The 72089-nt window shown below is 42.6% G+C and overlaps 1 protein-coding gene and 1 long non-coding RNA gene across 2 annotated transcripts; one reads left to right on the top strand and one right to left on the bottom strand.

Moving 5' to 3' along the window:
• Positions 1–16138: 16138 nt before the first annotated feature.
• MINDY4B (MINDY family member 4B) lies at positions 16139–58678 on the top strand. Its single transcript, XM_086317243.1, has 12 exons — positions 16139–16285; positions 16813–16840; positions 18503–18670; positions 29552–29671; positions 30471–30562; positions 33011–33176; positions 34232–34297; positions 41017–41087; positions 42872–42944; positions 43532–43693; positions 55340–55520; positions 57810–58678. The coding sequence occupies exons 1-12, from the start codon at positions 16179–16181 to the stop codon at positions 57950–57952; spliced, it is 1377 nt and encodes a 458-aa protein (XP_086173369.1). The 5' UTR covers positions 16139–16178; the 3' UTR covers positions 57953–58678.
• On the bottom strand, positions 25734–31128 carry LOC147379314 (uncharacterized). The gene is made up of 3 exons (XR_015132835.1): positions 30702–31128; positions 28464–28557; positions 25734–27205 (listed from the first exon to the last, which is right to left on the bottom strand). It is a non-coding gene; the product is annotated as an uncharacterized LOC147379314 (long non-coding RNA).
• Positions 58679–72089: the final 13411 nt, after the last annotated feature.

The following is a 72089-nucleotide window of genomic DNA, read 5'->3' as shown; positions in this document are numbered from 1 at the left end:
TATGGAAAATTTCAAATATACACATGATTAAAAAAAGTAATATAATGAAGCCCTGTTTACCTATTACATGTCTTCAACTGCTAACTCTGGACCAACTTTCTTTCATCTATATGGACTCATTCACTTCAGATCCTCCTCAAGTGGGTTATTTTGAGGCATATCCCAGACATCACATCGTTTCACCCATAAATATTGTAGTATATATCTACTCCTTGGAAGGAAAGTTATGACCAACCTAGATAGCATATTCAAAAGCAGAGACATTACTTTGCCAACAAAGCTTCGTCTAGTCAAGGCTATGGTTTTTCCTGTGGTCATATATGGATGTGAGAGTTGGACTGTGAAGAAGGCTGAGCGCTGAAGAATTGATGCTTTCGAACTGTGGTGTTGGAGAAGACTCTTGAGAGTCCCTTGGACTGCAAGGAGATCCAACCAGTCCATTCTGAAGGAGATCAGCCCTGGGATTTCTTTGGAGGGAATGATGCTGAAGCTGAAACTCCAGTACTTTGGCCACCTCATGCGAAGAGTTGACTCATTGGAAAAGACTCTGATGCTGGGGGGGATTGGGGGCAGGAGGAGAAGGGGACGACAGAGGATTGGATGGCTGGATGGTATCACTGACTCGATGGACGTGAGTCTGAGTGAACTCCGGGAGTTTGTGATGGACAAGGAGGCCTGGCGTGCTGCGATTCATGGGGTCGCAAAGGGTCAGACACAACTGAGCAACTGAACTGAACTGAAGGACTCTTCTTAAAAAACATGATCATATAATTCTATGTTATTATGATCATACAGTATTTATTCACTTTTTAAAACATATAGTATTTAGTTTCCTCCATAAAATTTTTTGTAGGATCCAAATAAATTCCTTATATTGCAATAAGTTGATATATCTCTTTTAGAATATAGGTTACCTGGAGTTTACCAACGATCTTTTGGCTTGTATAAGCCACACACTTGGAGTCTCTCTATCAAGGCAAGGACATCCTAACACCTTCATCTCTCCTCTAGACCTCCGGGGGCTTTAGCCCAGCATCACTGCAGGTCATGGCTCCTAGAGCAGGCGTGTGGCTCATTACCCTGGTCCCCAGGCCTGGGCCAACCCAGACAAGGGCAGGACCAGAGTCCAGCAGCCAATCCTGTCTTGGGTTGAGATATTTCTAGTCCTTATCAGGCCATTCATCAGCCAGGGCAGTAATTAGGTCTTGTTGGAAGCACTAGACAATCCAGGTCTGTTTCACCTAAAGCCTGAAATTCTTTCCCAGGTTAAGAAGGTTCTATGCTGAGACGTAGTCAATTTGTATGGTGACTAAGACACAGCAGTCCCCAACCTTTTTGGCACCAGGGACCAGTTTTGTGGAAGACAATTTTTCCATAGCCAGGGGGATGGTGGTGGGGAAGGTTTCAGGATGATTCAAGAGCATTACATCTATTGTGCACTTAATTTCTGTTATTATTACATAGACTCAGATCATTAGGCATTAGATCCCAGAGGTTCGGAACCCCTGGTAAAAGACCATCTAGGTCAGGGGTCAGTGAACTTTTTCTGTAAAGGGCCAAATAGTAATTATCTTAGGCTTGGAAGGCCGTACAATCTTTGTCACAACTATTCAACTCTGCTGTTGAGTCTGAAAGCAGCCATAGACAGCAAATAAATAAATAAGTGTGGCCATGTTCCAATTAAACTTTATTTCTAGAGAGAAACTGGGATTTCATATAATTTTCATAAATATGATTGTGTATATTACATATTATAATTATGTACTATTAAATTACACTATTAAATAGTAAAGTATTTTCTGTCATGAAATATTATTCTTTTAATTCATTTTCAACCATTTTAAAATGTAAAAACCATTCTTAGTTTGCTGGCCACACATAAACATATGGCAAACCAGATTTGTTGGTTCATGGGCTGTCATTTGTGAAGCCCTGATCTAGCCGAACCTTCTCATCTCTTTTAACTGAGAATTAAACTGAGGACCAGAGATGTGAATTAATTCACCCAAAGTCACACAGCAATTTTGATGACAGAGGTCAAATTAGAACCCCCAAGGTACCAAAGAGTAGAATAATATGCAAGAAGAGTGCCCTCAAGAACCATTTGAAAGACCAAGGACAGAGAACCAGAGCTTATACTCAATGCCATATGGATACATAATGACAATAGACAGCCTGACTACAGTGCCCGTTTCCTAGTAACCACAGCCTCTCTGATGAAAAATTGCTCCCACTTGTTATTTATAACTTATTTCCCAATAGGGAGGGTGAGTGATTTGTTTATATTTAGTTACAAGAGCCGGGGAAACCCTGATCTACCATCTCAGGATAGACACAAACCTTATAGCCACAGCTGCCAGGAGATGGGAGAAAGCAAAGAAAGCTGCAATGTACAGCGTAGCCTCTGTTACCAACAACAAGGGTCACACAGAGCAATTACCAACTGCCTGACACAAATAACAGATGGTGTGAGGGGAGACGGGAGGGAACGGATGCATTCCCATTTATGCTCTACGGAGGCAGTCATTACGAGAAACCTTTCTACACCTTGTTCATTACTGGGAGCATCTGTTAATTTTGCCTGCCTTTTGACTTTGTTAGCTTTACTTTGCTTCTGGCTCCTAGAATTATGCTCCTGAGAATGAATCCTTCTGTCTTTGAAGGGGTTTTCTTGATTCCATAGACAATTGGATGACCTGAAGTCCAAGAAGAGAGCACCAAGCATTACAGAACCGTGAACAGCCTATTAAATAGAAGAGAGTTATAGGCCTGAGTCAAGAGTTTCCAGGTGGAGTTGGGCAGAATTGACAAATGAAGCCAAAATCAGAGAAGGTACGCACTGAAGGGGTTATCTGGTCCTAGTGTCGTCCAACATCTTATTTTACTTCTGCAGGCTCAGAGAGGGTAGGTGACTTTTGTAAAATCACACAGCAATTTGAGTGTGCTCATATCTCATTACTTGCTGCCCCATGACCTTTCTGCTGCCTGAACAGACTCTAAAACAAGGCAGAAAGTATTTCAAAGCAGGCAAAGGTGGAGTGTCAACATGATGAATAGGTGCAGAGCCTTCACTTCTTTTCATCTACAGATGTAAACAGACAATTGTGTCACTGCACAATCATAGGAAAGTAGTCAAAAAGCAACTTTTTTTTTACAAGACTGAGAAAGACAAGCCCTAAAACAACAACCCACCACTATTTGTGGTGCTTTTCAGTTAACAGAGATCCACATTCCCCTGAGTTTTGTAAAAACTCTAATGTTGGGGGCCAGAGTGAGGTAATCCGCCCGTGACAAAGGTCATGAGGAAGGAGGCTCGACATATGCAAAGGCGGGATCGAGCCTCAGGAGTCCCCCTGGAACTCCTCGAGCATCTACCCCCATAACCAGAGCCTGCCTACTTTACTACTTTGTGCTCACCTACACCTCTGACTTTACAGGGGGCTGTCCCCCACCACCTCTTTCGGAGAAGGAGTTAACCTAGAGCTCCAGTCAATAAAAACTCTTGGGTGTGACAAGAGTGTTTTAACCTACAAACTCCTCTGAAGGTTCTCTAGCCTGCCTGACAGGCTCGTCCGGCCACATGTGATTGCTCACAGCCTCCCAACCGTGAGAGGCACGAGATGCTTTAAACCTTCTAAAAACAGGTTCCTTAGAAAAGTTAGAAAACTATTAGTATAAGTATAATGGGCTGATTAGAAATTGTGTTGGTGAAGGGTTTTTCATTTGTTGAGCCAATGTTTGTTGCTAAGTCTCCACATCCCCTGCCCTTACACACATTAATGAATATATAGAAGAAATAAGTATTAACCTTTGATATTAATCACGTTAGACCTTAGGCTAAGTAAATTCTTTCCTTAACTAAAACCCACTACACCCTCACCCTGTAGGAATGTAACTTTATTTGGGTGGCGTCTGTTTTGAGAATAATCAGCCCTGGAGAAATAAGTGTCCTGATTGACTGACCGATGTCACAAGGAGAGGGTCGTAAATTGTCAGCAGGCCCCCCTGGCCAGAAGATGATGTAACACCCCTAAGACCTCTGTATACATTTGTGTGAAGCACCTGACTTTAATAAAAGTCAGGACTGCTGTCCCCACGTGACTTTTGTATAACATCTTAGTGTATAAAAACAGACTCTGGAAAATAAAGAATTGGGATCAGTTTCTCAAAATACTGGTCTCCCCATGTCTCTCTCTCCCTCTGGCTGAGTCTCCATCTGGAGCGCGGAACCCACCAAGCTTACTAATTTTGCCTGGGCTTCTAAGATCCGACCGGGGAGGCCTCAGTGTCTCCTCTCCTTCGGGAGAACGGAAGGACGCCTTCGGCCTACGTAAGTGGTGCAAGCTTCTTGTCTTGAAGTTTTATTGGTCTCCCGCGTAAACCAAGCTACTCAGCCTCTTTTCTCCACTGAATTTTCCTACTGAGCTATCCTTATTCTATTACTCTTTATATCTCTAATTAATATCTAATTGAAACTATCGTATCCTGACCCTCGCCGACGCCGTCTCTCCTTCGAGTACCCTGGATCAGCCGGGGCTGGTCCCCGGCACTCTAAGAGGTCAACAGAGCAGGAATTGTCCTTGTTTTGAAGAGAATCCACTAAAAGTCATAGACATCTGCTACGTCCCAATGTTCTAAATGCTTCTTAGGTGTGAATAAATCCTCATAGTGATCCACTAATGCATTTAAAATTATTATCCCCATTTTTCAAGGTTAGAAAGTAAGGCAGAGAGGTGAAATGATTGGTCCAAGATCACTGCCAGTATCTAGATATGGTGGACACACCCTAAGGTGACCTCCCCACCCCAACAATCACAATTCTGTATGATACCCTTCCTTTGAGTGTCAGCGGGACTTGTGACTTGCTTCTTATCAACAGAATATGGGATATAGAGGGATATTACATAATGATAAAATGGTTAATTCTCCAAGAACACATAATAATTCTTAATATGTATGTGCCTAACAACAGACCATGAAACTTCAAGAGGCAAAAACTGATAGAGCTGCAAGGAGAAATAGATGAATCCACCATCATAGCTGGAGACTTCAATACCCTCTCCCAGAAATGGACAGATCCAATAGGTGGAAAATCAGCTAGGACACAGTTTAATCCAACAATGCCATCAATCAACTGGATATAATTGACATATAAAATACTGCATCCAACCAGAAGAAGAATATATGTTCTTCTCGAGCTCACATGGAATGTTCACCAAGATAGACCACATTTTGGGCTATAAAACACACCTAATATACTATAAGTGGAGAAGGCAATGGCAGCCCACTCCAGTACTCTTGCCTGGAAAATCCCATGGACGGAGGAGCCTGGTGGGCTGCAGTCCATGGGGTCGCGGAGAGTCAGACACAACTGAGTGACTTCACTTTCACTTTTCACTTTCATGCATTGGAGAAGGCAATGGCAACCCACTCCAGCACTCTTGCCTGGAAAATCCCATGGACGGAGGAGCCTAGTGGGCTGTAGTCCTTGGGGTCGAGAAGAGTCGGACACAACTGAGCGACTTCACTTTCACTTTTCACTTTCATGCATTGGAGAAGGAAATGGCAACCCACTCCAGTGTTCTTGCCTCGAGAATGCCAGGGACAGGGGAGCCTGGTGGGCTGCCGTCTATGGGGTCGCACAGAGTCGGACACGACTAAAGCGACTTAGCAGCAGCAGCAACATACTCTAAGATATTAGGTTGGTGCCAACATTCTATTAGGTATTAGATAGGCCATGAGATACATTTACCTGGTCCACCAGTTGAACTCTTACAGTTGTTACAAAAGCTAACAAATTTAAAAGAATAAAAAATATACAGTGTCTACTCAGACTACAATGGAATAAGATGAGAAATCTATAAAAGATAACTGGGAAATCCCCAAATATGTGGAGATTATTTTTTTTTCCTATATTTAATATCTCATAATAAACTATAATGGAAAAAAGAATATTTTCAGAGTGCTGTGTCACATGTCTTAATTTTATTTTATTTTATTTTTTTTTGTGTGTGTATGCTGATTTTTTTTTTTTTGTCTCTGCTGTGGTTTCTTTCTTTTTTTTTTTTTTTGCACATTTTTAATTTTTAATGTCAAGCTTAAAGAAAAGTTCCAAAAATAATACAAATAATATCCATATAACCTCTGCCCAGATTTTTCACTTGTTCTTATCATTTCACCCCATTTCTTTATTATTTGTCTGCTCCCCACCCAAAAAGTTTTTTTCTAAACTCTTGGAAGGCCTGCTGCAGATATCATGGTTTTTATTCCCATGAAGTATCCCACATACTTCAGTACATATTTCTGAATTTCCTAAGAATAGGGATATTCGGTTAATAACTGTAATAGTACAGTTGTCAACTTCAGTAATTTAACATGGATAAAATACTTTTATTAAATCTACTGTCTGTATTCTAATACTGTTAACTGACCCTCAGTGTCCTTTTTAGCACTTTTTCCTTCTAGTACAAGATCTAGTCCAGGATCAGATATTGCATTTCATTGTCATGTTGATAAAGTCTCTTTTAATCTGGAACACTTTTACAGCCTTTCTTTGTTTTTTATGATATTGTCATTGTTAAAGAATACTACCCCTACTTTGTTTTTTTTTTTTTTTTTGACAGCTTTAATTTTTCAGCACTTTATTTTTTTTTTATTTGATAAATTTAACGCCTTTTATTGCCATACCTCATTTTACTATGCTTTGCTTTAGTGAGCTTTATAGATACATGTTTTTTTGTTTTTTTTTTTTCCCTTGTTAATTTTCTGTTTAGTTGATCTATCCATAAGTGTGAGTGGGGTATTAAAGTCTCCCACTATTATTGTGTTATTGTTAATTTCTCCTTTCATACTTGTTAGGATTTGTCTTACATACTGCGGTGCTCCCATGTTGGGTGGATATATATTTATAATTGTTATATCTTCTTCTTGGATTGATCCTTTGATCATTATGTAGTGACCTTCTTTGTCTCTTTTCACAGCCTTTGTTTTAAAGTCTAATTTATCTGATACGAGTATTGTGACTCCTGCTTTCTTTTGGTCCCAATTTGCATGGAAAATCTTTTTCCAGCCCTTCACTTTCAGTCTGTATGTGTCCCCTGTTTTGAGGTGGGTCTCTTGTAGACAACATATGTAGGGGTCTTGTTTTTGTATCCATTCAGCCAGTCTTTGTCTTTTGGTTGGGGCATTCAACCCATTTACGTTTAAGGTAATTACTAATAAGTATGATCCCGTTGCCATTTACTTTATTGTTTTGGGTTCGAGTTTATACACCATTTTTGTGTTTCCTGTCTAGAGAATATCCTTTAGTATTTGTTGGAGAGCTGGTTTGGTGGTGCAGAATTCTCTCAGCTTTTGCTTGTCTGAAAAGCTTTTGATTTCTCCTTCATACTTGAATGAGATCCTTGCTGGGTACAATAATCTGGGCTGTAGGTTATTTTCTTTCATCATTTTAAGTATGTCTTGCCATTCCCTCCTGGCTTGAAGAGTTTCTATTGAAAGATCAGCTGTTATCCTTATGGGAATTCTCTTGTGTGTTATTTGTTGTTTTTCCCTTGCTGCTTTTAATATTTGTTCTTTGTGTTTGATCTTTGTTAATTTGATTAATATGTGTCTTGGGGTGTTTCTCCTTGGGTTTATCCTGTTTGGGACTCTCTGGGTTTCTTGGACTTGGGTGATTATTTCCTTCCCCATTTTAGGGAAGTTTTCAACTATTATCTCCTCAAGTATTTTCTCATGGTCTTTCTTTTTGTCTTCTTCTTCTGGAACCCCTATGATTCGAATGTTGTAGCGTTTAATATTGTCCTGGAGGTCTCTGAGATTGTCCTCATTTCTTTTAATTCGTTTTTCTTTTATCCTCTCTGATTCATTTATTTCTACCATTCTATCTTCTAATTCACTAATCCTATCTTCTGCCTCTGTTATTCTACTATTTGTTGCCTCCAGAGTGTTTTTAATTTCATTTATTGCATTATTCATTATATATTGACTCTTTTTTATTTCTTCTAGGTCCTTGTTAAACCTTTCTTGCATCTTCTCAATCCTTGTCTCCAGGCTATTTATCTGTGATTCCATTTTAATTTCAAGATTTTGGATCAATTTCACTATCATTATTTGGAATTCTTTATCAGGTAGATTCCCTATCTCTTCCTCTTTTGTTTGGTTTGGTGGGCATTTATCCTGTTCCTTTATCTGCTGGGTATTCCTCTGTCTCTTCATCTTGTTTAAATTGCTGAGTTTGGGAGTCCTTTCTGTATTCTGGCAGTTTGTGGAGTTCTCTTATATTGTGGCGTTTCCTCGCTGTGTGTGGGTATGTAGAGGTGGCTTGTCAAGGTTTCCTGGTTAGGGAAGCTTGTGTCGGTGTTCTGGTGGGTGGAGCTGTATTTCTTCTCTTTGTTCAGTCACGCTATGGGGAGGGAGGGAGGGATGCTGCAAACAAATGACACTGGCGTGCGCTCGCAGTGCTTCAGCCACACTGGGTCTGCCCCCGCTCACGGCGCGTGTAGCCTCCCTGCCCACACTGCTCGGGCTCTAGGTTGTTCCGCCGGGAACAATCCGAGGCTGGCCCTGGGTTGCATGCACCTCCCAGGTCCAAGCCGCTCAGGTTCAGGCACTCAGGTAGTCCTCAGAGGCGCAGACTCAGTTGGGCCTGCGTTTTGTGCTCTTCCCAGGTCCGAGCAGCTCAGGTGATGAGGTGTTTGGCGAGCGCCAATGGTGCGACTTATCGCCTCCCCGCCACTCGGTTATCTGGGTGTAAAACCGGCGCACCTTCTCAGGCAGATGTTGACCGTCCAGACCCCCAATAAGTTTTAGTTAGCAAAGAAGCCTGCTTACAGTTTTATAGATAACGTCTCTCTGGGGCTGCGATTGCCCCCTTCCGGCTCTGGCTGCCTGTCACCGGAGGGGGAAGGTCTGCAGCCGGCTACCTCTGTTTAGTCCTTTGTTCCGTGCGCGGGCTGGCGGTGTCTTAGGTTAGGGCTGGCTTTTTGCGTGGTAGATATCCCACAGTCTGGTTTGCTAGCCCAAATTATTTCGCTCAGATAGTGCTCAGGGTATTCAGGCCAGATTCTTACTCTCAGCGATGCAGCCCGCGCCGCGCCTCCCTGCCCAGCCCCCGCTTGTTAATGGCGGATGCAGGCGTCTGCGCTGCTTCTCCGCTGGGGGAGTTACCGTAGGGCTCACAATCTGCGAGTTTTAATTGTTTATTTATTTTTTCTCCCTGTTATGTTGTCCTCTGTGCTTCCAAAGCTCGGCACGGATTCGGCAGTGAGAAGGTTTCCTGGTGTTTGGAAACTTCTCTCTTTTTAAGACTCCCTTCCCGGGACGGAACTCTGTCCCTCCCTCTTTTGTCTCTTTTATTGTCTTTAATATTTTTTCCTACCTCCTTTCGAGGAGTTGGGTTGCTTTTCTGGGTGCCTGATGTCCTCTGCCGGCATTCAGAAGTTGTTTTGTGGAATTTACTCGATGTTTAAATGCTCTTTTGATGAATTTGTGGGGGAGAAAGTGTTTTCCCCTTCCTACTCCTCCGCCATCTTGGCGCCTTCCCTTAATCTATGTGGAGATTAAACATACTTCTACATAGCACATGGGTCAAAGAAGAAATCTCAAGATAACTAGATAAAAATAAAACAACTTATCAAAATTTGTGGGATGCAGCAAAAGCAATGTTTAGAGGGAAATTTATAGCATTGAATGAAAATGAAACTTATAGCATATATTAGTAAAAAAAGATCTAAAATCAATCATCTGAATTTCCACTTTAGGAAACCAGAAAAAGAAGAGTAAATTCAATCCAAAGCAAGATAAAGAAAACAAATAATGTATAAAACTAGAGCAGATATCAATAAAATTAAGAACAGGAACTCAATAGAGAAAATCTATGAAACCAAAAGCTGGTTCTTTGAAAAGATCAGTAAAATCAATGAAGCCTCTAGCCAGGCTAAGATAAAAAAGAGATGGGATGCAAATAAGTAGTAGCAGAAATTAAGGGGGGACATCACTGCAAATCTCATGGACATTAAAAGGGTAATAAAGGAATACTATAAAAAAAAACTCTATGCTCACAAATTTTATAACCTAAAATAATAAAACTGACCAGTTCCTTGAAAGACACAATCTGCCAAAACTCACACAAGAAAGAGACCACCTGAAAAAGCCAACAAACCATGGCAATGGTGGTAGGATATCACTCTCATAATTGTGTTACCTTATATGGCAATGGTGAAGGAAATTTGCAGATGTAATTAAAGTCCCTAATCAGTTTGACTTTCAGTTAATCAAAAGGGAGAGTACTCTGGGTGGGCCTGGTCTAATCAAGTTAGTTTTATTATAAGAGAGCTTAGGCTTTCCCCAAGATCAGAAACTTGAAGCAGCAGAACCTCCCTTTTTCTTTCTGGTCTTGAAGAAATAACTTCTACAGTCACAAGGAAATGAATTCTTCCAACAACTATGTGAGTTGAGAAGAGAAGAGGAGCCTAGATGAGAATACAAGGCCTGGCCAACAGACTTGTGAGACCCTAGGCAGAGGATGCTAAACCATGTCTAGACTCCTGACCCGGGGAAATGGAGATAATATCCTTGGGTCAGGAAGATTCCCCTGCAGAAGGAAAATGGCAACCCACTCCAGCATTCCTGCCTGAAAAATCCCAGGGACAGAGGAACCTGGTAGGCTACAGTCTGTGGGGTCGCAAAGAGTTGAAGACAACTGACGCATGCATAGAAGAGGAGCAAAAATTCCCACCCACTCTGACTCCAGAACATGTGCTTTAAATACTGGTTCTCAGATTCTTTCTGACACCAACTGGGAGATGTTTTTCCCCCCAAACTAATGAATTCTCTATTTCTCCAACACCACCTAGGTGTTCTACAGTTGAAATACCAAGGTTTCTAGGAATACTTTGGACAAAGACCAAATATATTTCCTATCATACCGCATTGGTCTTTAAGACCTTTCAGAGCAGGAGTATGATGCAACACAAGTGTCTAAGTGACCAACCAAAGACCACATGCCCACTGATGGAGGGACCAATGCCCCAGTCTTCATGCCTGAGCCCTTCTGACTTCTCATTGTATCCCTAGCCTGTGCTACCACCCGTAAAATGCATAAAGGTAGGAAAAAGTAAAACTTTTAAAGGAGAATTTGTAATATATGAGAGGCAAGAAAACATTGGTAAAAGGTTAAGAATTTTCACATAAGTCATATTCATTATGATTCTGTGAGGTAAGTCAAAGGAGACTCAGAAAGTGAAGCTCATAGAAATGAAGTAACTTCTCCAAGGTTAAGGTCACGAGGGAGGCTCTGGCATTTGATCTTGAGCCTGACACTCTCTTTCTCTTCCTTACTACACCACCAAGGAACAAAAGGGGGAATATATCAGCTATCTTCTAGTTTCCAGGCCTTAAGGAAGGACTTAATCAAGAAATTTCTATCTCCACAGAAAGAAAAACTAAAGAAAATGAAAGATTAAAGTGCAAAGGATTTAACTTAATCCGAAGGAAGAGCTTTCCATGGGTAAGGTTAATTAAAACACTTAACAAGATTTTATTTAAGAAAAAACACCAAAAGGCTTGCAAATTCTCCTTCCAGATTTCTATATATAAAGCCTCCTATGAAAACAGCAAGAAGAAAGGTTGGGGATCATTTTGCAAGCTGGTCAAAACACTTGCAAGCACAAGGTTTTTCAGATTTGACCATAAGGATGAACTGAGTAACACTATAAATATCCATCATAGTTTGCTTAGAAACTATAGCAAATAGTAATAACATTAAGTGTTCATATGTTTAGAATAAAATGTTTAGAATAAAAAGTTTAGAATAAAAAGTAGTTTTTCTCATGAAATCATTGGAATTATTTTTTTAATTATCAACAAAGAAAGGAAATGGATTCAGGCACAAGTTTCTGTACTTACATAGTGTATTTCATAGGCAAATACAGGCTCTCCACCATCCTCCCTAACCCCCTGATTCACTGCAGGGTTGCAAAACTTCCCTCCTCTCCCACAACCCTGCTTTCTACTCTCCTTTTGCTGCTACGCATCCACTGCTGTGTGAGACCTTGTATTCAGGCGGGAAGCTTTGATACACCACAGGCAGTCTAGGGAGATTTAGGTGACTTCACATGCCATGTGGTGGGAACAAAAATATTAAAAAGTGAGGGGGACAACCTTAAATTCTACATATTTCTATACCCCTCTCCCACCTTATCTCTCCAGATCTGGCTCAAGATCCCCCAATTCCATCTTTTCTTTTCAACCTACTTCTTACACCCAGGCTCCTGCTCTAAGTTCTTTGACAAAATGCCCAAGAGAGATTGACTTCCTCTGAATATAGCTAAATCACATTCTTAACTCCTGATGTCATCTACAGACCAGTCCTTTCCATTCTAGAACCTTTATCAACATCTAACTGCGAAGAAAGATAAGAGAAGTAAAGACAGCACTTTCTTGATTGAAAAGAATGGGACCACAAATTCCAATTTAGGAATACAAGGAACAAGAGGGACTGGGCAAGGGATGCTCACAAACAATGGTAAAACTTGGCATTATGTAGCAAAAGTCTTTAAATAACCAAATCATTTGGTTCAGGCACTCTACTTTTAAGGATTAAACTAAACAAGATAAATAAGACCTGTGTAAGTAAGTGATATCAGAGAAGGCAATGGCATCCCACTCCAGTATTCTTGCCTGGAAAATCCCATGGATGGAGGAGCCTGGTAGGCTGTAGTCTATGGGGTTGCTAAGAGTCGGACACGACTGAGCGACTTCACTTTCACTTTTCACTTTCATGCATTGGAGAAGGAAATGGCAACCCACTCCAGTGCTCTTGCCTGGAGAATCCCAGGGACGGGGGAGCCTGGTGGGCTGCCATCTCTGGGGTTGCACAGAGTCGGACACGACTGAAGCAACTTAGCAGCAGCAGCAGCAGCAAGTAAGTAATATACCATTTTCATATATATGCAACTACTCCCATTTTACAGATGAATAAACTGGCTGCAGAGAGGCTAAATAACTAGTCCAAGGCCATACAACTAGCAAGAGGTGAAAACATGATTCAAAACAATTGGGGCCCAGAGGCCACGCTCTTTACCACTCTGCTCTCCTACCTGTCCCCTGCATTCCCATAGTTCCAAGCCACCATTAAAACTATAAAGGAGGAAATGAAAACGAATTTCTTTGTGCCTCTTATATTTACAACAAAAATACTGAACCCAAAGGAAGTTTATGAGATGTCTGAATATTAAGTGGTTAAACAATCACTAAAAGTTAGTTTAAGAAACGAGGTAGAGCATCCTCAGGCAAAAGTGGTTGATGTGGTATCTTGCTGCATTTCCATATACAATCAGTCCCCTTAGCTCTGACCCTCACTCTAGTCATAATAAATCCACATAGCCTCTTTGCTTTGACCTCTTAGTCTTCCCAAGATTTTACAAACCTTATAATCAGAAATGTCATAGAGAAAGTGACCTCCTGCTTAAGAGGTTCTATTTCAAACAGAAAAGATAGGAATCCTTTTCTGATAACCAGTATTTGTTTTTGATTTAAAAAAAAAAAACCCACTGTATTTCTCAGCATTCTCCAGAGAAACAGAACCAACAGGATATAAGAATCTCTCTCTTTCAGTATATATACACATATATATCGGCCAGAGCTTCCCTGGTGGCTCAGACAGTAAATAATCTGCCTACAATCTGGGAGACCCAAGTTCTATCCCTGGGTCGGGAAGATCCCCTGGAAAGGGAATAGCAACCCACTCCAGTATTCTTACCTGGAGATTTCCATGAATAGAAGAGCCTGGCGGGCTACAGTCCATGGGGTTGCAAAGAGTTGGACATAACTGAGTGACTAACACTTTCATGTATACTGGCTGCACGAATGTGGGGACTGACAAATCTAAAATATGCTGGGCAGGCTGGCAGACTGGGGGTCCAGGAAGAGGCTGACACTGCAGGTTCAAGTCTGAAGGCTGTTTACAGGCTGACTTCCCTTCTTCTGTTGGGGATCTTTGTCTTTTCTCTTAAGGTCTTCAACTGATAGGAAAAGGCCCACCCACATTATGAAAGATAATCTCCTTTACTCAAAATCTACTATTTAAATGTTCAGTTCAGTTCAGTCGCCCAATGATGTCCAACTCTTTGCGACCCCATGGACTGCAGCATGCCAGGCTTCCCTGTCCATCACCAACTCCCAGAGCTTGCTCAAACTCAATGTCCATTGAGTCGGTGATGCCATCCAACCATCTCATCCTCTGTCATCCCCTTCTCCTCCTGTCTTCAATCTTTCCCAGCATCAGGGTCTTTTCAAGTGAGTCAGTTCTTCACATCAGGTGACCAAAGTATTGGAGTTTCAGCTTCAGCATCAGTCCTTCCAGTGAATAGTCAGGACTGATTTCCTTTAGGATGGACTGGTTGTATCTCCTTGCAGTCCAAGGGACTCTTAAGAGTCTTCTCCAACACCACAGTTCAAAAGCATCAGTTCTTTGGCACTCAGCTTTCTTTATAGTCCAACTCTCATATCCATACATGACCACGGGAAGAACCATAATTTTGACTAGACGACAAACCATAGTTTTGTCTGCAAGGTAATGTCTCTGCTTTTTAACATGCTGTCTAGGTTGGTCATAACTTTTCTCCCAAAGAGTGAGCGTCTTTTAATTTCATGCCTGCAGTCACCATCTGCAGTGATTTTGGAGCCCAGGAAAATAGTCTCTCACTGTTTCCATTGTTTCTCCATCTATTTGCCATGAAGTGATGGGACCAGATGCCATGATCTTAGTCTTTTAAATGTTGAGTTTTAAGCTACCTTTTTCACTCTCCTCTTTGATTTTCATCAAGAGGCTCTTCAGTTCTTCTTTGCTTTCTGCCATAAGGAAGGGTGGTGTCATCTGCATATCTGAGGTTATTGATATTTCTCCCAATAATCCTGATTCCAGTTTGTGCTTCATCCAGCCTGGCATTTTGCATTATGTACATTGCATATAAGTTAAATACGCAGGGTGACAACGTACAGGCTTTACGTACTCCTTTCCCAATTTGGAAACAGTACTGTTCCAATCTGGTTCTAACTGTTGCTTCTTGACCTGCATAGAGATTTCTCAGGAGGCAGGTAAGGTGGTCTGGTATTTCCATCTTTTGAAGAATTTTCCACAGTTTGTTGTGATCCACACAATCAAAGGCTATGATATAGTCAATAAAGCTGGGTATCATAGCCTAACAAGTTGCTGCTGCTGCTGCTAAGTTGCTTCAGTCATGTCCGACTCTGTGCGACCCCATAGACGGCAGGCCACCAGGCTCCCCCATCCCTGGGATTCTCCAGGCAAGAACACTGGAGTGGGTTGCCATTTCCTTCTCCAATGCATGAAAGTGAAAAGTCAAAGTGAAGTCGCTCAGTCATGACTGACTCTTAGTGACCCCATGGACTGCAGCCTACCAGGCTCCTCCGTCCATGGGATTTTCCAGGCAAGAGTACTGGAGTGGGGTGCCATTGCCTTCTCTGAGCCTAACAAGTTATAAAATTAACCATCACAACCATCAACATTCTTCATTATGCCAGTTATTAAAGCTACAATTCATTCAGCTAATAGGAAGAGACATACTTTTAAATTTATCCCAGAAAGAAATCAAACCAGTCCTTCTTCAAATTGTGTAAGGTTTCTGTGTGCTAAAATCCATATCAAGTTGGCCTTGATATGGCCAGTTTCCTCCTCAGCCTACACTTTACCCAACAGTAGTTGATACTGTTTTTCAATATCATCATGATGGCTTTTAGTCTCTTTGACTACACATTTCCAAGGAGGCAACACAGCATAAGGTGCTATCACATTCCACTAACATGATATCTCTCATCAATTAAATTATCCCAGTTGCTTTGATACAGATAAGTCATTGCAGTCCTTTTGTTTATAAATCTGTGTCTTGGATTAAACATTCATGGTATCCATACAGTGAAGAAAAACAGAGAAGTGTTCCACCCCTAATGAAAGTTTAATCGTGATCTGATAGCAAGGTCTTACAAAAAAGCCCAGAGCTGCAACTGTGTGGCGTGATCTCCTCATTGGTCAAAAGGTAGGGACTGCACACCCGTCACCTGGGCATCTTTGCCAGCCAACTCATTTCACTGCCAGCCCTCTCTCTCTCCCATTTGAACAACTTCCTTCTTCCAATTTTTTACATTATCTAATAATTATGGAGCCCTCAGAAGAGGCACAAAACTCCCAAGAGCTGGATTTAGAGGAGATAACTAGAAAGCTTTTATTTCTTGACAAATGGAGGGAAATCTTTAGTTATCACCGGTAAGATGTTCTCATTTTCTCAATCCTCTAGAACCAGAGGGATTTCTTTTTTTAAATTTTATATATTTATTTTTGGTCTTTTGGGGGTCTTCCTTGCTACACTGGCTACTCTCTCACTGTGGTGTGCAGGCTTCTGATTGCAGTGACTTCAGTTGTTGCAAAGCATGGGCTGTATGGCTCCTGGGCTTCAGAGCAGAGGCTCAACAGTTTTGGCGCACAGCTCCAAGGCATGTGGGATCTTCCTGGATCAGGGATGGAACCCCTGTCTCCTGCATTGGCAGGTGGATTCTTTACCAATGAGCCACCAGGGAAGCCCCCCTAGAACCAGGGGGATTTTATGTGGCTAAACAACCAGCTTTTACGCTTGCTATGTGAGAAGTCTCCATTGCAGATTTACATTTAAAATGCTTCAGGTATAACTGTTTGCAGAAAAAGCATCCCAAGCAAAGTGGAGGTTGAGGAGGTTTGAGGGAATAAGGGTTGAACAGAGTGAGTAATTTTCTTGATGTTTTCTCTTTCATTTATAGGTTGGGAACCAATAATACAACTTCTCAGGTAATTACTTTTCTCAAAGCCAGAGTGTTTTCCTCTAGTTGCTTCTTCAAACAATCACATTAACAGCATAATCTCCATTTATTCTGTGCATGTAATGTCACTCGGGCACTTGGCATTTAATGTGTGAAAACACAAAACTGGAAACCCTGTTGGAGATCTTTTCTTGTGCTTTCTTTTTTCATAAAAATCTCTTCTTACTTTTATGAGCTACTTTGCATCATTAAAAGCACCATATGGTTATTATTTTCAAAAAAAAAATCATATGAGAATCTAGAGTTCCTACACTTGTGCAACAGCACTAGACTCTGACATCCAAGTGCTTCAGTGATCCTGAAGAAAAATAGTTCTGAAAATAGTTATATTGATTCAGCTCCTGAAAAATTGTTTTCCTTCACTATCTTCAAACAAGGAAAAGATGACTGAATTCAGATGTTAAAAGGTATTTTAAAATCTGTTATACAATATAAGATGAAAGATGTTTTCCTCTCCTGTCACCTGAAAAGGTTAGAAGGTAACGGGCTTTGTATTTCAGATATTAATTCAATCACTGAACAAACTCTGCACAAAATATTAAGGTGATTTTCCTGGCACTAATGTATAATACAGTCAAACAACTGAATTATTAATATTTTAACTATAGCACTAAAGCACCTTGCTCCAAGTAACATAAGATCAAAAACCTTATTATTTCTGCTGAAACTCTCTTAGCCAGTCTACATTACAGTCAGAGAGAGAATACTTCTATTTCAGTCCTAGAAGTATTAAATGGAGCTAGCTATCGTTTGGGGGAATAGAACAGTCAAAAGATAAAACAATCTTTGCAAGGAAAAAAATAAACAAATGTTGAGTTAAGCTTTCCACAAGGTGGGGGAAACCCCCTGCTACAAATGTAAAGATTTTCCATGTAATTTACAAAATGCATCTTATCCCATTAGTAGTCTATGACTGGGATGCTGTGTTTCTGAGATAAAGTATCTTAGCCTCTAGGAATCCAGAAAACAAGGAAGGCAGTTTCCTTCATGTTTCAGCTACCAATTTGTCAGACATGTTTCATGACATCAGGATAGAAGTCTAAACCAAGTGGAAGAAGAACTGATGCTATCTTATATTTAAATGCTATAAGAATCAGTTAAGAAAAGTAAAAATGGATTTTTTTTTCTTAAAGATGGGAGTGGTTTTTTTTAAGGAAGAAAATCATTGCACGCACTTGCTAGGGATCAGGAATCTGAGAGTATTAAATGAAGGTAACCTGACTTTGTTTATTGGCCAGTTAACAATATAATGGGAAATACTTCGTATAGACTAAAAAGATTCACTCATTGTTTATAAAATGTTGTCTCCTCAAAACAAGAGACAGTAACATTTACAACTGTCTATAAACACAGCTTCAAGTCAAGGTCTTGATAGCATTAATTATGTTTCCATAGTTACACTTAACCTCATCAAGTCACATAAAACTTGGGAGAACCCCTTTGACACAGACACTGGGGTTTTTCTGCCTCTTTTTTATCTATTTATGATCATTTTCAGACATCTCTAAAAGGGAGACAACATTTTATGAACACTGATACTTCAGGGAGCCAAAGAAAAGAAGGAAAGCAAAGGAAAAGGTCATCACCAGCTGTTTGCTTTGTTTTTTGGTGGTGGTGGCATTTTACACAGAATCATGAAGGTGACCGTATATCTGCTGGTGAAACTGAAGATGGGACAGGAAGGTCTCAGCCAAAAGGACAAGGACATTTGCCATCAAGTCGCCTTTGTTCTGTTCCCAAACCCTCTATCATCTCTTCAAAATCAGGCGGCTTTCCTGTCTCCCTAGCAATGGCCACGGTAAGTATAGCTTGTCAATTAAACATGAAACGAAACGTAATCTTCCCCAAACAACAAGGCTGGGGGAATCTAATCGGCTGTCATATGAGAGTATTATGGAAGATAAGACTACGGACAGTTGTTATTGCTAAAGGAGAATATAATGAAAATGACTTATGCGTGGTATTTTTCAAGGACACTGGTGATGTTACAGTCTTTCCTTCCCAATAAAGAGTCTCTCTTTATTGACTTCCTCAATTTGACCGCTAAAAGTGAAGGCATGAGGGTGTTAAATTCAAATAATTGACCATATGAGGTAGGATGGGGTAGATGATAAAGATGGCAAAGGTGGAAAAACGAGGTAGATGTGGGAGAAAGGACCCCTGTGCCATGTGGACAGGAGGAAGATGGGGAACCTTCCCTGGCTCAGTCCCGCAGCAAACACATGATCCCAAGGAGGAAACACTTTCTGGGGTGGCAACTAATAGTCAGATTTGAAGAGAACCTAAAAGTTTGAGAATCCAAGTGGATCTGGAAGCTGCTGTTTCCAGGGACCATTTGCTCCATTCAAACCTTGACCAAGGTAGGGGCGAGGGGCTGAGGCAGAGACCCAGCCACATCTCCTTGTGTGGGCTGGGGGCAATGTCTTGACAAGTGGCCAAAGGACCAGCTGTCATGGTCAATGAGGTGTTGTTGGGACCTGGGGAAGCAAAGCCAGGGATCAAGGAAAGGAAAAAAAGCACCAGTGAGGCTGAGCGATCTTTCCAACAGGATTGTCCTCCAATATCGCCCTTTCAATCACAGTGAACATCAGGGATAATTTCTCCATATTCAGCCCATCCCCTCAGACTATATTATAGAGACATAGGCAGAGGCCTCTCCTTGAGGCCCTAAGAACAAAAGTAGGAAGAGGTACTTTCTTCCTGAGGACATGCTGCCCTACACCTGGGTATACTCTCAGAACACACCCAGGACCAGCCTGACCATCCAGGCAAAGACCAGCAAGGCTGCAGTCAGGCCACCATGGACAGAAAGTTCTGCAGTCTGTGCCCCATAGGCAGGATCCCCGCTGGGAGTGGGGATGGGGGCCGGACCCCTTTCTGGGGGAACCTCACAGTCTCCACCTGCCTTGTGAGCCCAGAGGCCAGGCTGGCCCTTACTGCAGTATTTCCAACCTCAACATAACCCATAACTGTTCCTCAGGCTCCCAGATGGGACATCATCACACACAGCCTACAGCCCCCATGTTCTTCATCTTCACGCACATCCTCACAGGCTCCATGGAGCAACTCTCTCCACTGCTGGAGTTATGGTACAAACGTGCTGGGAGGCACACATGCTCTGTCTCATCATCACAGATCTTTCTGCCTCAACCCACCTTCCCCCTTATGCTCGAATGCCCGATGTCCCAGGCAGACAGGCTGGCAGGGCTCTCAGAGATGCAGTACTTGGCTCATTGGTGGCCCAGCCCCTGGATGGTGCTTTAACTTGTATCTCAGGCATCTAGTTTACCACTCTCCTTTTGAATAATCAAGACAGGTAAAGTGTTATCCTGTTAGAGTCTCCAGCCTCCATGGTTATTCTGCCTATGATGTGCTATAGGAACAGTAGTTAGGGCAACTGAAGTCATCCCTCAGTATCCTGGGGGATGGGTGTCAGGCACCCCCAGAGAAAACCAACGCCCACCACACTCAAGTCCCTTATATAAAATTGCCTAGTACCATTGGTCCCCCAATATCCTCAGGGACAGAGGGCTGAGTGTATCTGCATTTTACTGTACAAGGTCTTTAATGAACGGTTTATTGTTGTTCAATCACTCAGTCATGTCCAGCTCTTTGTGACCCCATGAACTGCAGCACACCAGGCTTCCCTGTCCTTCACCATCTCCCGGACCTTGCCCAAACTCAGGTCCACTGAGTCGGTGATGCCATCAATCATCTTGCTGTCTGTCGTCCCCTCCTCCTCCTGTCTTCAGTCTTTCCCAGCATCAGGGTCTTTTCCAATGAGTCAGTTCTTCGCATCAGGTGGCCAAAGTATTGGAGCTTCAGCATTTGCATTAGTCCTTCCAATGAATATTCAGGGTTGATTTCCTTTAGGATTGACTGATTTGATCTTGCTGTCCAAGGGATTCTCAAGATTCTTCTCCAACATCACAGTTCAAAAGCATAAATTCTTTGGCGCTCAGCCTCCTTCTGTATGGATGGTCCAACTCTCACAAGCGTACATGACTACTAGAAAAACCATAGCTTTGACTAGATGGACCTTTGTTAGCAAAGTAACATCTCTGCTTTTTTTTTTTTCTGTCTAGGTTTGTCATAGCTTTTCTTCCAAGGAATAAGCATCTTTTATTTTCAATCTTTAATAAACAAGTATTACTGGCCACCAATGAATTTCTATGGAGAAGGTCATTTTAAAATTTACACATATCAGGAAACAGGAAATAGACTACCTTTTATATGCAAAACAGAGAAAACTATGATTCTATACTAGTACTGTATTTGCCTGCAAATGCACACGGAATTTTCCAGACGATTTCCTAAAATGTGACAGTAGTGGCGGGGGGGAGGGGTGGAGGGACAAAAGACTTAGGGCAGGGAGAAATCTTCTTAGCATAGCTTTTTGTGCTCTCCGGATTTTGAACCATGTGCATGGACAATCTATTTTTTAAAACACCATTATAGGACTTCTCTGGAGGCCCAGGGGTCAGGGCTCTGCGCTTCTAAGGTGGGGCACGTGTGTTCGATCCCTGGTCAGGGAACTGAGATCCCACATGCTGTGTGGCACAGCACACCCACCCCCCACCCAAAAAACCCCAAAACTGCATTTTTTAAAATGCCTTTATGCATTTTAAAAACAGGGGAGGGGGGGCGTGGTGGGGGAAAGAGGCAGTCACCGATGTTTCCAAAGTCTTCTAGTTTCTCTCTATACTGTGGAGGCCAGTGAGCCTGGGTCTGAATTCTCCCACTCGTCTACAAATATAGATATGATGCAATTGGAGACCTCCTCGGTAACTTTTCCAAGATAATTCTCTCCCTTTGGAAGAGGCTTGGAGACAAAAGAATCAGACTTGATGGAGTGTTAAGGAAGTCCCAGAAGAAGAGAGAATTGATTTTTCTTCAAAAAAGCTGAATTTGGACAAATTCCAATTATCAGGACCAGATGATAGTGTGTCCTTTAAACAACAGCAGCATTAATTAAACACACCCTGGGATTTCAAGATGATGAGCCTTGGGACTCTGAATACGCATGTCCAGGAGTCAGTGTAGAAGCTTGATCAGACCAGTTCTAAAGGACATTTCGGCAGTGTAGCTGCCTGGCAAATTTTCAGAGTGATTGGATCCTCATTCTCACATGAGAGCGCCTTTTGTCATCATCCTGCTACTCTCGCTGTCCCCCTCCACTTGGAATTGGGATGCATGGGACTTCCGGACATTGGCACATGCTTTTTGCTGGGAATCTGTTGAGAAAGTAAGGGGTGGGCAATGCACACAAGGCCCCTTCGCTGTCTCTAATTCTCCTGTTTCTTGCTTTTTGCTGCCCTATATCCAGTTCCACAGCCTTCTCCCTTCCCCAGCCTCACATCTTACAGTGTGTGTGGTGGTGTGGTGTAATGAATGGCCAGCCAGGCTGCTGACCCAGGTGAGGTCCTCGGATAAGGAGAGAGTCCTCCTCAGGGCCCATCCCCTCCCCCTATCTCACCCCCTCCCCTCCTCCTCCCCTCCACAGCTGCTGATCTTCCCACCAGCAGCAGCTTCCATCCTCCTCCAGAGCCAACCCTTCTGCAGGACCCAGCCTGGAACATATTCTTCTTGCCTCTTTTATCAGCAGCCAGTAAACAAAACTAGGGGTTTGCCTAGTGGTTATTTGGAATGCCACCCAGCAGGATCATCTAAAAAATGTAATATGGGAGATCAAAATATTCTGGGGGAGACCCAGAAGAATGATGCTCTAACAGAGGATAACAGGCAATGGGTTGGCTTTGAGTTACCAGAGCCTGGTAACTGATAATTAGTCCTGATGATTGGAATTCGTCCAAATTCAGCATGTTGTTATTGTTCAGTCGCCCAGTCATGTCAGACTCTTTGTGAGCCCATGGATCGCAGTACACCAGGCCTCCCTGTTCCTCACCATCTCCCAAAGTTTGCCCAAGGTCAGGTCCATTGCACTGGTGACGCCATCCAGCCATCTCATCCTCTGATGCCCTCTTCTTCTACCCTCAATCCTTTCCAGCATCAGGGACTTTTCCAATGTGTCTGTTCACATCAGATGACCAAAATACTGGAGCTTCAGCTTCAGCATCAATCCTTCCAATGAGTATTCAGGGCTTATTTCCCTTAAGATTGACTGGTTTGATCTCTTTTCTGTCCAAGTGACTTTCAAGAGTCTTCTCCAGCACCACAGTTCGAGGGCATCAATTCTTTATTGCTCTGCCTTCTTCACGGTCCAGCTCTCACAACTGTATGTGGCCACTGGGAAGACCATAGCCTTGACTATACAGACCTTTATCGACAGAGGTCTGGCTGACCTTTGTCAGCACAGGTCTAATAGATGGTCTTAAGTAGATGTTTATTTAATTAATTAATTAATTAATTCACTGCCTCTGGACAATCTCCAAAAGAAGCTTCTCGGTACAGGAGAGTGGATATCATCCGTGTGCCCCTTCAGACACTTGTTCTACCCCTTGCCACTCTGCTTACTGCCCTGGAGACTGAGCTGTACTCACTTCATCAATAGGGCTCCCTCCTCTGACTTCCTGTTGAGTTTGAACAATGGGAGCCCTGGAGGGAGGGATGGGAATTAAGTCAGGTTGAGCAAGCTGGCAGAATCCCTCTCCTTTGAAGGCAGTGCTCCCCTAGGACTCTTTTCTTCCTTTCCCACCTCCAGGTCTAGGAGACATAACAACTTCTCATTCTTGGTAGCTCTGGCAGTCTACATTAGCCCTTGTGGTTTCCCCACATGCAGCCATCATCTTTGTAAACAGTCCCTGAATTAAACTTTCCTCAAGTCAATTATCCTGACTTGAGTGCCATCTGTTTCCTGCTGGGACCCTGACTGGTGCCAGCTGAAAGGTTTGCATTTGAGATCTGGCAGTACCATTTACTAGCTATGTGACCTTGGGCATACCACTTCACTGGTCTGGGCCCCAAGTGCTTTAACTGTAAAATGAAAGGGCCAAATTAGATTTTTATTCAACAAATACTTCTTGTGAGCCTACTGTGTACCGGGTACTGCCCCAGATGTTGAGAAACTGACAGTGAACATGACCAGGTCTAGAGATTGCCACTCTACTTGGTGGGCTGATTTAGAAATGTCTTCGAACTCACTAGGTCTACATTCTCTGATTCTACAATGGTCCAGCAATTTCTAAAGCAGGAAAGGATTCAGGGAAGGAGCTTCAAAGAGAATTATTCCACTTCAAGTTGTGAAGTATGGTGATGTGGCTGAGCAATGGATAGAGACAGGTGGTCACAGAGAAACTCTAAGCCCAGGGACAAGAGACAAGGCAGTCAGGGTAAGGAAATGAATCTGTTGGGAAGAATGATCTGTGGATGCGTGCACGTCTGTGTGTGTGTGTGTGTGTGTGTGTGTGTGTGTGAGAGAGAGAGAGAGAGAGAGAGAGAGAGAGAGAGAAATAATGGTCATCATCCTTATTATCATCACAGCAATCAGGAAAGAGAGGTAAGTATTCCTGGAAAACTAACAAAGTAAAGAGAGAAAAACTGCAAACCCCACTTGACTGTGTTAAACAGTAACACTCATTACAGTCATTTATTAGGACCATTTACCATTTGTGTCTGGCAGAAGGCAATGGCACCCCACTCCAGTACTGTTGCCTGGAAAATCCCATGGATGGAGGAGCCTGGTGGGCTGCAGTCCATGAGGTCGCTAAGAGTCGGACACGACTGAGCGACTTCACTTTGACTTTCCACTTTCATGCATTGAAGAAGGAAATGGCAACCCACTCCAGTGTTCTTGCCTGGAGAATCCCATGGACGGAGAAGCCTGGTAGGCTGCAGTTCATGGGGTCACACAGAGTCGGACACGACTGAAGTGACTTAGCAGCAGCAGCAACCATTTGTGTCTAGTTACCAGGCAGCGTAAAATATATGTATCATTTACTGCGTGTCAGGTTAATCTTGTTATAAATTATATTGATGTAAAAGTCAGTGTTGAGGGGGATAAACTGGGAGAATGACATATACACACTACTATATATAAAATATATATAATATAAAGATACTCTGGATGGGGAAGATCCCCTGGAGAAGGAAATGGTATTTCCTTCTCCAGTATTTTTGGAGAAATATTTCCAGTATTTTTGCCTTGAGAATTCCACAGACAGAGGATCCTGGCAGTCTCCAGTCCATGGGGTTGCAAAGAGTCGGACACAACTGAGCGACTATCACTCATATATAAAATAGATGTCTAATAAGGGTCTATTGTGGGTTTCCCTGGTGGCTCAGATGGTAAAAGAACTTGTCTGCAATGAAAGAGACCCGGGTTCGATCCCTGGGTTGGGAGGATCCCCTGGAGAAGGGAATGGCAACCCCTTCCAGTATTCTTGCCTGGGAACTCCCAAGGACAGAGAAGCCTGGCAGGCTACAGTCCACAGTGTCGCAGAGAGTTAGACATGGCTGAATGACTAACACACACACACACACACAGGGGCCTATTGTATAGCACAGGGAACTCTTCTCAATACTCTGTAATGACTTACATGGGAAAAGAATCTAAAAAAAGAGTAGATATATGCATATGGATAACTGATTCACTTTCTTGTACACCCGAAACTAACACAACATTGTAAATCAACTATACCCCAATAAAAAATTTTTTTTAAACTTAGGGTTACATAAGTAAGGTGGGTCATCTTCATTGCCATGCTGGCCAGTGGGGGCTACCCCAAGCGGCCTGTAGCCCCTCTGCTCTAGGCCTCCCCAAGATGCATTTGGATGGCAATGCTCCCTAAGTTGGAAGGGGCAGCTGGTAACATAAACAGGAGTTTGATTTGGCTTACTGAATTTTTCAATTGAATTTGAATTCTAAGCTTTCTTAGTTCTGACGGTCTTAGTCTGTCACATTATCCACGGTTTCTCCTCCCTTACTCCTGCCAGTCTCTGGTCTTTTTCCATCTGGGCTGGAACTTTCTTCCATGCAGCATAAGACGTTCCAACATAGACACACTGTGTTTTCACAGAGGTAATAACAGCACTTATGGTTCCCAGAGTCCTTTCCATACATCTTCTCTTGCAGTGGGATAGCTTTCCATTTTAGGGATAGGGGCTGAGCCAGGGGTTATCCCTGTTTCAGAAGAAGCAAAGAAAGTCTTAGGTTTGGAAATCTGTCAGCAAGGAGCAGAGCAGGGGCTTCTCAACCCTGGAGTCAGGAGTGAGCCATTTTCCTTCTGCGCTATGCAGTCTTGATGTCAGAGAAACACTTTCCATCCATATGCAGTCCTCTGCCCAGGAGTTGGTGGCCCTTTTTGGCTAGAGTGCACACCGATTCTGTCTTCCAAGAGCAGCCTTTGTGTCTTCTGCTCCCTCCCCTTGACAGACACGGGACACATCATTTTCCCTTGAGTGCAGTTTGGGGCTCTTTCTCACTCTGAAATGTATCTGCCTCTTTTTCTCTGTTGTTGTTCAGTCGCTAAGTCATGTCTGACCCTTTGAGACACCATAGACTGCAGCATGCCAGGCTTCCTTATCTGTCACCATCTCCTGGAGTTTGCCCAAGTTCATGGCCATTGTATTGGTGATGCCATCCAACCATCTCATTCTCTGTGGTCCCCTTCTTCTCCTGCCTTCAATCTTTCCCAGCATCAGGGTCTTTTCCAGTGAGTTAGCTCTTCATATCAGGTGGCCAAAGTATTGGAGCTTCAGCTTCAGCATCAGTCCTTTAAATGAATATTCAGGGTTGATTTCCTTTGGGATTGACTGGTTTGATCTTTCTGTCCAAGGGACTCTCTTGGTATATACAGCCTTTGATGGCCTTGCTGTACTCTTTTTTCTCTGTCGAGACAATCTTTTCTTTCAAAGGTAGGAGCGGGGTGGCCAGGAAATAAACTCCAGCCACAGGTGGCACTCGTTGTAAAGAATCTGCCTGCCAATGCAGGAGATGCAAGAGACATGGGTTCGATCCTTGCATCTGGAAGATCCCCTGAAGAAGGAAATGGCAATCCACTCCAGTATTCCTGCCTGGAGAATCCCTTGGACAGAGGAACCTGGTGGGCTACAATCCATGGGATCACAAAGAGTGGGACACAAATGAAGCGACTTATCATGCACGGACACATGGAAGCAGACCCTGGTCGGACATTGAGAAGACTGTTCCAGATGCATGCTTCTCCTGCATGTGTCCTTCTTGGAAACCATCAGGGTTTGCTCTGCGCACTGCTGAGAAGAGGTACTCTGGCTCTGGATCAGTTGTGCTCCATGTTCCATTTGTCCACACTCTTCAGCTAGCTCCAAATGCCTGAGCGTGCTGTTCAAAACACTCCAGAATCAGATTCGAGGTACTTTCCAGTCTGAGCTTCCACTGACTTTCTGCCCCATGACCCTGGAACACACACACAGGCAATGTTCTAGCCTCACTGAACTGCTTACTGTCCCCAGATACCCTGGTACCATGTATGTGCATTTGTAGGTCTTCCTCTCTGCCCTGCCTCCCCTCCTTTACAAGTGACAGGCCATTGTGTGGTCTGTTGCAGAGTGTGGGATGTGTCCCTGAGCTGGAGTATGGGGTGTTTGGGGCTGCGGCAGTAAGTGACATTGAATAACATGGAGTTGCGTCATGGAAATTCAGGCCCCTCTTCACTCTGGCAGGCCAGGGAGAAGACCACTTAAGGACATGTTCACGTCTTCCTTTGTAGCTCAGTCAGTAAAGAATCCACCTGCAATGGGGGAGTCCATCTGCAATGGAGGAGACTGGGTTTGATTCCTGGATCAGGAAGATCCCCTGGAGAAGGAAGTGGCAACACACTCCAGTATTCTTGCCTGTGAAATTCCATGGACAGAAGAGCCTGGTGGACTACAGTCCATGAGGTCACAAGAGTCAGACATGACTTAGCTACTAAACCATCACCACCACCTCCCTTTTTAATTAAAAAGAGTGCACGGTTCAGTCAGAGACTTCATAGAAAATGGTTTCTAACATGATTCAATAAGATCATTTTATTTCTATTATATATTTATGTATTTACTTTTGGTCACTATTCTGTACAGTTTTTTTAATTTTTAATTTTATTATAATGTTATAGAGCAATTTTGATTGCTTTACAATGTTGTTTTAGTTTCTGCTGTACAACAACATGAGTCAGCTATATGTGTATATAAATCCCTCTTTCTTGAGCCTTCCTCCCAGCCTCCCCCATCCCACTCCTCGAGGTCATCACAGAACACTGGGCTGAGTTCCCTGTGCTATACGGCAGCTTCCCACTAGCTATTTCACACATGATAGCATATATATGTCAACGCCACTCTCTCAATTCGTCCCTCCCTCTCCCGCTACTGTGTCCACAAGTCCATTTTCTATGTCTGCGCTTCTATTCCTGCCCTGCAAATAGCTTCATCAGTACCATTTTTCTAGGTTTCATGTATATATATGCATTAACATACGGTGTTTGCTTTTCTCTATTTTTTATTATGGCAAGTGACTTTGATTCCCCGTTAAGGGCATGGTGTAAAGGGTCCTTTTAAATAATTAAACATTTTAAATGTTTTCTACATTACCAAAGAGTGTCCCAAGCTAATGAGCGCTATTAATTCAACAATGATCAGCACATAAAAATGACAGCAGTCCTAAAGAAGGCACATACAGGGTTGAAGCTGGGAGGCGGCTCAGTGCTGTTAGACTGGGTGTGCATCCCAGCTTGGCTTCTTCTGGCTGGGTGATCTTCTGCAAATACTTTCCTGTAAAAGGAGGATAATTATAAAATGACCATTTCATAATGGTCAATTTAAATGGTCAATTATAAAATGGGACCTTTCTCAAAGAATTAAATTAACATAATGAACTCAAAGCACTTAGCACAGTCCTGGGTGCACAGAAAATGCTCAAAAAATACTAGATGCCATTTGCCAGCCTCGTTCAAATGCCACCTCTTCCACGAAGCTTTCACTGACTGCTTCCGTCAGAAGTCGTCTTCACTCCTGGCACTTTGTCTAATGGAATGTCACACATGCTTTATTGGACATGGTTGCAAGGTTAGACTCTTTACGCATCTATACCCCACACAGGACCTAACACATACTCAAAGATTCTTGTGTCACTGGTTATAAAGTCATTCCCTTTTTGTCATGTGTTTGGTTTACAAAGGCTTGTACCAAGCTTTCTGGGATTTTCTAAAAGACCCTCTCTAATCTCAACATGCTGCAGAGTATCCAGAAAAAATCATAAAGATTCTAGGGCAAGAACAAAGGCTGCTTGTTGAATACCATTGACACCACTATCACACTCAGGTTACAATCATAGAGGCCTGCCTATTCCCTTTTTCTAAGCAAGAGAGAAAGACCCAAAGGCAGGAGAGGTACAGGTTCCAGAGTCATGGATGGAGGGACAAGAGGCATGAGAACAGAACTGCAGCCTCATCACGGATGGTAAGAGTGAGCAGGGAAGATGGCTGGCAATGGAGGGTGAGACAGACACAGGGACAAAACTCAGACGGGGGCAACAGGTGCAGAGTCGATGCTCTGGGCCTTCAGGATAAAGTGTCCTAAGTGAACCTGATGCAAACCTTTTGCAGAGGGCTGGACAATCATGCTCAGAGAACAGAGTAACATGCTAACCTGACTCTAGGAAAGGGACAGGCCCACCTCCGTGATTCCACCACCTGGCTTAGGGCTGTTTGCTAAGGGCTGTGTCTAGGAAGAATACCCTTTGAACCATTTGTTCCCTTTTTTTCAGAAACTGCGCCAGACCCTCTTTGGAAATACCATCCAGGTCTTCAGCTCTGACTGGACAAAGGCCTATTTTCAGTTTCATGAGCCTTTTTCTGACCTGGCTTTCGCGTTGCAAGTAGGAAAGGTAAGCACAAGTGATCTCTTTTTTAATCCTATGCTCCCTGTGTTTCCTTCCATCCTCCTCCATATAAATGCATGTTTTCATTATAATCAAATGTAGAAACATGTTTATAATTTAAAATGTAACCTTAAATGATAACAGAATTAGCGTGTTGAAAATTCTAAGACACTATCAAGGATGTAATAAAGTCTCAAACTCTTCCCTACCCTCTTCCAAATTCTGGTTTTCCTAGCTCTTCTTTCAAAGTCCTAAGCATCGCTAAGAATTTAGAGGTATAGAGAGATCTAGGAATTTCTAACTTGTTTTATTTTTTTTAAATTTTATTTTATTTTTAAACTTTACAATATTGTATTGGTTTTGCCAAATATAGAAATGAATCCGCCAAAATCTCAATAATTCATATCATTGATCATTAGCCACACAGAATTTCAAGAGCTAGCCAACTAGTTCCTTACTTCCTGCAAATCTCAAAGTTGAATGTGAGACAGGAGCACAGTGAAGGCAGGACAGAGGAAGACAGACAGCCTGGGGTGCTGGCTATCATGCTCCACAGAGAAGCAAGTCACTGCAGGTTCTAGTCTGGTCACGGCACCCGGCCAAAGTCCATGGAGAGGTGTGGCATTGCAGAGTGCAGTGTCCCTTTGCTAAGCCTAGGGATGCTGTGCATCAGGAGGGAAAAGGCTGCCAAGAAGAATAAATGATGACATCCATTTCCAAGAGTTCATTTTTATAATGTGGGCCCTAAGGGTTCCAATACCATTGTAAAGCCCTGCTCCTCACTATTCATCCACTCCCATTTCAGGGAGGTGTCCAAAGCATTCAGATGGCTGTACAAGGACCCATCATTAAATACCTGCTATTTACAAGGAAGGGAAAAGACTGTAACTTCCTCAGGTAAGAGGCCTATGAGAAGGATGCGAAAAGAATTAACCATGTTATGAAAAATTTTATGGGCTAAATAATCACCAGGGAAAATCCCCTGGGTTGCCTCAAGAAGGAGACTTGACTCAGAAGGCAAAAAGTGGGGACTTACCTGGCAGTCCAGTAGTTAAGACTTTGCCTTCCAACGCAGGGGAAACGGGTTTGATCCCTGGAGAGAGAGCTAAGATCCCATATGCCTCACAGTCAGAAAACCAGAACATAAAACAGAGGCAATATTGTAACAATTTCAGTAAAGACTTTCAAAAAACAGTCCATATTAAAAAGAATCTTAAAAAATAAAAAGAGACAGAAATGGTCCTGGTTCTCCCAGAGGGGCTGGATTTCACAACTGGGGAGGGCTCGCCCAGAGTCCCCCTCAAGGTTCAGCTGCAGGAGTAATGCTGACAGGTTTTATGCTCCACCGCAGACCACCCTGGCAGGTAAAATGAAGCACCAGGTCTCCAGGTGGGCTCCACTGACAACATTTGATGGGAAGCCCCAACCTAACAATTCCAGAGAGAGAACAAAAGGGGTGATGAAAAGCCTCATAACTGGAGAATTCACCCTCCCGTTTAATCAGGCTGGCAATACCGTGTTTGGTGGCTGCCTATTTTTTAAAAAATCAGTTCAAATTATTTTGTTCTTAGATGTCAACAAGCCCCCATCATGTGCAAGGCTATATGAATGCTATTAGGAGAAACAGAAATAATTAAAAGGCACCTACTTATCCTCAAGCAGGATAAGTTATCACCCAAAACAGGAACTGAATACTCATCTATCCTAAGAACATGAATTGCCAGGTTCCTTAGAAGCAGAGCCAAAGACGGGAATTCTTTATGCAGGTTATTTATTAAGTGAATGAATGTCCTCAGAAGAAACCCATAAGAGAGCAGAGTAAAACAGGCTCAGGAAGGAAGAGAAGTGGAGGAAGCAGGTGGTTGCCAGTGATGGTTAGGCTCCGCCTGAGCCATGGGAGCTCTCGGCAGTGGGGCACTGCTCCACCTTCAGATAAGGGGTGAGGCCTTTTCACCTCTCACTCCTGCTTAGGCATCTACTATGTACCCTCCTATGGGAAGGTGGCACAACTCCTAGTCACTTTCAGGGAAGATGGCTCCAGGTCTTCAGAAAGTTTAGAACTACAAGCCGCTAGCCAAAGTACCCAAAGCAATGGCAGGATGTATCCACCAACTGAGTAAGAGATCCCAAGAAGTCTAGATGAAACACATACATTTGCTATACAAATAGAAAGCATTTAGCACAGTACTTGGTATTAAGTCAATGGTAATGAATAACAGCTACAATCCACTATCTCCATGAAGCCTTCTTGAATGTTCCCAGGCACAAGTTCTTTCTCCTTCCTCTGTAATTTCCCAGCACTTTGTTTTATTCTCATTCTACCTTGCACTGGGGTTTTGGAGTATGAGGCTCTTGTTACTCATTTCTGTATCATCATAGAGCTAGGTGGATTTTATAAACCATGGCTGAGTTCATTCGCTAACCTCTATCATGTGTTTCTTCATTAGGACCACAGCTGTCAATGTTAAATATTTAGAAAATGAGCATAGCACAGGTCTCTGATGTAAAGACTGGCTCTCATTTCCAGGGAAGTCGGTCCCGCTGGGATTACTTGACAGGGCTAATGCTTCAGGATAATCTAATGGTTAAGTCAGGAGCCACACTGCCTGCATTCAAGTCACTGCTCTACTGCTGTAAAGGCAGAAGACTAGGGGCAGACTACTCACCCTCCCTGTCTTCCCTTCCTTACCTCTAAAATAGGAGAAATAATAGTGTCCACCTCACAGCTTGTTGAAAGGATTAAATGAGGTGATATGTGTTAGGTGCTTAGGACAATGCTGGACCCAGTGAGTGCCAGATGAGAGTAAGTTACAAGTCACTAAGGGCAACCTGAAGGCGGCCTCAAATGACACGTAGGATGTGATCAGGCAGGAAGCACAGACAGGACATGCATATTAAAGGCAGCGCATGAGAAAAACCATGGAGGTGGAACGCAGAAACAACATCCAGGGGACCAGTCCATCTGGGGCAGAGGGTTTGTAAAATGAAGTCTGGGAGATAAACCTGGGAGGACTGTTCGGGGTTGCACTTTGGAAGGGCCTGTGTTATGGGGTTAGAGAGTTTGGATGGAGCCTGACTAGAGTTCAAGAGAGAGGACAGTGTGGGGGTTCAGTGGCGACCGTAATGCACAGGGTGGAGAACCAGGAGGAATAGTATGCTGGGATGAGGATGCCTGTTCCGTGGGAGCAGAGAGGACAAGACCCCACGACGTTCTCGGAGTGCAGGCTGATGAAGGAGCCCAACAGAGCCATCCCGTACTCAGAAGGGCTCCTGAAAGTGGAGGCCCGGGCCTTCGGCTAGGTGATGTTCTTTGCCACGTGTTCCTCCTCTCCTTCTGCGTTAAAGCTTGTGCAGGATAAGCAAGCACGATCAGGACCACACGCTGGCGGCGGCGCTCGCAGGCATCCTGTGGGCCGCAGGAGCAGCTCAGAAGGCCACCATCTGCCTCATTACTGAGGACACTTATGTCGCCCCAACTCCTGGCTACTCTGGGGACGGTTTCTCTGAACGGGTGAGTGCGCTCCTGCCCATCCTGCCCGATAAAGGTGCTGGAGCCTGGGTGAGTACTAGACTCACCATGGCAAGGGAGTTAGAAGCCCACTGCTGCTCTGGGGTGGACCTCTACAATGTAAGCATCTGATGTGACCAAAGAGGCAAGGATCAAGGCCATGAGGAACCCAAGCAGCCAAGACAGAGATGCCTGCTGTGAATTTCTCCTTCCAAAATTTACCATGATCAAGAATATTCCAGGGCCTTCCCTGGTGGTCCAGTGGTTAAGACTTCATCTTCCAATGCAGGAGGTGTGGGTTCAATCCCTACTCCGGGAGCTAAGATGCCCACATGCCTCATGGCCAAAGAACCAAAACATAAATAGTATTACAACAAATTCAATAAAGACTTTAAAAACAGTCCATATCAAAACAAACAAACAAACAAGTATATTCCATACCTAAGAGAAAAGAAGCAGATTCACAGAACACAGAGAACAAAGCAGTGGTTATCAGTGGAAAGGGAAGGACAGGGGGCAACATAGGGTTTGGGAGTTAAGAGGTGAAGACTATTACGTATAAAATAAGCTACAGAGTATATTATACAACACGAGGAAGATAGTCAATATTTTATAATAACTATAAATGAAATATTACCATTAAACACTGGGAATCACTAGATACTACACTTGTAATTTATATAATACCATATATTAACTACAACAAAAACATTTTTAAAAAGAAAATCTCATGCCTGAAATTATCATAAAACTACACTTTCATAACTAATCTTTTAAACTTGGCTAAATTCTACCTATTAGGGAAAAAAATGTGTTTATGGTTTTCCTTCTCAAGATACCATATTGGTTTAAAACAGGAATGCAAACATGAGACCGGTGGCCTCCCAATTTTACCATGTATGTTTTACATGACCTTGGGTAAGATAATATGTCAGTTTTAGCACTGTGATTTTGCAATGAAACAAAGAACTCCCTTGAGGTAATAACAGTGAGTTGACATCTTCTAGATGTGACTTTCATCTTCCTATTCATTTTTATCTTCTATTTCTGACTTATAGCTCCAGCTGTTTGAACTTTCAGACAAAGAAGCCACTGAGAAATTCATCTATGATCATTTACAATGTGTAAGTGTTTAAGTATTGAGGTAATTCCTTTATGTTGAACTGATCTTACAGGAATTTTCTTCCTTTTATAAAGTATATTTCTAATGATGCTTGTTAAGAAAACCAGGTCATTTTGAGGACTAAGAGAGGGCGGAATGAGAGAAAGAGAAGCCTGTCTGTCCCTCCCCACAATCTAGAGAGAGGCTAGATCATACACAGGCCTGCTCACAAATGCCTCTTTCTCCTTGGCTAATCAAACCCAAAGAATAATACTATAGAGGGCATATACAGCAAGATGGCTTTTATGGGAAGAGAAAATTTTACAGCATTCTTGCCTCCTCTGAGGGATAAAACATAAAAATTGTAGTCTAAATTGCCAAAATGACCATTCACATTGGCTCAAAGAAATGACTTTCTGTCTGAAAAAGGTGCCCCCCCACACCTCTTCTAGCAGCCCCTTCTGCACAGTGCTCTCCCCTGCAATGAGTCTTCCTCACCCCCTGGGTAGGCGTGACACAAAGTAGGAGACAGCGATGGTTGAAAACGCAAGGTGCTTTTGTAAGATGCCTCTGCGGAGAAAGAAAGGAAAGTTGGTTTTCCGAAGGATCAGAACCTTACAATGTAGCAGGGTAACTATAAGTCCATGTGTATGTGTGGAAAGGGGAATGTGATTCATGAAACTCAGAGCTCCAGGCCTTTCAAAGGTCACAGCAATGGAAAACTTGAGCATGAGCTGTCAAACACACACTAGCAATAGGTTCTTGGATAAACTAGTTACCCCAGACCTACCTCCTCCATCAGCTCTTGGGTCTATGTGGTAGGCAGAAGAACAGTCTCCTGAAAGATGTCTATACTCTACCACCTGGAACCCATGACTGCTTCATTACATGGTGAAGGGGAATTAAGGTTGCCAATCAGCTAACTTTAAAATAGGGAGATTATCCTGGATTACGTGGGTGGGTCCAGTGTAATTACAAGGGACCTTATATGTGGATGAGGAAGGCAGAAGGGAGGGGAAGAGTGGTGTGATATGAAAAGAGCATCACCCCTATTGCTGCTTTGAAACTGGAGGCCATGAACCAAGGAATGTGGATAGGCTGCTGCAAGATGGAAAGGGCAAGGAAGCGGATTCTCCTCTAGAGCCTCCAGAAGGAATGCAGGGCTGATGACAATTTTTTTTTTTGTTCACTTGGGTATAGTTGTTTTGGGCTTCCCAGGTGATGCAGTAGTAAAGAACCCTCCTGCCAATGCAGGAGATTCGGGTGCTATCCTTGGGTCAGAAGATTCACTGGAGGAGGAAATGGCAACCCACTCCAGTATCTTCCCTGGAAAATCCCACGGACATGCAGCCTGGAGGGCATGTCCATGGGGTCGCAAAGAGTCGGACATGACTGAGCACACACACGCACACACATAGTTGCTTTATAATGTTGTGTTAGTTTCTACTAGAGCTGCTGATATCTTAATTTTAGACCAGTAAGTCCCATTTCAGACTTCTGACCTCCAGAACTATAAGATAATAAAATAAATCTGTACTATTTAAGCTACAAATTTATAGTAATTTGTTCCAATAGCAATATGAAAGCAATCAAAGCTGTGTGATAGATTTTAAATTATCTGACATGAAATGTTAGGCTGCTGCTGCTGCTGCTGCTAAGTCACTTCAGTCGTGTCTGACTCTGTGCGATCCCATATAAGGCAGCCCACCAGGCTCCCCCATCCCTGGGATTCTCCAGGCAAGAACACTGGAGTGGATTGCCATTTCCTTCTCCAATGCAGGAAAGTGAAAAGTGAAAGTGAAGTCACTCAGTCGTGTCCGACTCTTAGCGACCCCATGGACTGCAGCCCACCAGGCTCCTCCATCCATGGGATTTTCCAGGCAAGAATACTGGAGTGGGGTGCAATTGAAGCCTGCTTAGGGACTCTCTGTTGCAGAGAGAGATGTTTAAGGGGGCTACACAGAGAGGAACCATTTAAGAAATTACTTTCCTAGTCAACAGAGGAAAACCCTTCCCTCTCTACCTTCCATCTCCTCAACTCAGCCCTGGGAGAGTCTGATTCAATAAGAAGGACTTTCACATCTGCAACGGTTTCTTAAGTGTAGCCAGAGCTGACAATTGGAAAATCAGAGCTAGAGCTATATATAGGGATTCCCCTCAAAGGCTAAGGGTTAAGCTGGAATAAGTAATAAACAGAAGTGGAATCAGACTGCACAGTGCAGGTAGGTTTGGCACAAGAGCTACCCGTGTCAAGCTGACCATTACCGTAGCTATGCTGGGGAAGGGCCAGCACCATTTCCTGAGTGAGGGGGAATCTTGCTTCATAGATACCCCTCTCAAGGGCACTCCCAGACCAGGGGCTGCCTGTGTGATCAGCCTCCATTCAGACCTTCGCCCAATGTCATTACTATCAAAGAACAACAGTTCTGGAGGTGGGGCGAGGAGTGGGAGATTGGGACTGACACATATACATCACTGATACTATGTACAAAATGGACATACTGCACAGCCCAGGGAACTCTACTCAATGCTCTTTGGTGACCTGGATGGCAAGGAAATCCAAAAGGGAGGGGATATATGTATATATATGGCTGATTCCTTTTGCTGTACACTAGAAACTTAATACAACCTTGTAAAGCAACTATACACCAAATAAAAATTAATTTAAAAAAACATTAAAAAAAAAAAAAAGCATCTCTGTGCCTATCTTGAGGCAGGGATCACAAGCTGAAGAACTGAGGGCTACATGTGGGAGCAGGCCTATTGTTATTATGGGTTGAGTTGCATCATCTGCCCCCCCCCCAAAATGTGTGTGCCCCAGCAGCTGCGAATGTGTTCTTATTCAGCCAGAGGGTCTTTGCAGATGTCATCAAGTTAACATCAGGTCATGCTGGCTGAGGGTGGGCCTCAATCCAATGACTTCTATCTTCATAAGAAAAGAGAAACTTGGTCATAAACCCTGACACATGCAGGGAAAACGCCATGCAATAGTGGAGACTGGAGAGATGTATCTCCCAAACCAAGGACGCCGAGGACTGCCAGCAGCCACAAGAAGCTAGGAAGGTACCAGGAAGGTTCCTTCTCTCGGGCCTTCAGAGAGAGCATGGCCCTCCTCTGACACCTTGATTTCAGACGTCCAGCTTCCGGAACTGTGAAAGAATAAACTTCTGTTGTTTCAAGCCTTTCAAAGAATAAACTTCTGTTGAATTTCTGGCCACTTGTAGGGCAGTTGTAGGAAACTCATACATCTACCACACAGGATGGGCAGTGTCAGTTCACCTGGTGTTGTATTTTTAAAAGTTTGAGTTAGTGAACTTCAAAAAGAATCAGAAAATTCCATATCAAAACCTAAAGGTTTAGCGCCTTCTGGCCAAATCAGAAAATCTGGCTGCACTAGACCTATGTTCCATCTAGCATGCCCTCCATTAGCTGATAAGGGGAGCAGTGACTCCCCTTAAACAAGTCGTGATAGACTGAATGATGTTACCTAACTGGTCAAAAGGAACTGCTGATGAGATTAAGTTCACAGTCTCAGATGGAAGATTATTCTGAATTTTTCTGGTGGGTCTGATTAATCATAATGGTTTTAAAACAGAAAGAGGATGGCAGGAGAGTCAGAAAAAAAGGATGCAATGAGAGAAGCAGAAGGGAAGAAGCTATGCAATGTGGGGTCACGAGCCAAGGAATTAAGACCGTTACCAGAACCTGGAAAACACTAGGAGACGCCATTTCCCATAAAGACTCCAGAAGGAACGTGGACTGACCAGCAGTTAGGATCGAGTCCACAGATACCAAGGCTGGACAGCTAGCCTCTAGAACCCTGAGATGATGGATTCCCATTATTTTAAGCCATCGAGTCTGTGGTCATCTGTTAAGACAGCAACAGGAAACTGACCCAAGGGTGCTGTCCTGTGCCTCAGGCTCCACCTCTCCCCTTTTCTCTCACGTCCTGCAGTACAGCCATTTGGGTTCCCATCTGGCTGTAGTGGCACTGAAATTTGTTCTCCTGCATGAGATTCCAGCCCTTGTTAGCACACAGATAGTGAAGCACAGATTAACTCACAAAAGGGAAAGCATATGCATTTTCACAGAAACCTTCCTGACACTATGCCTTTAAAGAAAAGGCTTTAACCCTGGGCACTTTGAAAGCCAGCCAAGGAGTTTCTTCTCCTCAGCAGGTAGAGTACTGACACAAAGCCAGGATAAGGCCAACCAGTGGGAGGCCCTGAATGTGGGTGGATTATATCCTGGAGCTCACAGGGCACCTTCAGAAAGTTCAGAGCAGAAAAGTAACCTGGCCAAGAAAAGAGACAGGGAGAAGTCCCTTAGAAAGGGGCAGATAGTAATTTTTCTGTGGTTCTATTAATAGCATGTTCTAAGAACCAAGGTGAGCAATGCAAAAAAAATAGAGGGAAACAACAGAATGCTAAAGACTAGAGATCTGTTCAAGAAAATTAGAGATACCAAGGGAATATTTCATGCAAGGATGGGCACAATAAAGGACAGAAATGGTATGGAACTAACAAAAGCAAAAGATATTAAGAAGAGGTGGCAAGAATACACAGAAAAACTATATAAAAACGATCTTAATGACCCAGATAATCACAATGGTGTGACCACTCACTTAGAGTCAGATATCCTTGAGTGCAAAGTCAACTGGGCCTTAGGAAGCAACACTACAAACAAAGCTAGTGGAGATGATTGAATTCCAGCTGAGCTATTTCAAATCCTAAAAGATGATGCTGTGAAAGTGCTGCAACTCAATATGCCAGCAAATTTGGAAAACTTGGCACTGACCAAAGGACTGGGAAGGTCAGTTTTCATTCTAATCTCAAAGAAGGACAATGCCAAAGAATGTTCAAACTGCCACATAATTGCACTCATCTCACACGCTAACAAGGCAATGCTCAACATCCTCCAAGCTAGCCTTCAACAGTATATGAACTGAGAACTTCCAGATGTTCAAGCTGGATTTAGAAAAGGCAGAGGAACCAGAGGTCAAACTGCCAACATCTGTTGGATCATAGAAAAACCATAAGAACTCTAGAAAAACATCTACTTCTGCTTCATTGACTATGCTAAAGCCTTTGTCTGTGTGGATTGCAACAAGCTATGGAAAATTCTTAGGGAGATGGGAATACCAGGCCACCTTACCTGCCTCCTGAGAAATCTGTATGCAGGTCAAGAAGCAGCAGTTAGAACTGGACATGAAACAGTGGACTAGTTCAAAATTGAGAAAGAAATATGTCAAGGCTGTATACTGTCACCCTGCTAATTTAACTTATATACAGAGCACATCATGAGAAATGCCAGGCTGGATGAAGCACAAGCTGGAATCAAGATTATCGGGAGAAATATCAACAACCTCAGATATGCAGATGACACTACCCTTATGGCAGAAAGCAATGAAGAGCTAAAGAGACTCTGGATGAAGGTGAAAGAGGAGAGTGAAAAAGCTGGCTTTAAACTCAACATTCAAAAAACAAATATCATGGCATCCAGTCCCATCACTTCAGGGCAAATAAATAGGGAAACAATGGAAACAGTGAGAGATTTTATTTTCTTGGGCTCCAAAATCACTGCAGATGGTGACTGCAGCCATGAAATCAAAAGACACTTGATCCTTGGAAGAAAAGCTATGATCAACCTAGATAGCACATTAAAAGCAGAGACATTACTTGGTCAACAAAGGCCCATCTAGTCAAGGCTATGGTTTTTCCAGTAGTCATGTATGGATGTGAGAGGTGGACTATAAAGAAGGCTGAGCACTGAAGAATTGATGCTTTTGAACTGTGGTGTTAGAGAAGACTCTTGAGAGTCCCTTGGACTGCAAGGAGATTCAACCAGTCAATCCTAAAGGAAATCAGTCCTGAATATTCATTGGAAGGACTGATGCTGAAGCTGAAACTCCAATCCTTTGGCCACCTGATGCAAAGAGCTGACTCATTTGAAAAGACCCTGATGCTGGGAAAGATTGAAGGCAGGAGAAGGGGATGACAGAGGATGAGATGATTGGATAGCATCACTGACTCATTGGACATGAGTTTGAGCAAACTCTGGGAAATAGTGAAGGATAAGGAATCCTGGCGTGCTGCAGTCCATGGGGTCGCAAAGAGTAGGACATGATTGAGTGACTAAACAATGACAAAAAAACAAAACAAAACTAAGGTAGGCACTGTACATTATTTCCTTCAACTTTTGCAATAATCCTAGGGAAAAGGTATTTTTATCTGCAATTACAGATGAGACTGAAACTCAAAGTGAGTTGGAGTTAGTATAATAGAATTGGTTTTGAATTCAGGTTTCTGTAACTCCAATTTCTAGAAAACTCTGCTCCCCCTGAGTTTAACAGGGTAATGAGGAGGAAAGCAGTGACTGAGGGAGGCTAGATAAAGGCCATCCAGAGCAACTCTGAAGGGCTGGGCTAGGATGGATGCTGGAAAAACGGAGAGGGAAAATACACGAAGTCTTAGCCATGAGTCAAAGAGAGTCACGTGATATAAGTGGAAGAAAGAAAGACAGATTGAAAACCAAGAAAATGATGGTGCCACGGGCAGGCCTGAAGCAAGGCAAGAGGATGCATCTGAGAGGAGATGACCTAGGGAAGCAGAGACAGCTTCCACTGTCCTTTCGTCAGCTAGAAAAAATCCCTCAGGCTGTAAATCCTTGAATTCAGGCCCACAGGTACACAGAGATGCACAGCATTTAGACAAATGTGTTTTTCCTTTGTTTTCCAAATAGTTCAAAGGAGAAGGATGCCATGGCGTCATCTTATTTCTTTACAGCCTGATCTTCTCCAGAACATTTGAAAGGTAAATGCTACAAATATTTGCACAGGTATTTCCTGTAGCTCTGGGGTCATATGAACTACCTTCTCCTGTGTTGGAAAGTATTTTCATGCCTTATTGGAAACATGAGAGCTATTTTTTTTTCTAATAGACACTCTTCTGTTGATGCATCCTTTTCTATAGTCGGTTTGGCCATATTCATGGGAGAGTGGATATCATCAGAAAAGTGCAAATCTACTTTTCTAGCACTGTGGGAGGTTCCTTCTTGTGGTTATAAATATTGGCAGATATCACTCAGGCTTATTTGTACAACTTTCATAAATGAAAACAATTCATGATTTCTATATACAATAAAATATATACCCACAAATATTTATTTTGTCCCCATGAAATGCAAAGCACTGTTCTTGGGACTGTGGGATATACAAATAAAACAGGATATGGCCCTGATTGCCTCTCAGGTTCTAGTTTGGCAAAATCCAGGTAAACACATACAGAGACTGGGGAAGTCCCAGATGGTACTTGGTATGTCAGATGATGTGCAAAGACAATGACTCTTAAGGGATGCCAGAGGAGAAAGGGTGCCCAACAGATAGGGTAGTCAAGGAAGGCTTCATGGAAGAAGGAGACCTTCTTCTGGACCTTGAAAAAAGGATAAGCTTTTGCAAGTCAGAGAGAGAGAGAAACACAGGGCTTCCAGAAAGGAAAAATTTCAAACCTTGAAGCAGTGTTCCTGAAACTTATGCATTTGCATATCATACTTTTATGATGTATTATTATTTGCTTAACAATTTCCTTAAATCAACACACATTTGGGATTTCCCTGGCAGTCCAGTGGTTAAGACTGTGATTCCACTCCAGGGGGCAAGTGTTCTATCTGTGATGAGAGAACTAAGATCCCACATGCTCCATGGTGCAGACAAAAAAAGAAAAGAAGAAAAATTCAAAATCAATACACATTTAAATATCCTCTTCTTAAATTTAATACCCTTCAAATATTAATATGTTAATATATATGATCTAAATCATTTATTTGCTGTGCTAAAGAAAAAATGTATTAAACATATAAATGTGGAACTTTTAAAATGCTCATATCTATATCAACTAACATCAAGCCATACTTTAGAAAACACTGCCCTGAATTATATCTGATGCTTCACCCATGTCTTTAGGTTTGATTCACAGAAGCGCCTGACCTTCCAACCCTGTGACTAGGTTCATCCAAGAACACATACAGCTCACATACTCAGCAGCTCCCTCTGGGTTACAGCTGAAGCCACTTTCCACCTTGATATTACATTGCCCTGGGTAGAACCCTGATCCCTGGTCCCCGATAAAACAGTGGAAACTACAACCAAGAAACGGGCTTAATGCCAAGCTGGCGTTTTCCCCTTAAACAGGCTGTTCAGCTCTGCCTTGGGCCAGAACTCTCTGGAGTGGTCACAAGTCACCACCTTAAGCCAAGCATCCCTGAGACTCAGAGCAAACAGTTTCTCTGCTGAGTCCAGCATCCTCACAGAGCCCATACCGAAGGATTGTCACATGTGAGGTCTGTCACTTCTTCTTTCTCCCTCATCGCTTCTCACTGGCTTCCCCCAATGGCATCAGAATTTCCCCAATCATCTCTACAGCCCCAGTCCTAGAAGCTTTCCAGGGGACAGACGGAAACACTCCAGGCACATGGGAAGGACAGTGACCAGACGAGCTCACGTTGGTGCTGCTCCGTGTTGCGGGTGAAGGCAGGAAAGGCTGTGGGTCCCTGGAGCAGTCATGGTCTCTGAGTGCTGATGGTTCCTCCCATTCCGCAGGCTTCAGGAGGAGCTGGACGTCTCCACCACTCACCTACTACAACCAAATGCTGGAGGTTTCCTGTGCAGGCAGGTGGGTTGTAAGACTACCTTTTTATTAATTTTTTTTTAAGACTACCTTTTTATTGTAGAATATGAATGAGGCTTTTATTTTTTCAATTAAGTATATTCTCTCCTTAAGTGAAGGGTGATCAAATTATCTTTGAAATACTAAGATGCCTCCCCGCCCTTTTCACTTTTCCACTTTCCATTACTGTCCTTTCTAGCTTACCTCTGAGAGTCTGCCATCCCTGAGAGTCTAGAAATGTTAGAAAATATCTTGACAAGACCCCCCTCCCCACCAGGAATCCCTCATAACTGAAAGGAAAGCACTATAAAAATATCTTAGTTTCATGCATCTTAAATCACAATTATAGAAACCAAAGTTTAAGAAAATATTAAGGGTCTGTGGGGAGTTATGGGGCATGGCTCAAGAAAAAAATTAATAAACTCCTATTTTAACTCTACCAAATATTTATAACATATGTTTTTCCAGAATTATATACCATGGGATTTCATTCTTTTCACTAAAAATGGTAATCTTTGCGATTATGAAAATAAAAAAATTAAGTCCTTGTGTCAAGGTTATCTTTACACATATTTGTAAAATATGTCATCTAGGCAGTTTTGAACCTGATTTTAACTGGAAGAGCAAGTCCACACACCTTTAACGGCTGTCAGAAAGGAAAGTCTCAAGAAATATTACATGGGGTCCTGACCCGCAGTGACATCGGCTATTTGCAGTGGGGGAAGGGCACTTCAGACGATGACAGACTTTCACAGGTAAGTGTGATCCAGTTTCAACCACACCACCAGTGGCACTATTTGGACATTTTGTTAAGTCTCTAGATTGCATGTGTCCGTACTCAGTTGTGTCCAGTTCTTTGAAACCCCGTGGGCTGTAACCCGTCAAGCTCCTCTGTCCATGGGATTCTCCAGGCAGGAATACTGGAGTGGGTTGCCATTTTCTCCTCCAGGGGATCTTCCCAACCCAAGGATCAAACCCACGTCTCCTGCACTAGCAGTTGGATTCTTTACCACTAGCTCCGTCTGGGAAGTCCTAATTCAAACCTGAGCTTACTTTTTCCTTTACTACTTTACTGCATGCCTCTCACATGCACATACAGACACACACAGAGATTTTTCAGGGTCTAAATGGAAATACACAAGTCTTGCTTTATATTTTGCCTTATCAATTTTTATGTATATAGAGTATAGGTGATACAAGTAATATGCAAATCGTTTTTTAAAACAATACTTGAAGTATACAAATAAAGTCCCCTAGCATCTCCACTCATCAGAAGTCGATACTGTCAGCTGACAATGAGTATCTTCCCAACCCTTTATTTATGCAAATATGAATGCATATATTATATCTATTACTCAGAGCTTTAAAAATCACTGAAAATAAAAGGGAATCTCACTTATGAAATGCCTCTCAAAACACTTTCCAGCTCTGAGGATTTATAACCTCTGACAACCAGAATGTAGACTGTGCTGTTGAAAAGCACAACCAGAGAACTGAGTAAGATGTGATTCTGCAAAAACAACCGGTAAAGAGAGTGAGGAAGCAAGTACACCCACCCAAACCACAAATCAAAGATGCTTCTGTGATATTTTCCCAAAAAGTTCATCCTAAAACCTAGGGATGGCAAGGAGGTTCTGTGAGAAGCAATGCTTCTCTGGAGCAATCCTGAAACTAACTGGGATGGAATTCAATATGGTGGTGACAAACCCTCCCAGGTTCACGGTCTATCAGCGCCAAATAGCCCCACTGCTCAGAGCCTGTCCTGTCCTTCACTCTGCTGGTTCAGGCTCAAAGTCTCTTTCACATGTACAGGACTTTACACTTTATAAGGTCTTTTTATATCTATTGCTTCATCTGGCTTTCCTCTACTGTTGGGTCCAGCTACAACGTGTTATTCATGAAATCAGCACATCACAACACACACAAATCATATCTGATGTTGGGAACGTGGCATCTGACTATCACAGAATGACTGCATCTTTTTTGTACAAGTGTGTCTTCAAAGTTTGCTAAGTATTCCTTGAGTTTGAAATCTAGTCCATCATAGAAAAATGACAACAGAAACTAACATAACAGTGTAAATCAACTACACTTCAGTTTGAAAAAAAGAAAAAATGAGAAGTGACAGATAAACTAAAACAAATCAACCCAATCCGTCACCCACGGTCAGTTCTCTCAGAAATGCTTCCTTCTCCTTCTCATATAAATATGTCCTATTCTACTTCTTCTGAACCCTGTCTTTCTCATGTAATACAAATGTCCTTATATGTCAATGAATATGTGTCCTTTGTCATATTTAATGGATGCAAACATTTCCACTATATGAAACTGAAAAACTGTACTTTGAATATGTCCTAAACAGAGAATGGCTCTGTTACTACTATAAAATTCCTAATTGCTTGTCCCTGATAATTTGGGAATTCATCTTAGAATTTGATGTATATAATAACAAGGAAAACTAAGCCAAAAATAGGGGACTTATAGATTTCATTATCCATAGTTTTCTTTCAACTGCACAAGGTCACTTCATGTCCTTGGTTAAGCACTCTGTATCTATTAGAACCCAGGAATAGGACAAGACTCAGTCTGGTAGGCTACACTGGGGGCAAGTTTCAAGGAGTGAGGTACAAAAACCACAACTTTAGTGCTTTCTCTGTTATTATAAAGTTCTTTCACAATATTATTTCACCATATCCTCACTAAAAACTACAAAGATTTAAAACAGTGTTTCTCATAGTTCTGTCATCTGAGTAGGTAATTCACAAGCTTTGTCATATCTTCACACCACCTCTGTTATTATTTGCTTAATATTTTCCTTTAAATGAACTCACTTTTAAAATTTGAATCTAACCTTTGCTATAGCAGGCTTCCCTGGTAGCTCAGCTGGTAAAGAATCTTCCTGCAATGAGAGAGACCTGGGTTAGATTCCTGGGTTAGAAAGATTCCCTGGAGAAGGGAAAGGCTACCCACTCCAGTATTCTGGCCTGGAGTCCATGGGGCTGCAAAGAGTGGGACACGACTGAGTGACTTTCACATACAAATATACATTTCCTATAGCAGTAATATAAGCAATGGACTTGATACACTATTTCTTTCTAACACATTTTAAATAAATAGGTAACCAGTTTTAGGTCAGTTAAAGCAGTTTTTGGAGAAGACTCTTCAGAGTCCCTTAGACTGTAAGGAGATCCAACCAGTCCATCCTAAAGGAAATCAGTCCTGAATATTCATTGGAAGGACTGATGGTGAAGCTGAAGCTCCAATACTTTGGCCACCTGATGCGAAGAGATGACTCATTTGAAAAGACCCTGATGCTGGGAAAGATTGAAGGTGGGAGGAGACGCCTGATTGAAGGGGACGACAGGGGATGAGATGGTTGGATGGCATCACCGACTCAATGGGCCTGAGTTTGAGTAAACTCCAGGAGTTGGTCATGGACAGGGAGGCCTGGTGTGCTGCAGTCCATGGGGTCACAAAGAGTTGGACATGACTGAGCGACTGAACTGAGCTGAAAGCAGTTTTAGGTTTACAGCAAAATTGGGTGGAAAGCACAAAGGTTTTCACAAATTCCCTGTCCTTACACATGCATGGCTTCCACATTATCAGTATCCTCCACCAGAGTGGTACATTTGTTACAGCTGATGAACCTACACTGACATGAACTAAGTCCATAGTTTATGTTATGGTTTGCTCTTGGGTTTGGACAAATGTATAATGACATGTATTCACCATTATAGATCATACAGAGTGGTTTCACTGCCCTAAAAGTCCTCTGCGCTCTGCCAAGTCAACCCTCCATCTCCCTCAATGATGGATCTTTTTCCTGTCTCCATAGTTCTGCCTTTTCCAGAGTGTTATTAATATATAGTTGGAATTATAGTATGTAGCATTTTTGGATCGGCTTCTTTCACTTAATAATATGCCTTTATATTTTCTCCATATATTTTCATAGCTTGATACCTCATTTCTTTACAGCACTGCATAATATTCCACTGGAATACTGTGAATAATATTTCTGTGAACAAATATTATTCCACTGATATGTCATGGTTTATTTAGCCATTAACTTATAAAAGATCCTTTGGTGCTTCCACATTTTGGCAATCGTGAATAATGTTGCTATAAACATCATGTGCAGGTTTCTGTGTGGACATAAGTTTTCAGCTCTTTTGGGTAAATATCAAGAGGGGGGCAATTGCTGGATCACATGGTAAGAGTATGTTTAGTTTTATAAGAAGCTGCCAAACTACCTCCCAAGGTGGCTGTACCATTTTACATTCCCACCGACAATGGGTGAGCGTTCCTGTTGCTCTGCATCCTTGCCAGCATTTAGTGTCGTCAGTGTTCTGGATTTCAGCCACTCTAATAGGTACCACATTGTTTATTTGCATTGCCCTGATAATAAGCATATGCTTATTTGCCACCTGTCTATTGTCTTTGTTGATTCATCTGTTACTCATAGGGAGCGTCTAAAATTACCAGTGCTCAGGTCATCCTCCAGAACAGTGTCAGCTATATGTGTGTAGGACCTGTGTGAACACACAGCCACACACTTAGAAGGCTCGGCTGTCACTGCCTTAAAATTCTTAACATTTTCTGAACAAAGGCCTCCAGTTTTTCATTTTGTACTGGACCCCACAAATTGTACAGCTGGTCCTATCCAATGACTGGTTTATCTGGCCTGGAGACTATCTGGTAATCAAGGCTTTTTAACCCCTCAGGTGCATCCAGAGTTAGAAATCTCTGTTCTAGAGAAAGGCTGCTTAACCTCAGCACTACTAATACTTTGGAATGGATAATTCTTTGCGGTGGGGGCTGGCCTGTGCATTATGGGATATTCAGCACCATCCTGGCTTTTACTCACTAAATCCCAGTAGTACTGCCCCACCCCATGTGACAACCAAAAATATCTCCAGATATTGCCAAATGTTCCCCAGAGGACAAAACTGTCCCAACTGAATCACTGCTCTAAAAAAGGTGTGTGTGGGGGAGAATCTCGTTAGACTTAACTGATTAAATCCATGGTATACAGAATTAGAAAACTATCATTTCAAGTGAAATTACAACAAAGAGTATCTTCTTTCAATACTGATATTTCCTTCAAGTATGAGAAATGTTGACAGCTTTCCATTCCTTTTTACCAAGGTGTTAGGGGCAAGTTTCAAACTTTAAAGTTAAACATGCATTTGCTAAACCTTAAAATTAAACAGCAGCTTGTGACTAAGCTTCTCTGAGAAAAGGGACTGTATCAAAGGCTATGCACCCCAGCCCCAAAGAAAGTGAGATTGAGAGAAAAAGAGAGAGAGCTTCAGAGAAGCAAGAATTCATGGCAATCCAGTGCTACCATTTTCCGCGGATCACATACCTTTCAATACAAGTCAGCTCTGACCAACAGCACTGCTAAGTCATGCTCTAAAGAAAATTACCTGCAGAGCCTAAAATATCCTCCAGTAATAAAGTGGATATTTGTTGGGACCTTAAATTCCATCAAGAGGCCAAGGTCTAAGGTTTTAAAAAAAAAAAAAAAAGCAAAAGCTTTCTTGCTGGGAAGAGGGCAAAATGTAGCCGACCTCAGGACCACCATCCAGATGCCTGCTCACAAACTGGAAGTAGGGCAAAGGATGGTGAGACACTGGGTTAGCTTTAAAATCTACATAAAAATCACATCTACAAAGCTTCCATCTTTTCAAAAAGTGACTAATGTGGCTTTTCATTTTTCCTTCTTAGAGTCAGTGTTCTCTCCCCAGGGAGATGCCTATGAATCCTGCCCTCAGTGAAAATTGCCTGAAATTGTACACTAATGGCTTGAAACCCAGAGGATGTTTATTACGTTGTCTCTGACATGCACTTGAAGTTTGGTTTCAGAACAAATGTATTAAAGAGCAAATACAGGCTGGCAGGTAGTTTTACTTGAACTGCTGAGATATATGACTCTGTTAGGCATCTACATACATACATATAAAGTTTATTTAACCTGAAGGTGCTTTTTTATTCTTTCTATAGCAGCTCATTATATTCTGGGAAAAAAGCAATCTATAACTCACCAAATAGTATCAAAATAATTTTTGTAGATAATGATTTTATATCTATAAGAATTTTATATTTTCCCATCACTTCCGAAGCTGGCAATTAAAGTATTTTTTAAAGCTCAATCACTCCTGAAGACGGTATTTTTTAAAGCTCATTTAGTCATTATAGTCTAACAGCCACTTGTGCAGAGCACATACTGTGTGCTGGGCTCTCTCCAAGTCACTGGTAATGATATCTTCTTTCATTTAACCCTCATTTCCACTCAGAGTTACAATCAGTGTTAGTTCAAGTACAGGGGCTGTTGTGTGATCATTCATTCTATTTCTTTTTATTGGGAGTATAGTTGCTTTACAGTGTTGTACAATGAAGTGAAACAGCCATATATGTACATATTTCCCCTCCCCCTTGACCTTTCCTCCCCTGCCCCCATCCCACCCCTCTAGGTCATCGCAGAGCACCAAGCTGAGCTCCCTGAACTACACAGCAGCTTCCCACTAGCTGTTTGTTTCAGAGATGAGAAATCCCAGACTGAGAAAGTGTAAGAAGGCCACCAACTAAGGAGGTGTCAGGGCCAGGATTCTGAGCCCAGATCTATATGTGTTCCAAGGCACTTTCAGCCCACTGCCTGTCATGATCATCTATACTTGTTTCTGATAAAGTGGTAAATACAAAACATTTGTTCTGGGTAGGATATCTTTCAGAGGTGTTTCTGTAATCAATCACATCAACATATTGACATAGACATGTATATTTGTATTATATAAGATCTATTACAGATCCTGCCCTCAATCTCCTCAGCATCAGGGTCTTTTCCAATGAGTCAGCTCTCTGCATCAGGTGGCCAAAGTAAAGACCAGGGACAGGAGGAGAAGGCGGGGACAGAGGATGAGATGGTTGGATGGCATCATTGACTCAATGGACATGAGTTTGAGAAAACTCTGGGAGATAGTGAAGGACAGGGAAGTCTGGCATGCTGCAGTCCATGGGGTCGCAAAGAGTCGGACACGACTAAGTGACCAAACAACAAATTACAGATCCTCTAATGCTGAACTGCAAATGGTTAGATAATGGCAAAATCATGGCTCGGTCTTAGAATGCATGGTGGTTGTACTCAATATCTAAAACTTTATCCACTGACTACTAGGTTAAAGCAGTGGTGAGTGTGAGTTGATTGTGATCCGCAAGTACTGGTGGCACACACCCTTTCAAGTATCTGTGTGTTTGGTGGACTGTGTCTGTCACTATATGCTAGGAGGACAAGCTCAGTGGTGCTCAGAGATGTGCTAACCAGAAGACTCATCTGATGGCAGTGCATACAGATATCTAATATTTCATAACCTTCAATCATAAGACTTCTTGCAGCACAGCTGTTTGCTCAAAAAAGAACCAGATGTGGTTCGAGGGCAGTGCTTTAAGCATCATTGGATTGAGGACCTCACAGTCACTTCCTTCCCTTTCTGCTCTGAGGCATGGTGACTCTGCACATGGATATGCCAAATGCATATAGGTATTGGTGCTAAGTGGTAAGAACCCGCATGCTAATGCAGGAGACATAAGAGACGCAGGTTCAATCCCTGGGTCGGGAAGATCCTCTGAAGAAGGGCATGGCAACCCACTCCAGTATTCTTGTCTGGAGAATCCCATGGACAGAGGAGCATGGTGGGCTAAAGTCCACATGGTCAGAAAGAGTCGGATATGACTGAAGTGACTTAGCTCCCACATAAGCATTTTTTGGGGTATTTAGGGACTCCTGCCTCGAGTCCCTGCCTCGGGTGGGCGTTCTAAATTGGAAGATTATATGTAAGCACTGGTAAGAGAAACCTAATATAAGAAGTTTTCTGAGTTCAAAAGAAAATCAATGTGCTGCTTGGCAGAACCTGCTGTCGCGGTGAAACCCCCTCATCCGCCACTGCATCTGTCTTCCCTAAGTGAATCTCTTCTAACTCAGTGATAAAATTGCAGAGATTGCAAAAACGCACGTCTTTCAGTCCCAATGTCACAGCCCAGTAGGTGAGATTTAAAAAAAAACAAAAAAAGGAGCTCTCATTAGATGACATGCAAGCCCCCCAGAACCCACCAGACTGACAGTTCCTGCAGCACACAGCCAGCTCCCCGCAAGAAGAGGCACTATTTTGAAGCCTCCCATCACTTTTCTATTTGAAGATACAGGTTTGAGTGTGTGGTTCCAATACCTAAGTGAGAACATAAAGTAGTCTGAGTCTAACACCATCTGGAAAACCTCAGGAGGTTCACATTATCTTCGCACCTGCCACCGAGAAGAAAAATCAACTCTGATTTTTAGAAGGAACGGAAGCCATTTAGGTCTTGCTGGAATTATTCCCCCGACAACCCTGGCAGAGCACATCACCATCTGAGTCCTACCTTCTTCCCTCTTTACATTTTTCCCTTTAAAAAGACTGACAGGAAGAAATCCAACACTCAAAGTACCAGATGAAGCTCCACCCACTGTTCTCTACCCCTGAGTCGCTGGGGTAGTCCCTGGAAAACATGACAACACCTCTGCAAACTGGCTAAGAGAAGTTACATCAACTCGTGTTCCGGGTGGCAGAGATGAGAGCCAGACTGTGAAGAGCCACGCATGTGAGTTGTCACCAGGAATCGGCGAAGAAAGCACATTTCCACAACTTTCTCCCAATCAGATCGCCGGATGGGGGCCCTGGGACTTCCACATCAAGCTCCTTATGCAGAGGCGCATTCCAAGAGCCATTGTTCTGGAGCCGGCCTGCGGCTCAGTCTCAGTGTTCAGTCACTGTCAGGTCCGACTTCTTGCAACCCCGTGGACTGTAGCTCGCCAGGTTCCTCTGTGTATGGGATTTTCCAGGCTCCTCTTCCCTGACTCAAGGATCGAATCAGGTCTCCTGCATTGGCAGGCGGATTCTTTAGCACTTAAGCCACCACACGGACAGATGGATCCTCACTCTCTGGTGCTTAGAATTTGTCCCTTCTTCCTATCTTTGTAACTTTACCTTCAATGACACCTGCTATGGAAGGTTTGATTGCCGCATGGAAGGCTGAACTGACTGGGCTTATTACACAATGAGTGAATTTAAGGAGAAAGGTATTTTATTTATAGCACCACTCTATCACAATTTAATTTCCTTTTTACCATGGCAACATGAGGCAACATGCACAAATTCTGCATTGATGACATCTCACCAGTAAAACATACTTAGAATTCTCTTTCATGGGGAGGTTAGCTGATAAATTGTGTCTATCCCAAAGCAATACAAATTCTTAACTGAAGATGCCAGTCAAACAGATTCCATGGTGCACTGAGGAAAGGGCTTTGATATTTGACTGGGTTCAGTTGGGAGGTACTCAGTTTTGGTTCTGCAGGACTCCCTTTAAACCAAGCATGTTCTAAGCTGTAACCTGAGGCTCACCTCTTGGAGTTAAAACCTAAAGTGCTGTGACAGACATATTTCTCTTGACCAGAATCTCTCAGGGCAAGTGGGACTCTGCCTACTCAGTGTAGGGTCTCTGAATGGTCACTTTGAGTGCTGGAGATTGCTATATTTATGACTCCTTCGTTTTCCTCCTACTTTAATAAGATCATGAGTAGCTTTGAGTTCAGGAGAGAAAACTGTTGCATTGTTGCATAAAATCACAACAGTGCAGTGGCCACACCTTACAGAGTATGAATCTGAGCTCCAGTTGAATTTTGCCAACGTCACAAAGATTTTGTGAAACAATATCATGTATGTCTACAGTCAATTACATCCACCCACACATCATTTACAGGAACTTTCACTGATTTAAAATCAGCCAGAATATGCATCTGGAGTTAAAATGCAGTGGCGCTTTATTACAAACAGCCCTCAGTTTCCTAGTTTATCCATATTTTCAAACTTAATAATTCCAAGTCCTGAGGATCGTATTTTGATTATACATAACCTTAGTACTATCACAAGAAGGCCTAAGAAAGAGCTCATTTTATAACTAGTGAATGGTGACGACGTTCATTGGAACGTAGGGGGTGGATTCTGGGATGTAAATACATGGGGTTGCTTCAATGGCACATCCTCTGTGCTTTATTTCCAATGTAGCCAGTGGGCGACTTGCCCCAAGTTTGGTGTATTATACTCATATTATACTCAGTCCAGGGAGGGCTGGTGTTGATGTGAGCAGATGAGCATGCCCACTATGAGCATGTCCAGACTGGGGTGCTGGGCATACACCCCTTTTTTCAACTATCAGCTAAAACTTAGGTCATTTCTTTTAAACACAGTAGTATAATTTTTCTCCAGTAGCTGAAGAGTAAAGTTTAAACACAAAAGCACCTCTGATTCACCCACAACTGAATAATTTCAACTCTAGGAGAAAGAAGGGATTTGAATAGAATGATTGAGAAATCAAAATGTCAAGTTACTAGCCTTTAATACTTGGGTTGACAAAACATGCAGTCATTTTTTTCAAAACTGGATTTTCCACGCAACAGAATTTGTTCCTGAACACACAGTACAACTCTGAGGACCAAGAAGAAAAGAAACAGAATTGAATCCTTTTGTTATGGGAAGATATGCCACAGCTGAGGGTCCAGAGCTCTCCCTGGCATCGTGGGAAATGATGGGGGTTTCCATGTAGCTCACGTTAATCTCTTTACATGTTTTTTTTTTAATGTTTTTTAAAAAACATTAATGAGTTTCAATGGCATTAAAAAAATATGTGCTTCCCTGCCTCTTTAAACAAAATGGGAGATATCATCAAGAAAAACACTATAATCCTGATTCCCTCATGTGTTTGGACTGCAAAGAGATCAAACCAGTCAATCCCAAAGGAAATCAACCCTGAATATTCATTGGAAGAACTGATCCTGAAGCTCCAATACTTTGGCCATGCAAAGAGCTGACTCATTGGAAAAGACCCTGATGCTGGGAAAGATTGAGGGCAAGAGGAGAAGCCAATGACAGAGCATGATATGTTTAGGTAGTATCACTGATTCGATGGACATGAGTTTGAGCAAACTGGGAGATAGTGAAGGACAGGGAAGTCTGGCGTGCTGCAGTCCATGGGGTCGCAAAGAATTGGACATGACTTAGTGACTGAACAGCAACAACGAACCTCAGGGGTTACTGGAGTATGCAGGATCCTTTACTAGTGAGCCTTCCCCAGTGGTGCTTTGGTGAATCTAATTCACTGGCCTGAGAATTCAAGGCCTGGATTGCCTGGAAAAACCAGAAAACAAGCTGATTAAGACATTGAACTTAGGCTTCCCTGGTGACTCACTGGAAAGAATCCACCTGCCTATGCAGGAGATACAGGTTTGACCCTTGATCTAGAAAGACCCCACATGCCACAGAACAACTAAGCCCGTGCACCACAACTATTGAGCCTGTGCTCTAGAGTCCAGGGGCTGCGACCACTGAAGCTCATGTCCCCGATAGCCTCTGCTCCATGAGAAGCCACCGCAAAGAGAAGACATGCATCACAACTAGACAGGAGCCCACACCTGCCGCAACTGGGGTGAAGCCCACGCAGCAACAAAAATCCAGCACAACCAAAAACAAATAATTTTTAAAAACAGTGAACTTAATATTATGCGTAATACTGAACTAGTACATTCAGCTGTAAGTACATCTTCACAATTGATCTACATATTAACACGCAGTTATGTGTACATCTGTGAGAGTGTTTGTGTGCATTCCACTCATTTCCCAGAAGCTTTTTTCTGTATTCAAAATATCCTCTCTTCCATATTCTAGGCTCTTTTTCCTAGGATCTAAATGGTTAGTGCTGCCAGAATGACCACCTGCTGAATGAAATACTGTCCTATCTTGGGAACAGAAATAAGTACACTAGTCAACAAAAAGACCAGTTCAAGTTCTCATATTCCATTCCTACACTTCTATTTCTGTCTACTTATTCTCCACCTCACTAACAAACCAAACTGAGATGGTTCCACCAGCTCCGTAAGCCCACCCTCAAAATGTTTTAAAATAAAATCCATGAAGAGAAAAACTGGAACATCACCACCACACCATTCATAAATGCAAATTCATTTACAAGAAACCCTTTGTTTGAAATCTTCCTCCATGCACAGTGCCCTGCCCAGCTACAAGCGCAATGCCAAGTCTCTGAGCTGCTTTAAAAAAAAAATTTTTTTAAGCCTTTGTTGAATTTGTCACAATACTACTTCTGGTTTTTATGTTTTTGTTTTTTGGCTATGAGGCATGTGGGATCTTAGCTCCCCCTTACCAGGGATCAAACCCACACCCCCTGCATTAGAAGGCAAAGTCTTAACCACCAGACCACCAGAGAAGTCCCCGAGCTGCTTTTTGATCCTGGTGACATGTGTTCTCTCGTAGGCAGCCAAATCTAATGTTCATCTGCGGTCCTCTCTCCTCTTGCAGGTGGGCAGCATGCTGAAGACTCCCAAGTTACCTGTCTGGCTGTGCAACATCAATGGAAATTACAGCGTCCTGTTTAGCACAAACAGGCAGCTCTTATCAGACTGGAAAGTGGAGCGCCTCTTTGATCTGTACTTCTACAGTGGCCAGCCTGCACAGAAAAAGCCTGTGCACCTTACCATAGGTGAGCACTCCAGACCCCAGTGCTCTCAGCTTAATGTGCTCAGAGAGCCGAGGCTGTGCTGGTTTACAGCTGTGTGGATGCTTGGGCTAGCTCTGCAGGAAGATGTGGAGGCCTGATCTCTAAAATGAAACCTAGGCTTCAACGTCATGGGTCTAACCTAAGCATTGTAATCTTGGGGTTCCAACTGATGAATTCTAATCCCAAGATAGAGTATCAGATGACTGATCATCCCAGAACACAGTAACTAAACTGAGAGTGCATTTGTATTCAGATCAGTCCAAAAAGCATTTTTGAGGCCTACTAAGCACCAGGCACATGCCAGACACTAGGAAAGCAAGAAGGCACAGTCTTGGCAGAGGTTCCAGTGTGATCATATAAGCCATTTCATTCCAATTCCCACCATGTTTAAAAAAAAAAACAAAACACGAAGAAAAAAGATTAACCTTAAGCTGTCTTTAAACACTAGCCTTTTGGACAAGGGAATAAACATGATGAAACCAGGAGCCCGTATTTGCTACCAAGGCACCATGCATGGAGCCTTGCAGATTTGGTGTCTGACTCTTTGCCTTTAGTATCACAGGTCTGGCTTTAGGCAACTTTTCATTATTATGACTGCATCTAGAAGAGTATTTTAGTGACTGCTTTGTCTATGTAGCTCCTAATTCTTTTTCTTTAATTATGAGAAATTTATATTTGTGTGTATGTGTATACACATACATGTGCTTAGTCTCTCAGTCATGTCCAATTCTTTGCGACCTCATAGACTGTAGTCTGCCAGGCTCCTCTGTCCATGGGATTCTCAAGGCAAGAATACTGAAGTGAGTTGCCATGCCCTCCTTCAGGGCATCTTCCCAACCCAGGGATCGAACCCAGGTCTCCCTCATTGCAGGTGGATTCTTTACCATCTGAGCCACCAGGCAAGCCCAATACATACATATATATATATATGTGCGTGTGTGTGTGTGTGTGTGTGTATATATATATATATATATATGACCCCAGAAAAATGTATATTATATATATATACACACCCATTTCATTTAGTGGGATATTGCCAATACATTTCTTAAGATATTTATTGCTTCTACTTTTCTACTATTATTGCTTCTACTTTACTCTCTTCTTTGAGGAAAGCACTGGGATTTTTTTTTTTTTTTTTTAGCTCACACACATAGCAAGCATTGTGTTCCAGGCACTGTGTTGAAAGCCTTACATACATTATTCCATTAAATCCTCCTAACAGTCATCTAAAGTAGACACTATGATGCTTATTTTACACAGAGGAAACTGAAGTGGCCAAAAAATGATTTCTAATGGATGAGGTTGAGAGATACTAAGTACCTTCCCAAAGGTCATCTGCGACAAACTTGGGCCTTGAACTCAGTTCTAGACCACCTCACGAGAATACTCGCACTTCACCCCCAAATGCAAATGTACTCTTAGCATTGAGAAGCTCTCTCTTTTCTTATTTTTTCCTGACAACATTCAGTGATTTATTGATATGTCTAACTCTATGTGTTCCATCACGGTGCGGGACCACACCATTACATGACATCAATACTGAGTTTTCAAAATCTACAACAACCCAGACTATCATGGACATGTCTTGTGTGGGGCATATGTACACACCATCCACTTGAATCCCCATCAGCTCACTCACTTCTAGGAACACAGCTTGCTGAGCCCAACTCCTGCCCACTCATCCTATTTTCCTTCCTTCCTGGCTTCTTCTGAAATGGTATACATAGTTCAGTTCAGTTCAGTCGCTCAGTCGTGTCCGACTCTTTGCGACCCCATGAATCGCAGCACGCCAGGCCTCCCTGTCCATCACCTACTCCTGGAGTTCACTCAGACTCACGTTCATGGAGTCAGTGATGCCATCCAGCCATCTCATCCTCTGTCGTCCCCTTCTCATCCTGCCCCCAATCCCTCCCAGCATCAGAGTCTTTTCCAATGAGTCAACTCTTCACACGAGGTGGCCAAAGTACTGGAGTTTCAGCTTTAGCATCATTCCTTCCAAAGAAATCCCAGGGCTGATCTCCTTCAGAATGGACTGGTTGGATCTCCTTGCAGTCCAAGGGACTCTCAAGAGTCATTTCCAATACCACAGTTCGAAAGCATCAATTCTTCGGCGCTCAGCTTTCTTCACAGTCCAACTCTCACATCCATATATGACCACTGGAAAAACCATAGCCTTGACTAGACAGACCTTTGTTGGCAAAGTAATGTCTCTGCTTTTCAATATACTATCAAATGCTGGGGTCTAAATGTTGGCTATTCCTTCCTCAGACACTCACTCCCATCACTGGGAAAGCGTCCAACACGAAGATGAACACAGACCAGGAAGACGGTTTTCCCCACTGGAGATGGTGATCAGAACCAAGTGGAGAGATGCCACCATCAATTGGAATGGATCTGTTCCCTTTTTCTAAAGAGGAAGCCAAGATGTACAACGAAGTCTGAAGCATCAGTACTATGGGGACACAAAAGCCTAACTTGGGGAAGACCATTTTATGTTCCTTATTCAGAAACCCCACCCAAAACACCCCCATAAGCAGTATGTTTTTTCTTTTGTCTCTATGAACTCTCCGCAGTTGCTATTGGTATTTTTGGAGACACACAGAACCCTTACTTCAGGGTCTGGAAGTTGTATCCTTTATGCTCATATAAACGGGTTCCTCATTTTTATTCAAAAGAAAAACTGAAGTCTCTTTCCTTCATGTTATTTCCAAATTCCTCTCTCCTCAGTGTGATTCTCCCTGGGGATTACAGAAGGAGGGAGCTAGCTTTCATTTGGGGATGAAGTCATCAGTAATAAATCATTAGATTTTTAGTTATGGCAAGAACTCAAGCCTTCTCAAAGATTTCCTGGTATGAAGAGCATTCCTTTCCAAGGTTACATTTCAAAGTGCCCACATTAGCAAGTTCTTGTCATTAAAATAGTAAATGGGATTGAAGCGGGGGCTATTCCTGGTAGGCTGGCTATTGTAGTTGGCTGTGGGTGCAAACCATCCTGTGAGCACACAGGAGACATTCTTTCCATCAGTGCTATGATTGCTTAATTTCTTTATAAGTTGAATGTAAATAATGGGTGTGTGCTCAGTCAGGTCCAGCTCTTTGCGACCCCATGGACTGTAGGCGGCCAGGCTCCTCTATCCATGGGATTTTCCAGGCAAGATTACTGGACTGGGTTGCCATTTCCTTCTCCAGAGAATCTTCCTGACCCAAGCATCAAACCCATGTCTCCTGCATTGGCAGATGGATTCTTTACCCTGAGTCATCTGGGAAGCCCCTGGATATAAATATACAAATGGACAAACATACACGGAGAAGCCTGATTCCTAAATGAAATAAAATTATATACAAAAGTAAAATCTCTCCTTCTGTCAATGTTCAAAGGGGAAAACAATTCTTTTTAGAACTTGACCTTTCCCTGTTCTGTTGAATGCCTACACTTTTTCTGAAGAAATACACAGAGCAAGATACATATTCTTTCTAAAAGAAGCCCATGGGAACCATTTAGACCTTTCTCCTACCCACCCCACTGGTCTACTGACTCACAGATATAGGGTTTCTTATTCACAAGCCAAACTTTAGTTTGCAAAGAACAACTTTTCTGCACCCATTGTCCAAATTAATTTGCTAAATGCATTTTCTTTTGGCCCCAAGAACAATGTTTTAACTTAAGAAGCATGTAGAAAATGAAACTTCAAGGTGAATCATAAATTATGTCAAAAGAGAAAGCCAATTTGGCTTCGATTGCTGATTTCAGTATCCTTATCATTGATGCTTCTATTTGGGATTTTAAATACATCAGACAAATGAGTGGATCCTGATAGATTCTCAGCATATTTCTTGGTCTTAGCAATATTGTGCTTTTCCTGAGGTGCAGGCCTGTTTCGGTTTTATGAACGCTGACTTATTTCTAATTAAATCTCCCTTTCGGTGTGGACTACTAGAAAACTTAGAGCCTAATGAGAACCATAGCAAATATATCGGTCAGAAAGCTCCCAGCCACAAGTAAGAGAGCTCACTAAAAGTGTCTCACACAGTGAGGACATTCCTCTCTAACAAGAATGAGCCAGTTAGGGATCCACGTGACTCTCCTAGGTCAACTGTGGTTCTCCTCCAGGCCTGAGCACAGAAGTCTCAGTGCCAGGACATAATCAGAGCTCTACAGAAGGAAAAGGGGCAGGATGAGTGTGGTGTAGACTGTGATGTGGCAGTGTTGCCTGGCAGTGTATTAGTCCTTACAAAAGGTGCTTTTTCAATTGGCCTCATATCTGAATCTACTTTCTATTTCTACTCTATTTTTCTTTGGATTCTTAATTGATTTATGTGTGCATGCTCAGTTTTATCCGACTCTTTAGAACTCCATGGGCTGTAGCCTGCCAGGCTCCTCTGTCCATGGGATTTTCAGGCAAGAATAGTCGAGCAGATTGCCATTTCCTCCTCAAGAGTATCCTCCTGACCCAGGGATCAAACTCGTGTCTCCTGTGTCTCCTGTACTGGCAGGCAGAATCTTTACCACTGAGTCATTAGGAAATTGATTTATAATTTATGTATTTTACCATATTTTACAAGCTGTTATATTGTCTTATTATTCCTGGAACAAACTTATTAATAAGCAAAATAATAAATATTAAGAACATGTTTTATATATAGTCGTATAATCATTTTGACACAGAAAGGTATTAATTACTTTGTATGTCAATGTTCAGTGAAATAAGTGTTTATTTCATCTTATAAATAATATTTTAATTTTTTTGGTAAGGTGGAAACATGTTTTTTTTAAGTAGCTAGAAATTTCCTAGGACCATCAGTTCACCTTTGAACTCTCTGTGTTTTGAGATAAATGACTTTAATTGTCTTGTCAGCTTCTAAAACATGAAGCAGGAAAATGCTATTTGCTCTGTCAGATGATAATTTTTCTGAATAATTACTAAACTGAGTATCTCTTTAGTGAGACCATGTCCCTGTGGAGATGGCAAATCCTTTTGGTTTGTCCCTCAAAATTACTGTTTGTTTTTAGCAAAGATGTATGTATCATTTTGTTAAGTGTAAGTTCGCCAATGTCACAAGACCAGGTGGGACCAAGCCAGGTCCCAGGCAGGCCTGAAATTCCCTGGTCATCTCCAGGCTATGTGCAACCTTAGTTACACCTGAGCTTAATTTTATCTATGAGTGAGTAACACAAACTATCCGCTTCATTGATCACAGCTTTGACATGGCAAAGAGACCGTGTAACTCAATGAAAGCTATGACCCATGCTTTGCAGGGCCACCCAGGACAGACGGGTCCTAGTGAAGAGTTCTGACAAACTGTAGTCCACTGGAGGAGGGAGTGGCAACCCATCCACCACTCTCACCTGGAGAACCTCACAGACAGTATGAAAAGGCAGAAAGATGTGACACTGGAAGACGAGCTCCCACAGTTCGGAAGTTGTCCAATATGCTACTGGGAAAGAGTGGAGGGCAATTACTAACAGCTCCAGAAAGAATGAAGTGACGGCCAAAGTGGGAATGATGCTCAGCTGTGGATGTGTTTGGTGGTGAAAGTAAAGTCTGATGCTGTAAAGAACAATATTGCATAGGAACTTGGAATGTTAGGCCCATGAATCAAGGTAAATGGGACATAGTCAAGGAGGATATGGCAAGATTGAAAATCAATGTGGGAAAGAATGAAGGCAAAAGGAGAAAGGGGTGGCAGAAGACAAAATGTTTAGATGGCATCACTGACTCAATGGACATGATTCTGGGCAAACTCCAGGAGATAGTGGAGGACAGAGGAACCTGACGTGCTACAGTTCACGAGTTCTCAAAGAGTCAGACAAGACTTAGCAACTGAAAAATAGCACAGACAATGGATATACGCTGTGGACTGTTGTAATCGCCTTGTCAAGGCCTTAGAGACACAACTGTTTACTCATTCAGGGAACTTTTTAAATATCCCCCATGTACCAGGCACTCGCCTGGGTGCTAGAGAGATACAGTGAGCAACACCAGCCACAGGCCCTCTTCTCTCTGGAGGTCTTCTGAGGTGAAGGCACTCATCAAGAAACCACTGTGATGAATAGAAACTTGAAAACTGAGATAAGTGTTCAGAGGGAGAGGATTCATGGCATGCAATAGCTTGTAACAAAGGCCTGGAAGTTCAGGGAAAGACATCTCTGAGAAACAGACAATTAAACTGAGGTAGGGAGGCTAAGTGGTGAGAAGCAGGAGAGGGGCAGAGGGACGAGCAGGTGCCAATCCCTGCCTCCAACGAGTTCAAGAATCAGAGAACCAGTGGGACTGCCATTTGCAGAACGCGAGGTGCAGCATGGCTGAGAAGCAGCTGGAGGGGCAGGGAAGGACACACCCTAGGCAGTGTAGATGAGGAGGCATGGGCAGCCTTGGAAGGTTAAGTGGCCTGGGAAGATGTGCGTTCTGAGAAGATGTCTCTGTGGAGAGTGGAGAGAGCCCACAGTGGACACAGAGACTAGTTAGAAGACTACAGCAGGGATCTAGACAAGAGATGACCAGAACAGAGCAGTGGCAGTTAAGGCAGACTGAAGTGGGCCACTCAAGAGAAACGACTTGGTGGGTAAAGCAGACAAGGCCAAGAGGTTGACACTGGGGGTGGGTGGGGGCAGAACATGAAGGAGAAGGAGGCATCAGGAATAGTTTCTTAGTTCCAGGTTTGAAAGTTGGATGGATGTTTGTGCCTTCGTTGAATTTTAAGACACACTAAGAGAATAGCAGGTTAGGAGGGGAAGAAATCCCAAGTTCAGTCTTGGATGTGAAACCATGATTCACGTGGAGAGGTAGACTAGTGGGTTAGAAATAAGGTTATGGATCTCACAGGAGAGGTTTGAACCACAAAAATACATTCAGGAGGCACTGATGGTGAGGAAGATGGTGGTAGGGAGGGAATTTGCCTGAGGAGACTATTTAGAGAGCTGGCCTGAATCTGAGCCCAGAGAAATCCCATTGTTAGTGGTCAAGTAAGTTCCAATGAGCCTGGAAAAGAAGCAGAGAGGCAACAGCCTGAGACACAGGAGGTGACCCTCAACTGATATCTAAATAAAAGGTCTTTTCAGTGACTCTTTATGTCAAAACTCAACCAGAAAGAAGGGGGTCAGGAAGATCCCTGGAGAAGGAAATGGCTGCTGCTGCTAAGTCACTTCAGTCGTGTCCAACTCTGTGAGACCCCATAGATGGCAGCCATGGCTACCACTCCAGTATTCTTACTTGGAGAATCCCATGGACAAAGGAGCCTGGTGGGCTACAGTCCATGGGGTCGCAGACAGTCAGACATGATTGAACTCTTACGTGAGGTTCAAGGCTGAAATTAATTCTGTTGAATGCATTCATATCCCATCCCTTTCCAAGAAGGACACAGGGTGGCTGATAACTAGGAAACTTTCAGGAGAACTTGGTATGTCCTTTTTTTTTAAGTTATCAAACCCAATTTTAAAAACGTCTCACCACTGTCCACAAGGTGGTGCTATGAGAGTGACTTTTTCAATCTCCTCATCAAAAATAATTATCAAAGTAAATGTGGTCAATTCAGGTACCATGTAAAAAAAAAAAAGCAAATAATTATAAACGATATAATGGGTATTAATCTTTGTGATACTTAGAAGCGCTGTCACTAAGCATGGTAGGTAGTACTGCTCTTGTAGGTGTCTTCCTTTCTCTTCCACTCCAATGGGGGCAGAAAGCGGATGGGTAAGGCACGGCAAGAACTGTAAATGTTAGCTCTAAAATACCCCCATTTGCATCACCACCTTCTTGGTGCAGACACCACTGGACTATTAAACAGCTGCCCAGGTGTTACCCTCACCTTTTTTGTCCCCTTCTATTAATAATTGTTTTTCAACACAATAGTTATCTTTTAAAAATTTGACTTTTGATCATGTGATAGAGCCATTTTTATTGACCTTGGACAAAAAGCCCAAAAGTCTTAACATGATCTCCAAGAGCCTGTGGGATTTAGCTTCTGATTCATCTCGTGCCCAACTCCTGATCATTACCATGTTTTCACCCAAGCCAAGCTCACCCCCAGTTGAGGGGCTCTGCACATGCTTTTCCCTGTGCCAACAACGATCTTCACCCTGATCTCACTCTGCAGATGTCTACTTAAAATCCACTTTCTCAGACGGGCCTTCTCTGACACGAGTGGGGTGCCATTGCCTTCTCCGATTCCCATCTAATATCCCCCAATTTGCCTCTCTTAGCACCTTGTTCTACTTTTTATCACTCACTGTGGGGGGTTATAATTACACACTTATTTGTATGATTATGTGTTAAAATGCCTGACTACCCCCTAGCACAGTGGTTCTCAAACTTTTTAGTCTCAGGACCCTTTTATGTTCTGAAAATTTATCAACAACCCTGTTTATCAGGGTTATTCTATTAATATTTATCCTGTTAGAAATTAAAGCTGAACATTTGTTTAAAAATCTATTCATTCATTTTAAATAACAATAATAAAGCTATTATATGTTAACTAAAATAATAGGTTATGAAAGTGAAGTGAAAGTCGCTCAGTCGTGTCCCACTCTTTGCAACCCCATGGACTATGCAGTCCATGGAGTTCTCCAGGCCGGAATACTGGAGTGGGTAGCCTTTCCCTTCTCCAGGAGATCTTCCCAACCCAGGAATCAAACCTAGGTCTTCCTCATTGCAGGCAGATTTTTAACCAGCTGAGCCAAAGGGAAGCCATCTTATGAAAAATAACTATATTTTCCAAAGGAAACAGTGACATTATTTACATTTCCATAAATCTAGTCAATGGCCAGCTTAATGTGAGATGGCCATATATTCTCATATCTACCTCTTACTTCAATCTGTTGTGATTTGCTTTTAGGCTGAAACACATGAAGAAAATCTGGTCTTACATATTTAGCTGGAAAACAATGGAAAATGTAATAACCTTGTGGTTATTCTTCTTTGATACTACACCAAAACTCTACAAGTAGTTATTTCTTTAAAAGTTTGTTGCAATGTGGAAAAGGAAACTGTACTAATGTGCTTTTCAAACTCTGTTATATTAGAATCTATTGGTGTATCTTGCACTCCTAATCCATCTTTCCCATGCATTAGTCATTTGGAAAATACTGGCTTGTTGAATTATGAAGATCATTAAATGTGGTCATATTTTATAATGCCATATCAAAAACTCATATTAGTTACTAATAAACTTTTGCTCATGAAATAACATGGATAGAGCTCATAAACATAATGCTGAAGGAAAGAAGCCAGACAGGAAATACATGCTATATGGTTACACTTATATATAGTTCAAAAATGGACAAAAAAAAATTAGTCTGTGGTAATAAAGGTCAGGAGGGTGGTTACCTTTGGGAGAAGCAATCAGGAGGGGTACAGAGAGTTGTGGGGTGCTAGCAATATTAAGGGCACCCCACTCCAGTACTCTTGCCTGGGGAGGAGCCTGGTAGGCTGCAGTCCATGGGGTCACACAGAGTCGGACACGACTGAAGCGACTTAGCAGCAGCAGCAGCAGCAGCAATATTAAATTACCAAGTCTGGGTACTGGCTACACAACTGTGTTCACTTGCAAAAATTAATCAAAACTATACATTTAAATTTATGCTCTTTTCTATATATATATATTGTCATTAATAAAAAATATTTTTTCTGGACTAGGACATTTGAGCATAGACAAATATATCAATGGAAAGGAATCATGAGTCCAGAAATAAACCCTAAATTTCATTGTCAATTGATTTTTGACAAAGAGGACAAAACCATTAAATGGAACAAAGAATAGTCTTTTCAATAAATGGTGGTGGGACAACTAGATATTCACATGGAATAGATGAAGCTGAACACCTGTCTCATATCTCACACAAAATTTAACTCCAAGCAGGTCACTGATTTAAACGCAAAAGCTAAAACTATAATTCTCTTAGAGGAAAACATAGGAATAAATCTGTGATTTCATACTATGCAATGGTATCTCAGAAAAAACTGGCTTAAAACTCAACATTCAAAAAACAAAGATCATGGCATCTGGTCCCATCACTTCATGGCAAATAGATGGGGAAACAATGCAAACAGTGTCAGACTTTACTTTCTTGGGCTCAAAATCACTGCAGATGGTGATTGCAGCCGTGAAATTAAAAGACACTTGCTCCTTGGAAGAAAAGTTATGACCGACCTAGACAGCATATTAAAAAGCAGAGACATTACTTTGCCAACAAAGGTCCGTCTCATCAAAGCTATGGTTTTTCCAGTAGTCATGTATGGATGTGAGAGTTGGACCATAAAGAAGGCTGAGCACCGAAGAACTAATGCTTTTGAACTGTGGTGTTGGAGAAGACTCTTGAGAGTCCTTTGGACTGCAAGGAGATCCAACCAGCCCATCCTAAAGGAAATCAGTCTTGAATATTCATTGAGAAAAGATCGATAAATTGGGCCTCTCAAAATTAAAAATATTTGTTCTTCAAAGAACCCCATCAAGAAAAGACAACCACAGACTGGGAGAAAATATTTGCAAATGATGCATCTAATAAGAGACTTGTACCCAGAATATATAAAGAACTTGTACTGTATAACTCAATAATAAGAAGACAATTCAATTTTAAATGTGAAGTGATTTGAATAGAGATTTATCCAAAGAAGATGTACAAATGGATAAATAAGCACACAAAAAAAGATCTTCAACATCACTATCCTTTAGGGAGATGCAAATCAACACCACAAGAGATACTACTTCACACCCACTAGAATGGCTGTAATCAAAAAGACAAGTGTTGGTGAGCGTGTTGATTGCTTCATGCTGGTGGAAATGTAGAATGGTGCAGCCACTTTGGAAAGTAGTTTGCTAGTTCCTCAAAATATTAAGCACGCAGTTACCATGTGTTTGTGTGTATGTGTCTATGCTCAGTCGTGTCCAACTCTTTGAGACCCCATGGACTGCAGCCCACCAGGCACCTCTGTTCATGGAGTTTTCCAGGCAAGAATACTAGTGTAGGTTGCCATTTCCTAGTCCAGGGGATCTTCTCGACCCAGGGATTGAACTCACATCTCTTACATCTCCTACATTGCCAGGTGGATTCTTTGCCACTGAGCCACCTGGGAAGATCCCACATTACAGTATTAGTTAGCAATTTCAAATTTTACCCCTAGATATGTACTCCAGAAAAAGAAAAGCCTATGTCCACACAAAATCTTGCACACAAATGTTTATATCAGCATTATTACAGTCAAAATGTAGAAACAACTTAAAGGTCCATCAACTGACAAACACATAAATAATATGTTGTGTTCATAGATCGTACCGTGGAGTCTTATTCAGCCATAAAAAGCAATGGCATACACAGATAACCACATCACAGTGAAAGAAGTTAGTCACAGAAGACCACATACTGTATGATTCCTTTTATATAAAATGGCCAGAATAGGTCAATCTATAGGGGCAGAAAGTAGATTAGTGGTTTCCCAGGACCGGGAGAGGCTTCCAGGTGGCTGGTAAAGAACCAGCCTGCAATGAAGGAGACCCAGGTTTGATCCCTGGGTTGGGAAGATCCCCTGGAGAAGGGAATGGCAACCCACTCCAGTATTCTTGCCTGGAGAATACCCATGGACAGAGGAGCCTGGCAGGCTACCATCCACGGGGTCGCAAAGAGTCGGACATGACTGAGCAACCAACACGACCACACACTAGGGCTGGGAGAAGGAGAAGGTAGACTAGAATGAGGGGAGGGTGACTGCTAACCGGCACAAGGTTTCATTTCAGGATGATGAAAATGTTCTAAACTTAGGTCACAGTGTTGAATACATACTCTGAATATACACTGAAGAACAGCTAAACAGGTAAACTTTAAGGAATGTAAATTGTATCTCAATAAAGCTGTTTGTAAAAAAAAAAAAGAGCTATTTATAAAGGGTACTATTAATAACACCATTCATTTGAAAGGGGCCATAGTAAAAGAATAAGGATCTGACAGATCTGCAAAGACAAAAAGCCTTTACCTCTGACCAACATGTTTTGAGAGGCATGACTATGTCTAGGGAGGAAGACGGTGAAAATTTCATCATCACTCCCTCCCCAATATAACCACACAGTTCCCTAAACACAAACTGGCATTTGGTCTGTTTCACACCTGAAATCAGACCCTCCCCTACTTGATGAAGCTGCTTCACCTCTAATTAGCTTTTATTTTGCCTAAAATTATAAACCCACAAGGAACAGGGCAACAGTGCAAATGGTCCCTTCCTCTCCCAGAGGACCCCAGCTTCACTGCACTCCCTCCCCTTCCTGCCCTGGGTGTTTGAATGGCTGACCACCATCCACGAGAGAAGTGCTGCAGGGAACACACAGGTTACCCCTCAGCAGCAGCCCAAGAAGCCACAGGGTGCAAGAACTAATCAGACTTGACCAGATAGAAAGACAGGGCAGCCCTGACGGGCAAAACGAAAGTAGCAGGTGAGCAACCTACTTGACTGCTGCTTAGAGGTAAGAGAGAGTCACTAACTAAGCAATTTTAAATCACCAGGGAGGACACAGACACGCAAACGAGCTGGCTTAAGTGAACTCAACTGTCACCATAGAAAGTATAATAGCCTCTGGCTATTAGGCGCCTCCCAGGAGAGTCTCAGGGCGCACCCAGCACCAGGTCACTGGGGAGGTAGGGTGTGAGCATGCGCACTATGAGTCATTTCTGAATGCTGAATGCAGCCAAGAGGAACATCAGAGTTACTCCGGAGCCTGAATTCCCAGGGTAATAAAAAGGCAGAAAGTTGTTACGTGCCCATAGCTGTAATTACCACTTAAAGTCGTTAGCAGCTGCCCCGGCTATTGGTGTGTAAAATGAAAAGCCAATTTGGAGTCTTTTCCATAGAATGAGATTTCCCATTTCAAAAAGGGAACAGAGCACCACAGAAAATACATTGCTCCCTGTAATGATCTAGGTCACCTTGCCCTGTGTGCTCAGGTTGCGGCTGCCAGCATAATGGAGGAATGAAATCGGGATCCAAGAATTTAAGAGATTCAAGGATATAAGGTGTGATGGGCCTCCTTGCTCTGTCCCTCAGTGTGCTACCCCTTCCCAGGAACAATCAAAGAAATTTGTGTGAACAACTGCCAATCTGACATACAGGCCATACCTGCCCTGTTTTTTTTTTTTCCACTTTGTATTAAAATATATATTATTTTTCTGATTTTTTTCTACTGTAGGTTATTGTAAGACATTGAATATAGTTCCTTGTGCTATCCAGTACGTCCTTGTTGCTTATCTCTTTTATACTTAGCAGTGTGTATGTGTTAATCCTGAACTCCTAATTTACCTCCCCCACTTCCCCTGCTATCCCCTCTGGTAACTGTAAGCTTGTTTCCTATTACTATGAGTCAAGAACTCTTAAAGCCATCTATCCCCTCCCATTCTTCTCTTTTCACACACTGCCTTATGAGTCATCTTTGCCCTGACAGATACATTCAATCAGTCATTTGATGTTGATAGAAAGGCATCTTTCAGTGGTCTAATCAAGACAGTTCACTTTTTGGATGAAAAGAATAGGGAATAAAGCAGGGGTGATGCTGATGGGTGTGTGTGTGAGAGAGAGAGACAGATAAACAGACAGAAAGAACCTCCAGGATATCTCAAGACAGACTGGTAAGGGGCAAGCTGCCCAGAGAGCTAAACTGAGAAGAAAGAAAACAGCACAGCGCAGTAATTGCACATATGTCTTATAGAAAAGATGCAGCAGATACCTCTATAGTCAGAAAAGCTGACTTCTTATAATTAGTCTGCCTTGATATTTTACACCAGAAGAAAGTAGTATTCCCTCCTTGAGCTCCAGTTTTCTCATTTTTAAATAACTACAACCCACCTTCTATATCCAAAACCAACAGGATGACAGCAATTACAATAACTACTTTACGCTCCTTCAGACAATAGTGAAACAACCACCAAAATGAAAGTCGCTCAGTCGTGTCCGACTTTTTGTGACCCCATGGACTATATAGTCTGTGGAATTCTCCAGGCCAGAATACTGGAGTGGGTAGCCTTTCCCTTCTCCAGGGTATCTTCCCAACCCAGGGATTAAACCCAGGTCTCTTGCACTACAGGCGGATTCTTTACCAGCTGAGCCATAAGGGAAGCCCCCAAGGAAAGAAAAAAAAAAAAAAGATTCACGCTTTAGTGGAAGTTTAATAGTTAAGAACTTGGCATACATTTTAAAACACAATGTGTCTGTACTTTAAACACAAGTTATTAAAGAGCATAGTGCTTCCCTGGTGGCTCAGTGGTAAAGAACCCATCTGCCAAAGCAGGATGGTGCTGGAGAAGACTATTGAGAGTCCCTTGGAAAGCAAGGAGATCAAACCAGTCATTCCTAAAGGAAATCAACACTTAACATTCATTGGAAGGACTGCTGCTGAAGCTGAAGCTCCAATACTTTTTGGCCACCTGATTCAAAAAGCCAACTCATTGGAAAATACCCTGATGCTGGGAGAGATTGAGGGCAGGAGGAGAAGGGAGGAATAGAGCATGAGACAGTTGGATGGCACCACCGACTCAATGGACATGAATTTGAGTAAACTCCTGGAGTTTACTTGAAGGACATGGAAGCCTCGCATGCAGCAGTCAGGTGCAAAGAGTTTGACACAACTCAGCAACTGAACAACAAGCAAATGCAGGAGATGCGGGTTCAACCTCTGAGTCAGGAAGATTCCCTGGAGAAGGAAATGGCAGCCCACTCCAGTGTTCTTGCCTGGAGAATTCCATGGACAGAGGAGCCTGGGGGACTACAGTCCACAGGGTCACAAAACAGTCGGTCATGACTCAGTGACTGAACAACAAATTATTAAAGACTATACATAATGTTTCCTAACACTGACTCAAGTCCACACTCTGCCAGTTGCTCTCTCTCTCCCCACTCCTGCCTCGCCGGGTATAAAGAGTGTTTAACTACCAAATTTTAAAAGTAACCACCTTATTCATGCAAATGCCTTGACATAAATTGGATGTTTTTAGAGCATCAGTAAACACTCCGAGCTGCCTATGAAATGATAGTAGCATTGTGTTAACGGGGAAACGATGATCCAAAATTAAGTTTGTTATGAAGTTACAACAAGGGGCACCTTGTGTGTGCAATTTACAACTGGAGGAAAGGGCTTTTCCCTTAAACTCCACAGGATGGAATGTGATGCAAGACAGCGGAAAGGTTGAGACTTATAAAAAGGCCACTGTCCGCATGGACTGGATATTTCCTCCAACACTCCTGCACCTGAATCTTCTGCAAACACACCCCACCTCCACCAGAGTCCCACACCCTGGGAACACCTCCCTTTCTTCCAGCAGCATCCAGGAACAAGGAAGCACAGCTGCAATCTTCCTACTAGGTCGAATTCCAAGAGTCCGCTGCTACAACACTGGAGGTTCACACTCAATCAGAAGTCGCACGCTCCCACTGGCTACCATATACATTTCTTTAATCTCTGCTTTAAATCCCAACTTGAAAAGAGCTTCAGAATTTAGTGTTGTATTGGAAATGCTGTTTACAGGGCAAGGGAATCACAAAGAAAGCACATGGTGAATTTCCAGAGTAACTAATCTCGGCGCTATATTTTTTAGTTCATAATCAAAATGATATCAAATGGATAACATTTAAACTGTGTTAGGTTTTCAAAATGCTTTCCCATGTATCCGCTATTGTAAGCTTCACAATGATCTTGAAGTTAGATTTAATAATCTATTTTCCAGTTGAGGAAGTAGATTCAGAAAAAGTAAGCAAGCTGCCTGAAGTCTTAACATCTAATGAATTGCAAGGCCAGGACTTAAGAGTTTCCAGTTCCCTCCAGGACTCCTTCCTTTAGCCCTCCCTCTGCCCTCTAATCTATGTGTTACATTAGTTCAAGGTACATGACTCACAGGGTAAGGCATGGGGACGAGAGGTTAACCCATCTTCTCTAAGGACCTTTAGACGAGGGTACCTGGCACTGCTCTCGAATCACTGAGTCTGAGTCTTGATGGCTGAGGGAAAAAGGGGGACTGCAAAGCTGAGTGCTGTTCTGCCAGCTCTCTGACCTCAAACAGTGCCCTCCAAGAGGACAGGATAAACAGGATAACTGGCGTTTGGAACTCTTCTGAAAGATACCAGGACACCTCTGATTCCTCCAGCAAAAAGTGAATGCTGCCCCAGCAGGCTATCGGGCCTTGTTTGCACAGACCTCACTCACTCACTCACTCATTCATGTCTGCCTCTCCTCTCTAGGATGTTAACGCTATGAGACGGGAATCTTGTCTGTTTTGTTCAGAGATAAATCTCAGCACTTACAATAGTGCCTGGAACTTCATAAACTCTTAATAAAAATATGCTGAATCAATACACAGATTATATAAGTTTTTTCTATTTTGACTAAGTTACGTCTTACCACCATGTCTTTTCAAGGCCATGAGCAAAATCTCCAGAAGGAAAACGTGATGGAGGGAGCTGCCCCAGAAGGGGGTGCTCTCTGTATAGCGGGGGTGGCGGGGAGGAGAGGAGAGGAAAGGAGGTGCTTCAAATGATGGGCAGTTTTTTAATTAATTTCTTTTAATTGGAGGATAATCACTTT

Source organism: Bos grunniens, chromosome 1 (genome assembly GCF_055505025.1).
Source record: "Bos grunniens cultivar Pamir isolate PY7600 chromosome 1, Bosgru_T2T1.0, whole genome shotgun sequence".
Lineage (NCBI taxonomy): Eukaryota > Metazoa > Chordata > Mammalia > Artiodactyla > Bovidae > Bos > Bos grunniens.
This window is presented reverse-complemented; position numbering and strand designations above follow the sequence as displayed.

Coding starts and splice junctions, on each gene's coding strand:
- MINDY4B (XM_086317243.1), top strand. CDS start 16,179: ATGGAGCCCTCAGAAGAGGCACAAAACTCCCAAGAGCTGGATTTAGAG. Junction 43,694..55,339: donor ACGATGACAGACTTTCACAG/GTAAGTGTGATC, acceptor CTCCTCTTGCAG/GTGGGCAGCATGCTGAAGAC. Junction 55,521..57,809: donor GCCTGTGCACCTTACCATAG/GTGAGCACTCCA, acceptor TTCCTTCCTCAG/ACACTCACTCCCATCACTGG.